The 72089-nt window shown below is 37.4% G+C and overlaps 2 protein-coding genes across 2 annotated transcripts; one reads left to right on the top strand and one right to left on the bottom strand.

The window, feature by feature from the left end:
- Positions 1-17613: 17613 nt before the first annotated feature.
- LOC140873564 (uncharacterized) lies at positions 17614-23717 on the bottom strand. The gene is made up of 3 exons (XM_073276735.1): positions 22464-23717; positions 22293-22367; positions 17614-18561 (listed from the first exon to the last, which is right to left on the bottom strand). The coding sequence occupies exons 1-3, from the start codon at positions 23715-23717 to the stop codon at positions 17614-17616; spliced, it is 2277 nt and encodes a 758-aa protein (XP_073132836.1).
- Positions 23718-28788: 5071 nt separating this feature from the next.
- On the top strand, positions 28789-41915 carry LOC140873565 (uncharacterized). Its single transcript, XM_073276736.1, has 14 exons — positions 28789-29133; positions 29542-30084; positions 30493-31641; positions 31723-32050; positions 32529-32784; positions 32871-33087; positions 33529-33881; positions 34076-34588; positions 35560-36757; positions 36913-37266; positions 37344-37581; positions 38199-40927; positions 41002-41147; positions 41433-41915. The coding sequence occupies exons 1-14, from the start codon at positions 29047-29049 to the stop codon at positions 41731-41733; spliced, it is 8412 nt and encodes a 2803-aa protein (XP_073132837.1). The 5' UTR covers positions 28789-29046; the 3' UTR covers positions 41734-41915.
- The last annotated feature ends 30174 nt before the right edge of the window (positions 41916-72089 follow it).

Below are 72089 nucleotides of genomic sequence, written 5' to 3'. Positions count from 1 at the left end.
AGGAGGAGGAATTCATACTGTGAGTCAACCTCCGAGACAGCAAGCTAGAGTGTTTGCATTGACTGAGGAGCAGGCACATGCATCACTTGATGATGTGATAGCAGGTAATTGTTCTCTTTGCGGTTATCCTGCTTATGTACTAGTTGATACAGGAGCTTCTCATACATTTATTTCTGAACAATTTGCGTTATTGCATTCATTACCTATCGAGTCATTATCTGCTATTGTATCTATTTCCTCACCCTTGGGAAAAGGTATAGTATCCATGAAGTCAGTTAGAAATTGTTCATTGTAGTATGACAGTAATGAGATTGAATTAGACTATATTGTGCTTGGCCTATCCGGCTTTGATTGTATTATCGGTATAGACATGTTAACCAATTACAGGGCTACAGTTTATTGTGTTAAGAAGGTTGTACAGTTCAGACCTGAAATGGCTGAAGAGTGGAGATTTTATGTTAAGGGATCAAAATCTCGTATTCCTTTGATATCTGTTCTATCCATGACACGTCTATTGCAGAAAGGAGCCGAGGGATTTCTTGTATATGTTGTAGATGTGACGAAAACTATCCCGAAATTGGGAGATTTGCCAGTGGTTAGTGAGTTTGCTGATGTCTTTCCTGATGAGATTCCAGGATTGCCACCATTTCGAGAAATAGACTTTAGCATTGAATTGATGCCAGGTACGCAACCTATTTCGAAAGTTCCCTATCGAATGGCACTAGTTGAATTAAAAGAGTTGAAAGAACAGTTGGAGGATCTATTAGCCAAAGGGTACATTAGACCGAGTGTCTCTCCATGGGGTGCACCGGTACTATTTGTACGAAAGAAGGATGGAACAATGAGGTTGTGCATTGATTACCGACAACTGAATAAAGCAACGGTAAAGAATCGTTATCCTTTACCTCGAATAGATGACTTGTTTGATCAGTTGCAGGGTTCGTTGGTATATTCGAAAATTGATTTGAGGTCCGGCTACCATCAATTGAGAGTAAGAGATGAAGATGTATCAGAAACTGCTTTTTGAACGAGGTATGGTGACTTTGAATTCATTGTAATGCCGTTTGGTTTGACAAATGCTCCAGCGGTATTTATGGGTCTCATGAATAGAGTGTTTCAAAAATATCTTGATGATTTCGTTATCATATTTATTGACGACATTTTGATCTATTCAAAGAATTTATGTGATCATGCTGACCACTTGAGAACACTTTTGAAGACGTTGAGAGAGGAGAAACTGTATGCTAAGCTATCCAAATGTGAGTTTGGTTGAGACAGGTGGTTTTTCTCGGTCATATTATATCAGGAGATGGTATATCAGTTGATCCAAGCAAAGTTGAAGCAGTGATCAGTTGGAAGAGACCGACATCTGTGCCAGAAATTCGAAGTTTTATAGGCTTAGCAGGTTATTACCATCGATTTATCAAAGACTTCTCATCTATTGCAAAGCCTATTACTCAGCTTACACAGAAGAATGCACCATTTGTTTGGTCTGAAGCTTGTGAAGTTAGTTTTCTTGAGCTGAAAAAAAGATTGACTACAACACCAGTCTTGACAGTCCCTTCAGGTACTGGTGATTTTGTTGTTTATTGCGATGCTTCTCACCAAGGTTTGGGATGTGTTTTGATGCAGAGAGGACATGTTGTTGCGTATGCTTCACGACAACTGAAACCTCATGAAGTCAGATATCCAATTCATGATCTTGAATTGGCAGCTATCATCTTTGCATTGAAGATCCGGCGACATTATTTGTATGGTGAGAAATTTGAAATATTTTTTGATCATAAGAGTTTGAAGTATCTGTTTTCACAATCTGAGCTGAACATGAGACAAAGAAGATGGCTTGACTTATTGAAAGACTTCAATTGTGAAATCAAATATTATCCACGAAAGTCAAATGCAGCAACAGATGCCCTAAGTAGGAAGGTATGTGCTTTATCCTTGTCTACTATAGGTGTATCCAATTTGATTGAAGATTGCTGTATTTCTGGCTATATATTTGAGACAGATAGGAGACCGATGAGAGTATATCCTATCAGTGCTGAGCCTGAATTGTTGATTCAAATTAAAGAAGCACAGAAATCAGACTTCAGTGTTCAGAAATCGATTGAAATGATCAGATCAGGGCATCAATCTGAGTATAAGGTCAGTACCGATGATGTATTGTATGTGAATAACCAAATTGTTGTTCCAGATGTTTTTGATTTGAAACAGCAGATACTGAAAGAAGCTCATAGCAGTAGATTCAGCATTCACTCCCCGCCTCCTCAGCCCCGGGCGTCACAGACCATGACTCTGATACCAATTAAAACGACCCAAACTTACTACTTAAATTTTTTTTAAATACTTTATTATATTATTTAACTTTAAAATAGTAATACTATATATATATATATAAATGCTAATAACCATGAAAGAGACGATAAACAAGGCATAATTTTTTTTTTAACTCTTCAAAGATAGATATTATACAGCCTGATGTTTCAGAATATATAAAGACTTCTACAACTAAAAGATAAGATATCAATCTAATTTAAAATTAAAATAAAGAGATAAACCAAACTACTTATCCTAACAATCTTATCAACACTCCCCCTTAAGCTGTGATGTACAGATTATACATTCCCAGCTTGTCAACCATTTTTTTCGAACATGGGCTTGAATAAGCCTTTTGTTAGGACATCAGTTGTTTGTTCCAATGCTGGGACATACGTTATGCTAATAGATCCTTCATAAATCTTCTCTTTAATAAAATGCCGATCAACCTCAACGTGTTTAGTACGATCATGATGTACCGGATTGTGACAAATATTTATTGCTGCCTTGTTATTACAGAACATTCTCAGTGGCATCCTTGTTTTCATTTTCAGCTCTTCAAGCAACATTTTTAGCCATAAGGCTTCACATACACCATGGGCTACTGATCTTAATTCAGCTTCGGCACGGCTTCTTGCTACTACTGGTTGTTTCTTACTCTTCCAAGTTACCAAATTTCCCCAGACAAAGGAACAATAGCCTGAGGTTGATCTTCTATCACTTACTGATCCGGCCCAATCTGCATCAGTAAACATCTCAATGTTTCTTGCTTCTGTTTTCTTGAAGAAAAGTCCCTTTCCTGGTGTCCCCTTTAGATACCTTAAAATTCGATAAACGGCTGTCATGTGCTCTTCTGACGGGGAATGCATAAACTGGCTTACACAACTTACAGAAAAAGCTATGTCGGGTCTAGTATGAGCAAGGTAAATCAGCTTCCCTACTAGTCGTTGATATCTTCCTTTCTCCACCGGAATACCACTCACTTTTTCTCCCAACTTCTGATTTGGGTCCATGGGTGTATCAATCGGTTTACATCCTAACATTCCAGTCTCATTCAAAAGATCCAACACATACTTTCGTTGCGAAACTGAGATTCTAGATTTGTTTCTTGTGTAACGCCCCGTTTTTATCTTAAATGAGTTTATTTGAGTTAATCAGAGATTACAGAGTTCACGAGCCGACTAGATTTTGATCAGGGTCCTTTTTGCAAAAATTGGATTTTTCAGGGACTAAAATGCAATTATTGGATTTTATATATTATCTACACTTGGAATTGATTGAGAATAGTCTTCATCTTCTCCTCCTTAGCCGTCTCCCTCCATAAGAACGCCTTCAATCTTTTCCAAGCTTTCAGATTTCCTTCCGAGCTCGATCCGGCCGTTGGAAATTATTTCTGAAGGCAGATTATCGATCACTGCAGTGAGAGCTCTGTTATATCGTAAGTTTTTCTACGATCAGATACATTCTAGTTTTTGGATGTTGTTAGAATCGTTCTAGATTCGAGTATGTTGTTCTCTACAGAGTTCTGATCGTCTATTATCTGTCGGTTTTGAATTTGAGTGACGTTCGGATTTGTTATGATTTTTAGAAGCCATTTTCGAAAATTGTGATTTGAGATTTGTTGGGATTGCCTTGTTTTGGTTGTCTTAGAATTGTTATGAGGTTATATCTCTATTGAACTGCTATCTGCGTTGTCGGTTTGTTCAGTTTATAGCCGTTATGCCGTCGGTTTGAGTTTTGGGGATTTCGAACAGTCTTTGAGTTGTGATCTTGGCTTGTAAGTTGATCATGGTTATTGATCTTTGATTTGTATCTGAACAAATTCGTTTGGAGTTTGTCAAGCCCAGGGTTAACAGCATTTGTTCGTTTCAGAGATTTGGACGAAGAACGGTATAGATAATTACCTTGAGCCTTGTTGTTGTTTAGATTGGTTAGACTTTGATACAATCTTTTGTTGTAGCTTCCCAAAAGTTGGAACTACTGCCATCGATAGCGGGATAGCATACTCGGGACAGTTGGTTCTCGAGTTTCCCTTAAAAGCACATACTTGCATCTACACTTGTTCTAGCATGAGGAACTTGTTTCTTGTTGAATTGCTTGAGCTTTTATTATATGGCTATGTTTTATATTCTGTTATGCATTCATCTTGAGCCAACTTTGATTTCAGCGGGCAGAATAGCCCTTTTTGTTTAGACGTTTGGGAACTATAATTGAGTGGCTTAGGTCGTAGTCATTTCGCCTAGTGCTAGCATACTCATTATAGTTGCTCAAAGTCTAGAGGAGTGGGATACGTGGCACCACCTTGATTGGAAGAGTCGGTGAGTGGTTACGTGATCTCATCCTCGGGATCCCAAAAGCACAGCAAAAATCCCTCGTTTATCAGATTTGATATCCCGGTTTAAAGACATGCATTTCATTACGTTGTTATTGATTTCGTTGTTGTTTTGAAAGCATTTTTGTTGTTGTATTACTTGTATGTTGCTTTTACTGGGATTATCATTCTCACCGGTTATCCGGCTGTTGCTTTGTTTTGTATGTGTACTTGGCAACAGGTGGGGCAGGATCAAGTCAGAAGAGGCATGGTTAGCTTTGAGGGAATGATGTAGAAGTGAGACTCGGTTTAGAAGTCTTGTTAGCATGACAATCTAGTTTATGTTTTGAAGCATGTTAAGAACTTGAACTTGGATTGGAAGTGGTCTTGCTTGTGGTTAGAACTCTTGTATTCTGTATTCGGCTTGTAATAGCTAGCATCGATGCGTGTTCTTCACTTTTATGTATTTAAATGCTATGTTGTTGGATATATATTAGTTGGATCATGTTAGAGTTCTTTTGGTTATGTTATTGCACTTTTGGAGGCTTGTTTTGAGCCAATTCAGCAGGCCATGCGCGCCCGCGCCTCGGGTGGCACGCCCGCGCGTCCCGCACTATGTTTCGGAAGTTTTGGGTAGAGCTTCAGGCGCGCCCGCGCGAGGGCTTGGGCAGGACGCCATGCGCGCCCGCGCCTCAAGCGGCGCGCCCGCGCGCCCCCTTTTAAAAAAAAAAAATTGTTCTTGGCTTTTAATTGCTTATTTATTGAATTACTCCTTTAATTGTTGTTTAGAACCGAAGTCTCACATTAAGTGGTATCAGAGAGTTAAGATTCTTGGTCGAACTAGAGTGAGCGGGTAGATCGAGTCTGCGTGTATTGGCTCCTCGCATGTGTTTGAATTATTTTAACTGTGTACTTAATTCCATGAGAGCATGCTTTATTATTGAGAATTATTGAATTACATGGTTATGTGATTTAATTTATAAAGCATGATCTACTTGAGATATAACTGTTTATGTTATCGACTGGTATCCGGTATTCCAAGCGGTTGTAAGGGCACTGATTGTAGCGATTGAGATATCTTGTGTCCTAACCTTTGATTATCAGATGGGTCCTCGTCGAGTGATAAACAGAAACACACCTCCAGTTATCCCTGCGACTGAGCAAGCTAGCACTGAAGTTGATCAGTTGGATGCTTCAGCAACGCCTATGGAAATCTTGCTGAAGAGGTTTCAGTCGTTCAATCCGCTGTTATTGATGGGTTCAGAAAATCCAGTTGACTGCGAGAGTTGGTTGGATGATATTGATCACCTGTTCGATTCCATTGATTACACAGATGACCGCAGAATCAGGTTAGTCATTCACCAGCTACGTGGGGTTGCAAAGAGCTGGTGGATCATGACAAAGAAAGCAATGGAGAGTAGAGGTACGGAAGTTACTTGGACTCTTTTTAAATCTGAGTTTTATAAGCGGTTTTTCCCTATCTCATATCGCAAAGATAAGGGAGCAGAGTTTTCCAATCTGAGGCAAGGGAATCTGAACGTTGAAGAGTACGTAGCTAAGTTCGATAGTCTGTTGCGTTTCGCACCGCTAATTGCCGGGGATGAAGAAGCTAAGGCAGATCAGTTCATCAATGGGTTGAACCCCGACGTCTTCACGTTGGTTAACACCAACATGCCTAACAACTTTGCGGATGCCATGAATCACGCAAAGGGAGCAGAAGCAGGCTTGTGGAGGCAAAGAGGTAATCAGGTGGCACCTCAGCAACAGAGGCAGTATCAGAACCCACCGTCTCAGTATCAGAATCAACCATCTCAGCATCAGAGCCAGTAGCAGAGGTATGAAGGTGGTAGCAGTGGGGGAAACAGAAAGGATCAGTACAAGGCAAGGGGTAAACAGTTCAAAAGGCAGGGGAACAGTTCGTCTAGTTCCAGTAATTCCCGACAGTTTGGTTCAGGACAGAGCTTTGGATCATCATCCTTGTACTGCAGCAAGTATGGGGGAAGACACTCACCGGATCAGTGTGTGGGAGTCTTCGGTAATTGTAACACCTGTCAGCAACCGGGACACTTTTCTAAGGTGTGCCCTCAGCGTAACAGAGATAGAGCTCAGAGTGGGAGTTCGTCTAGACCTGCAGTTCCACCGGAGAGGCAGTCGTCTGCAGTGCACTCTTTCCAGCCTCAGCAGCAGAACAGATAGGGAGGTAATTCTAGTGCGAACCAGCCTCCGAGACAGCAAGCACGTGTCTTTGCTCTGCAAGAGGATCAGGCTCAGGCAGCACCTGATGATGTTATAGCAGGTAACTGTTCGATTTTTGGTCATTCTGCTCATGTTTTGATAGATACAAGTGCTTCCCATTCCTTTATCTCTGAGAAATTTGTGTTATTGCATGCTTTGCCTACTGAGTTGTTGCCTACAGTAGTAGCTGTTACTTCACCTTTGGGTGGAGGAATTGTTTCTGTCAGATTAGTCAGGAACTGTGAACTGTGTTTTGAAGGAAATATGTTAGAACTCGACTGTATTGTACTTGGATTGTCAGATTTTGATTGTATTTTCGGTATAGATGCTTTGACCAAGTACAGGGCAACAGTTGATTATTTTTTGAAGGTTGTCAGGTTCAGACCTGAAATGGCAGACGAGTGGAAATTCTTTGGTAAGGGTTCTCGATCTAGAATTCTTTTGATTTCAGTGTTATCTGATCGAGCAAATACTACCACGAAAAATCAACGTAAATATATCTATCAATTAAGCTCGAATAAATCGCAAGTGCATGAGTCAAGTAATAATATAGTGTACAAAGTACGAGTATCGTCCCACAGAGATTGATTTATGACAAGATTACCTCAAGTATGATTCTTTAATTAATTAAAACGAGAGAGAGAATAAATTAATAAACTAAAATAAAAAGATAAATTAAAAGCAAAACAATAAATTAAGTTCAGAAAATAAATAAACGATTGTTAGGATCTCGGTTCACCTACCCCTTTTCTCCTCTAATGATTGAATTTTAATTCTCAAGTTATGCTTTTGACGGAATTCCCTAATCTATCAATATACTCTCTCGAGCTATATTAATCTAATTAACGAATTGTAATAACCAAGTCTCCTTGTGTTATTTAACAATTGCAATTGCATTAACGATTTGTGAAATCCTCTAGCTTTCGACCTGGTGGACTATGACTATCAACATGTATCCAACCTCATATATCTATGTAAGTTGTAGATCCATGGATTATATTACCTTATCATGTCATAAAATCTCCTCTCGGTATCAATTATAACACATAAAATCAATCAAAAGTTGATCAAACTCCAAAATTGCAATAAACACAATAATATAATCAAGAACACTTAAAAACCAAATTCAATCTTCAAGAAAAAATCAAAACAAAGTTTTGGGGGTAGGATCCCCTAAATCCCAACAAATAAAAGAAAAAGGAAAGAGAAAACTAGTTTGTGGTTCTTGAGTTCTTCACGTTCTTCTCCCTCTTTTCGTTCTTCTCCTTGGATGGCCGCCTTTCTCCTACGTTTCTGATGTGTGGAACCCTTAAAACGTCAGATTTTTATCTATTTATAGTGCCCAAGAGTTCTTTCCATGTAAAACACCCAGAAATATCTTTTTTTCAACTTACGCACGGGCGCCCGAGCGGTAGAAAAGTGCAGCTCGCGCGCTGGGGCTTCTGTTCTGAACTTTTTTCTCAAGCAGGCATGCGCCCGCGCGGTAATAAATAGCAGCCCGCGCGCCCACTGTTTTTTCCAGCACGCAACAATTTTGTAAAATTCATAACTTGAGTTCTAGCCGTTGGATTGAGCTGAAATTTTGACAGTAGCTTTAAAACATCTTAAACTACAATCTGGAGTGAAGATTTGATTGGAGCTTCCTAAAATTAAATATGAATTTTTTACCAAGGCTGCTCCGTAATTCATTCTTCAAAAACCCATTTCCTACAAAATTAACCCGGAGAGTGAAATGCTCATGCATGAGATTAATTACAAATAAAACATATAAAAATATACAAGAAACCATATGAATGCATGCCAAATAGACATAAAATAATGCACACAAAATGCACTTATCAACACCCCCAAACTTAACTCTTGTTCGCCCTCGAGCAAGACATGCAAAAATAAAATGCAAACAAAAACATAAGTAATGATGATTCAATAATGTACACAGCCTCCGAGAAGTTCAATCACAAAACAAAATCACCGACATGCTCTCAACTTTTCATAATACACATTCGGTTTAACGTGAACGTGTGTGTGTGAAATGTCATTCCAGTTTCATACAACTTAGACCGAATTCGTTTCAAAACTGCTTAGCAACCTATGACAAATTAGTGCAAGTTTCACTCTTCAAGTGCTCATTCCTTCCAACAATCTCTAGACTAAACCCACCTTCCTTGAGATAATGAATTACACACCTCCGGATTTTGCACCCGGTATTGCTTTAGCCCCAATAATTACCCGCTGACTTAGCTATAACTGGCTAGGATACGAAAAATCATTCTATTTTTTCTTTCTAATCCCCTCGTCTATAGCCCGGATGGAGCATCAATCCCATTTAATCCGCATACTTAGCCTTAAATTTAATTTTTTTTGTTTTTTTAGGATTTTAATCCTTTCAAGGCCCGGATGGAATTGTAGATACTTTTTTTCTAGGTGCGCCTAAGATCATAAGTGTAAACTAGAGCCTCATCAAAATTCATAGAGCACAATCAAGATCCACAAACCACCTATTGTCGTGCAATGGTCAAACAGACAGAAACTTCATCAAATCTTTCGCTACAATTCACTGGTCTAACATTATTGCTTAAAAATATTCACGGTTCAACCTACAATTTCTCATGTGCAGTCAAGAGCAAAATTTTTCAAAAAAACATTTTTTTTTTCAAAAAAACTTCATCATCATTGGCTATTATGACTCATCCTACCCATAACAATGCAAACAACAACAAACACAAACTGTATGCAAACAAATACGAAACACGAAAGATGCAACACAAACACATAGACAATGCAATACTAGTCTACCCCCCCCCCCCCATACTTATCCAAAGAATTGCCCTCAATGCTTCAGAACAATGAACAGAATGCAAAACGAAAAATTCAAAACAAAAATAAACACAATGAAAACAAAATAACACTCCCTTGGTCAATCATCGTGGTGTATATCCATCTGCCGCTGCTGCACCACATTTCTTAGGCCATCAATATTCCAAAATATTCACCTTGCAAATCAAAAATTTTGAGGGATTAAACATGATCAACTCAATATAAAACAACAACTAGATAAAAACTAACACTAAAAAAAATGATGTAAAAATCTTGGGTTGCCTCCCAAGTTGCGCTTGATTTTCAGTCTTCGGCTCGACCCTCAGAAGCACTCATCAAAGAGCGGTTGATGCCCAAAGTAAGTGTCATATGACACCACCAATGGGTGTTTGTTCCATGTGCCCTCAAGCTTGGCCAGATGTAAGCAGTTTATGCTCGTCACCTCAACAACACTCCATAGCAGCTGATAAACATGGGAGGAGAACATCTCTGTAGGTTCTCGGAGAACAAATTCTTGTGAAATTTGTGTTGGCGGTGTATCTGCATAAATTTTCTCCTTCAGAACTTCTTCCGGCTGAGGTTCAATGGGAAGAGAAAACTCAAACACCTCTAGATCTTTAGAATGAATTGATTCGCACTCCAAATCATGGTTCTCTAAGTCATCATCATCGAACCAAATTTGGGGAATCACTGTTTGAGTATCTTTCTTCACTTCATGTTCTCGGTGGTCATGAAAAATTGATCTATTCCAATTCTCTATCTGCTCGACAAGGTGGCACCGAGAACTGATTTGATCTTCTATAGCTGTCTCAGTCAGTGCCACGTACTTGCTCACCATATCCTCTAGTGACTGCAAGATCAATTGAGAACAACTTACCTCCTCCTCTTGAAACTCAAATGGTTGGTCTGAAAACTCTGGGTAATGAGTATCTTGCGGGTATTGGTGGCTCCAAATCTGTGGTGTAAGATCCCAATACCCATGGTAGTCAAATTCTGCCATATCATCTAATATGTGTATTGCACTGTCCTCATCGCGGCAAAATAGTGAACAACCAGTTTGCAAAGCTCCATTAATTACCCATCTCCTTGTCACTGCATCCAAACCATTAAGAAAAAATTTAAGAAGAGAATAATTAGAAAAGTCATGATACCGAAAAGTATTCGCCAAATAATTGAATCTCTCCCATGCTGCGTAGAATGACTCTCCATGTTGCTGGGTAAAACTCGTGAATACTTGTCGATGGAACATCTCAAAGTATTACACCAGATAAATTCCTGCAAAAATAAAATATAAAATGGTAGATCACGCAGGAATAAAGTAGAATAAATAAAAGAATTAACCAAAGAAAATAACAAAAAGTAAAAATTGTCAATTTCAATCCCCGGCAACGGCGCCAAAAACTTGATCGAGCAAATACTACCACGAAAAATCAATGTAAATATATCTATCAATTAAGCTCGAATAAATCGCAAGTGCACGAGTCAAGTAATAATATAGTGTACAAAGTACGAGTATCGTCCCACAGAGATTGATTTATGACAAGATTACCTCAAGTATGATTCTTTAATTAATTAAAACGAGAGAGAGAATAAATTAATAAACTAAAATAAAAAGATAAATTAAAAGCAAAACAATAAATTAAGTTCAGAAAATAAATAAACGATTGTTAGGATCTCGGTTCACCTACCCCTTTTCTCCTCTAATGATTGAATTTTAATTCTCAAGTTATGCTTTTGACGGAATTCCCTAATCTATCAATATACTCTCTCGAGCTATATTAATCTAATTAACGAATTGTAATAACCAAGTCTCCTTGTGTTATTTAACAATTGCAATTGCATTAACGATTTGTGGAATCCTCTAGCTTTCGATCTGGTGGACTATGACTATCAACATGTATCCAACCTCATATCTCTATGTAAGTTGTAGATCCATGGATTATATTACCTTATCATGTCATAAAATCTCCTCTTGATATCAATTATAACACATAAAATCAATCAGAAGTTGATCAAACTCCAAAATTGCAATAAACACAATAATATAATCAAGAACACTTAAAAACCAAATTCAATCTTCAAGAAAAAATCAAAACAAAGTTTTGGGGGTAGGATCCCCTAAATCCCAACAAATAAAAGAAAAAGAAAAGAGAAAACTAGTTTGTGGTTCTTGAGTTCTTCACGTTCTTCTCCCTATTTTCGTTCTTCTCCTTGGATGGCCGCCTTTCTCCTACGTTTCTGATGTGTGGAACCCTTAAAACGTCAGATTTTTATCTATTTATAGTGCCCAAGAGTTCTTTCCATGTAAAACACCCAGAAATATCTTTTTTTCAACTTACGCACGGGCGCCCGAGTGGTAGAAAAGTGCAGCTCGCGCGCTGGGGCTTCTGTTCTGAACTTTTTTCTCAAACAGGCATGCGCCCGCGCGGTAATAAATAGCAGCCCGCGCGCCCACTGTTTTTTCCAGCGCGCAACAATTTTGTAAAATTCATAACTTTAGTTCTAGCCGTCGGATTAAGCTGAAATTTTGACAGTAGCCTTAAAACATCTTAAACTACAATCTGGACGGTGGAGATTTGATTTGAAGAGTCCTAAAATTAAATTTGAATTTTTTACCAAGGCTGCTCCGTAATTCATTCTTCAAAAACCCATTTCCTACAAAATTAACCCGGAGAGTGAAATGCTCATGCATGAGATTAATTACAAATAAAACATATAAAAATACACAAGAAACCATATTAATGCATGCCAAATAGACATAAAATAATTCACACAAAATGCACTTATCATTATCTATGACTCGTTTGTTACAGAGAGGTGCAGAAGAATTTTTGGTGTATGCAGTTGATGTACTGAAATCTAGCCCAGCTTTGGTGGATTTACAGGTGGTTAGAGAATTTGCGGATGTGTTTCCGGAAGATGTTCCTGGATTGCCACCCATTCGAGAGGTTGAATTCAGTATTGACTTAGTTCCAGATACTCAACCTATTTCAAAAGCTCCTTATCGTATGGCACTTATTGAATTGAAAGAGTTGAAGGAGCAGCTTGAGGATTTGATTGCCAAGGGATACATCAGACCTAGTGTATCTCCTTGGGGTGCTCCTGTGCTTTTTGTTCGGAAGAAGGATGGTTCTATGCGGCTTTGTATCGACTACCGTCAGTTGAATCAGGCTACAGTTAAGAACAGGTATCCTTTACCCCGAATAGATGACCTTTTTGATCAACTGCAGGGTTCTTCTGTCTACTCTAAGATTGATCTGAGGTCAGGTTATCACCAGTTGAGAGTGCGAGAGGAAGACGTTCCTAAGACCGCATTCAGAATGAGGTATGGTCATTTTGAGTTTATAGTCATGCCGTTCGGTTTGACTAACGCCCCAGCGGTTTTTATGGGTTTGATGAACCGTATCTTTCAGCGTTATTTAGATGAGTTCGTCATTATCTTTATCGATGATATTCTTATCTACTCGAAGAACCATACTGACCATGCAGAGCACTTGAAAACCGTATTGCAGATTTTGCGAGTTGAGCAGTTGTTTTCCAAGCTGTCGAAATGCGAATTCTGGTGAGATCGAGTTGTCTTTCTCGGTCATATTATTTCTGAAGATGGGATTTCTGTCGATCCCAGCAAGATTGAAGCGGTTATGAATTGGCCTAGACCGACATCAGTACCTGAGATCCGAAGCTTCATGGGTTTAGCGGGTTATTATCGCAAATTCATCGAGGGTTTCTCGTCTATTGCCAAGCCAATTACCCAGCTGACTCAAAAGAATGCGCCTTTTGTCTGGACTACAGATTGCGAGGCTAGCTTTGTTGATCTGAAGAGGAGACTGACCAGTGCTCCAATTCTTTCTATTCCGAAGGGTACTGGAGGTTTCACAGTCTATTGTGATGCTTCTAACCGAGGATTGGGTTGTGTTCTTATGCAGAATAAGCATGTGATAGCGTATGCATCAAGGCAGCTGAAACCGCACGAGACTCGTTATCCGGTTCATGATCTTGAACTAGCTGCGATCGTCTTTGCTCTGAAGATCTGGCGTCACTATCTTTATGGTGAGTCTTTCGAGATCTTTTCTGACCATAAGAGCCTTAAGTACTTGTTTTCACAGGCAGAGCTGAATATGAGACAGAGAAGATGGTTAGATTTGTTGAAGGATTTCGACTGTGAAATCAAGTACTATCCGGGGAAGTCTAATGCAGTTGCAGATGCCTTGAGCTGAAAGCTTTGTTCTTTATCTCTTTCTACTATCGGTGTTTCTCAGTTGATCGATGATTGTTGCACTTCTGGTTTAGAGTTTGAAATAGATAGGGAGACTATCAGAGTGTTTGCTATTCAAGCCGAGCCAGAGTTTTTTGTTGCAATCAGAGAAGCACAGAAGTCTGAGCCGAGCATCCAGATTTCAGTAGAGAAAGTCAGATCGGGTCATCAGTCTGAATTCCTGGTTAGAGATGATGTTTTGTTCGTGAATAACCGTATTGTTGTGCCTGATATTTTGGAGTGGAGACAGCGTATTCTCCGAGAGGCTCATTGCAGTCGGTTTAGTATTCATCCTGGAGGTCGTAAGATGTACAACGATCTGAAGAACCAGTTCTGGTGGAAGAGAATGAAGAGCGACGTAGCGAGGTTTGTATCTCGGTGTTTGAATTGTCAGCAGGTGAAAGCAGAACGGAAGCAACCAGGAGGTCTGTTGCACAGTCTATCTGTTCCTAAATGGAAGTGGGATCACATTTCCATGGATTTCGTCACGAAGCTACCACGATCCGTTCGAGGATGCGATGCCATTTGGGTAGTGATCGACCGATTGACAAAGTCTGCGTGTTTTATTCCATACAGGATGACGTATCGTCATGATCAGATGACTGAGTTGTATGTTAGCAATGTTGTGAGACTGCATGGTGTGCCGAAGTCGATCGTTTCAGACAGAGATCCTAGATTCACTTCTCACTTCTGGCACAGTCTTCAGGGGGCACTTGGTACTCGATTGCATCTGAGTACAGCTTATCATCCTCAGACCGATGGACAGTCAGATCGGACTATCCAGACGTTAGAGGATATGCTGCGAGCGGTAGTGCTAGACTTTGGCACTAGTTGGCAGGATTCTTTGCCTCTTGTTGAGTTTTCTTACAACAACAGCTTCCAAGCGAGTATCGGTATGGCGCCTTTTGAGGCATTGTACGGTAAGAAATGCCGATCTCCGTTGTTTTGGGATGACTTGTCCGAGTCACCAGATTTGGGACCAGATATGCTTAGAGATATGGCAGAGCAGGTTAAGATCATTCAGACCAGAATGAAGTCAGCTCAAGATAGACAGGCGAAGTATGCGAATGTCAGACGTAGACCTCTGAGTTTTGATCAGGGAGACCGAGTCTTTCTGAAGATTTCACCTTTCAGAGGCACTGTTAGATTTGGGAAGAGAGGAAAGTTATCTCCGAGATTCATCGGTCCGTACGAGATTCTTGAGAAGATAGGCGATCTTGCCTACAGGCTTGCACTTCCTCCGTCTTTATCTGGTATTCACGACGTTTTTCACGTCTCTATGCTGCAAAAGTATCATCCAGATCCTTCTTATATTCTTCAGCCTGACGAATCCGAGTTAGACGAGACTCTGAGCTACTTTGAGCGATTCAGATCCTTGATCGGAAGGAGAAACAACTCAGGACCAAGTCGATTCCATTGGTGAAAGTGCAGTGGAGCCGTCACGGCGTCGAGGAAGCGACTTGGGAGACAGAGTCTGACATGAGACAGCGTTTTCCAGAGTTATTCGGATGACGTGAGTTCTTCTTACTGTCTTTAGTTCTTTATTCTATCTTATGAGTTGTGATTCTTGTTGATTTCGAGGACGAAATCTCTTCTTAGTGGGGGAGAATTGTAACGCCCCGTTTTTATCTTAAATGAGTTTATTTGAGTTAATCGGAGATTACAGAGTTCACGAGCCGACTTGATTTTGATCAGGGTCCTTTTTGCAAAAATTGGATTTTTCAGGGACTAAAATGCAATTATTGGATTTTATATATTATCTACACTTGGAATTGATTGAGAATAGTCTTCATCTTCTCCTCCTTAGCCGTCTCCCTCCATTAGAATGCCTTCAAGCTTTTCCAAGCTTTCAGATTTCCTTCCGAGCTCGATCCGGCCGTTGGAAATTATTTCTGAAGGACTATTATCGATCACTGCAGTGAGAGCTTTGTTATATCGTAAGTTTTTCTACGATCAGATACATTCTAGTTTTTGGATGTTGTTAGAATCGTTCTAGATTCGAGTATGTTGTTCTCTACAGAGTTCTGATCGTCTATTATCTGTCGGTTTTGAATTTGAGTGACGTTCGGATTTGTTATGATTTTTGGAAGCCATTTTCAAAAATTGTGATTTGAGATTTGTTGGGATTGCCTTGTTTTGGTTGTCTTAGAATTGTTATGAGGTTATATCTCTATTGAACTGCTATCTGCGTTGTCGGTTTGTTCAGTTTATAGCCGTTATGCCGTCGGTTTGAGTTTTGGGGATTTCGAACCGTCTTTGAGTTGTGATCTTGGCTTGTAAGTTGATCATGGTTATTGATCTTTGATTTGTATCTGAACAAATTCGTTTGGAGTTTGTCAAGCCCAGGGTTAACAGCATTTGTTCGTTTCAGAGATTTGGACGAAGAACGGTATAGATAATTACCTTGAGCCTTGTTGTTGTTTAGATTGGTTAGACTTTGATACAATCTTTTGTTGTAGCTTCCCAAAAGTTGGAACTACTGCCATCGATAGCGGGATAGCATACTCGGGACAGTTGGTTCTCGAGTTTCCCTTAAAAGCACATACTTGCATCTACACTTGTTCTAGCATGAGGAACTTGTGTCTTGTTGAATTGCTTGAGCTTTTATTATATGGCTATGTTTTATATTCTGTTATGCATTCATCTTGAGCCAACTTTGATTTCAGCGGGCAGAATAGCCCTTTTTGTTTAGACGTTTGGGAACTATAATTGAGTGGCCTAGGTCGTAGTCATTTCGTCTAGTGCTAGCATACTCATTATAGTTGCTCAAAGTCTAGAGGAGTGGGATACGTGGCACTACCTTGATTGGAAGAGTCGGTGAGTGGTTACGTGATCTCATCCTCGGGATCCCAAAAGCACAGCAAAAATCCCTCGTTTATCAGATTTGATATCCCGGTTTAAAGACATGCATTTCATTACGTTGTTATTGATTTTGTTGTTGTTTTGAAAGCATGTTTGTTGTTGTATTACTTGTATGTTGCTTTTACTGGGATTATCATTCTCACCGGTTATCCGGCTATTGCTTTGTTTTGTATGTGTACTTGGCAACAGGTGGGGCAGGATCAAGTCAGAAGAGGCATGGTTAGCTTTGAGGGAATGATGTAGAAGTGAGACTCGGTTTAGAAGTCTTGTTAGCATGACAATCTAGTTTATGTTTTGAAGCATGTTAAGAACTTGAACTTGGATTGGAAGTGGTCTTGCTTGTGGTTAGAACTCTTGTATTCTGTATTTGGATTGTAATAGCTAGCATCGATGCATGTTCTTCACTTTTATGTATTTAAATGCTATGTTGTTGGATATATAGTAGTTGGATCATGTTAGAGTTCTTTTGGTTATGTTATTGCACTTTTGGAGGCTTGTTTTGAGCCAATTCAGCAGGCCATGCGAGCCCGTGCCTCGGGTGGCGCGCCCACGCATCCCGCACTACGTTTCGGAAGTTTTGGGCAGAGCTTCAGGCGCGCCCGCGCGAGGGCTTGGGCAGGATGCCATGCGCGCCCGCGCCCCCTTTTAAAAAAATATATATATTGTTCTTGGCTTTTACTTGCTTATTTATTGAATTACTCCTTTAATTGTTGTTTAGAACCGAGGTCTCACATCTTGCCACTTCCGTGCCAAGAAAGTACCTCAATTTTCACAGGTCCTTCATTTCAAACTTAGCTGCAAGATTTCTTTTCAGCCTCTACATTTCTTCTAGATCATCTCCAGTAAGAACAATATCATCCACATAGACAATAAGAATAGTTATTTTTCCATCTCTATGCCTATAAAATAATGTATGATCAGTATGAGCCTGCAGAAAATCAAGTTTTAGGATTGCCTTAGTGAACTTGTCAAACCAGGCTTGTGGGGATTGCTTTAAGCCATATAATGATTTCTTCAACCTGCAAACCTTACCATTCTTACTTTTCTCATCAAAACCAGGTGGTAGTTCCATGTATACCTCTTCCTCAAGATCTCCATTCAAAAAAGCATTTTTTACGTCCAATTGATACAGTGGCCAATCTAGATTTGTTGCTAAAGATAATAAAACTCGTACCGTATTGATCTTTGCAACTGGCGCAAAGGTTTCTTGATAATCCACACCATAGGTTTGTGTATATCCCTTTGCAACCAACCTTGCCTTGTAACGTTCAACTGAGCCATCAGCCCTATATTTAATTGTGAAGACCCACCTATAGCCAAAGGGGATCTTTTCCTTGGGTTTCTGAACAATCTCCCAGGTTTCATTCATTTCCAGTTCCTGCATTTCTTCTAGAACAGCTTGTTTCCATCTGAAATCATTCCAAGCTTCTTGTATTGTACTTGTGACTTTAACGCTTGACAGATTTGAAATCAGTGCCTGAATAGAAGCTGACAAATGTCCATATGCCACATACTTAGCCACTGGATGTTGAGTACAGGACCTGGTTCCCTTCCGTAATGCAATTGGGATGTCAAGGTTCGGAGAAGAGATATTCTGAAGTTCATCTATAGTATTTTTTGACCCAGATTCCGAGTTGGAGACTTGGCTGCCAGGAGTCTTTGGTTCTACTACCTTGTCCGGATGTTTCTTTTGTGAGAAATGCAAAGGAAACGGCTGAACTAATTCTCCCCCTGCCGTTGACTGACCCGGAGTAGGACAAGAAGGCTGCGAAATTTAAATTAGGGTTGTTTTGTCACACAGTGGTGAGGCTGGATAAAGATCCCATGTATACTCCCAAGCATTTGGAAGAACTAACTCTGAAATTTTCTCCCCGGTATCAGGGATGAGGGCGGGGGCTGAATTTTCCATCGGAAAGAAAGGTTGTGTTTCGAAGAATGTGACATCCCGAGAAAGAAAATATTTCTTGAGAGTGACAGAATAAAAACGATAACCTTTTTGAGTGGAGGAGTATCCCAAAAATATACATTTGTGTGACCTAGGATCCAATTTATTACGATTCTGCTCATGAATATGTACAAAGGCAGTGCAGCCGAAGACTCTGAGATTTAAGGAGGATGACAATCTATTTTCAGGATATAATTGTTGAAGACAATCAAGAGGGGATTGAAAGTTGAGGACACGGGAGGGCATTCTATTTATCAAATAGAATGCTGTTAGAACAGCATCACCCCAAAAACATTTAGGAACATGTGATGTGAACAAAAGAGCACGTGCTACTTCCAATAAATGACAATTTTTTCTTTTCAAAATTCCGTTCTGTTGTGGTGTATTAACACAAGAACTTTGATGAATGACACCATTATCGATCAAGAAGTTGTCAAGTATAGAGTTAAAAAATTCAGTTCCATTATCAGTACGCAATATTTGAACAGTTGCATTAAATTGCGTTTTGATCATGGAAAAGAAGGATCGGAAAATTTGTGCGGCCTCGGATTTTTCCTTTAAAAGATACACCCAACAGACATGGTCATCAATAAAAGTAATAAACCATCGTCGATTAGAAGTAGTACACACTCGAGAAGGTCCCCAAATATCGCTATGAATTAGAGTAAAAGTGAAACGACCCTAACTTTATAATTAATAAATAAATATGCGGAAATTTTTTTTTTTTTTATATATATACTTACTAAATAAAATATGCACATATATGCCCATACATACATGCACAGAATAAAGAGATTTAAAATAAATAAATAAATAACTTAAATAAAAATTGCATTCTTTAAATAAAATAAATATCTGAATCAAACATTTAATTAAAAATACTGCATAAGAAAAATGATGTAAAATTTGCATGCACTGAAAATATTCAAATAAAATATTCAAAACCACAACCACTGAAAAATAATTAAAAAGTGTAACATGCTGACATAATTAAAACATGCAATGTGACTCAGACATCTATCACGGTCACGGGGTCACTGCATGTCCGCTCATATGTCCTCGCCGCCGGTAGGAGCTACATCCTCCTCTACGAACTCACCTGCACCATACCAGTGTAGTGAGCCTAGAGGCCCAACATGCTAACATAACAAGGGTTTAAAATAATTTAAATTACTTTGATACTAATACATAACATATACATGAATGAGCATGCTTAAAAATATCATGGCATAGACATAACTTAAATTAACTTAAATAACATAATACATAAACATTGTTGAGCAGTTAAATTTCTAACATCGCATGGTTGTATCCGTAGTGTAACCTTAAATCATACATTAAATACTGATCAGCGTGGAAACCAACGTACGTGGCGGTGACGAATCAACTCTTAAATTGGCAGTAAACTGCCCTTCAATAGTTCACATATGGGGACGAATCCCCCTTAAATTGTCACACTACTTCAACTTCCAACATAAAATATTTTATTATTGCTCAACCTTAAACATTTAATTATGCATAAAATTATTTCATGAATGCATGTACTTAAATAAAATGTGTGTCCTTCATATATATTTAATTTAATTTCTTACTAACATATAAATATTAAAATAAATTCAATGCATAAAATAATTAAATATATAATCAGGACACATGCAAATTTCTCATGGATTGTACTGGACTGCTGGCCCTACTCTCAAGCCCAATTACTTAAATCTGGCCCATTATCATGTTTAAGCCCAATAAAATTATTCTAAGCCCAATTAAATAATTAAAGCCCATTAACAACCAATTCTGGCCCAATGGGCCCAAAAGCCCAAAGACTGGCCCAATAACTTTCACGGGCCCTAAAGCCCATAAAAATTATTGGACTTACTTAAGTAAATTAATTTAAATCCCAAATAATTAAAATCAACCCAAAATAATTAAATGAAGCCCAATAATATTTTAAGATTTAATTAGGCCCATTAAACCTTTAATTAAACTTAAAACTTAAAAATAAAAATACCCGAGCCCAACTAACTTAACCCGGACCCGGACCCAACTAACTTGACCCAAGACTTGACTGACCCGACCCGGACCTAACCACCCGACCCGGACCCTTCAAACCCTAAAACCCGAACTGCCCTACCCTCAACTCCCCTCGGTCGCGAGCAGCAGCCCTTCTAGGGCTGCTGCCGCCCTGCTCCGGCCGCCCTTGGCCGGAGCCCCGCCGCCCAGACGTAGCCCATGTCTGGGCGGTTCAAACCTGGCCCCTAAACCTAACCCATGCAGCCTGGACCACCGAACCCGAAGCCCATTTCCCGAAACCCTAGACTGTGCACCAAGGGAGGCCGATCCGCACCAATCGACTTCCTGGGGCCGTTTGGCTCGAGCCACTCGAGCCATTCGGTCCAGACCCTCCTCACACTACCTAGGACTCTGACCAGCAGCCATACCAGCCATGGTGGACCTGAAAATGTGAGCATGAAAAAGAAAAACAAGGAACCTTGCGCATAAAACCGAAACAACCGAACCATTTTCTGAAAAACTTGAAAGTTTTCGATGCATACACAATCCACACAACATAATATCTGATAGGTACGAAAAATGGAAGAAAATCATGTCTTGCACCGAAGAAAACGATTGAGCAACGTACGTAGAACGTTTCCGGGACGACGGGACGACGAACACTCGAAGTTTCGAAGGAACTCGGCTATGAAACCTCCTTGGAGATGTCTGGCCGAAGAAGATGATGAAGATGGTGGGGTGAGGAGGCTGAGTGAAGGGAATCGGTTGTGGGGTTTGGGTAGATTAGGTTTGGTTTTTGATAAAGTAGGTTTTTTTAGGAAATTAAATATATTAATAAGGATCTTAATAAATAAAATATATAACTTAAAAAAAACTAATTAAGAAAAGAAATCTGATAAATAACTTAAATATATTAAAATCCCGAAATATCAAATTAATGAAATTTTAAAAATACTAAAAAGTCAATATTTTGGCTTATTTTGAATAAAATGGACTCCTAAAATTATATAAAATTAAATACTAAAAATTTTGAGGTAATAAAACTCAAAATAATATTTTAGGGCTCTAAAAAGGCTCATAAAATAATTTGGATAGAAAGTTGTCATCTCGTCCGTCCACGGTCCCGTCTACGCGATCAAAAATAATTAAATACTAAAAATCATAAAAATCACTAATTATGGGTTAAAAGCTTAAAAATAAATTAAATCATGCACAAATAATTCACATAATTATTTAACCCATAAATCTAAAATTTAAATAATTAAATATCCTAATTATGCATGCGGATTTATGTATTTAAAATACCGGGTGTTACAAAAAGGTTTAGAAGGCTTATATGAATGGGGAGGTAAAGGAACATGGGTATGCTTTGCTAATTGACAAATTTCACATTGAAATGAATCATTATTTCGAAATAGAGAAGGAAATAAACGTCTTAAATACAAGAAATTCGGATGTCCTAGTCTAGAATGCAAAAGAAATATATGTTGTTTGCGAGAAAGAGAAGAATCCCCCCCAGCTGCCTTAACATGGTGACTCACGATAGGTTCATCTTGTAAATAGTAGAGACCAGAGACCGCATTAGCACTTCCAATCCTCTTTCCCGAGATCTGGTCCTAAAAAATACAAGTAGATGGTGTAAAATAAGCAAGTCAATTCAAATCCCTAGTGAGTTTGCTGATGGAGAGTAAATTGCATGATAAATTTGGCACATGTAGAACATCCTTAAGAACAATTGAGTTACTGAGAGAAAGAGTGCCTACACCTTGTACATGAGTATAAGACCCATCGGCAATTTTAACCTTTTGATGAATTTTACAGTGAGTGTATGATGAAAAAAATTTCTTACTTGATGACATATGGTCCGAAGCCCCAGAATCAATGATCCAAGGCGTACCCTTTGTAGTTAGGTCACTGAGGACTGTGAATTTGGTACCTTTGTCAGTCAAGTTCGAAAATCCAGCTGTTCCAGATAGAAGTTTGCAAAGTTGCTCCATTTGTGCCGTTGAAAAAACTGCATCAGATTTATTTTCATCTACCTCTGAGTTGGCAGAAGCTTGAAAACCCCTTTTTTCAAGATTTTTGAACTTGTTTGGAACCCAATTCGCCGGTTTTCCATGTATTTTCCAGCAAGTTTCAATAGTGTGATATGGTCTCTCACAGCGTTCACACCAAGGTTTGCCATTTTTCATATGGGAGTCGGAGCGACTCTCTGGAGTGCGTGTCACAAGTGCTGTATTTTCTGTAGATGGTAATGTATGAAGCATCACCCTCTTTCTGCTTTCCTCCCTTCGAACCTCCGCAAAAACCTCATCGATTGATGGCAATGTCTTAATCCCTAGAATACGGCCACGAACCTCATCCAATGAGCGATCGAGTCCCGCGAGAAAATCATAAACCCGGTTCTTAGCCAGCATCTTGCGATATAGGACCCCGTCATCTGGATCATTCCATTTACAAACAGTGAACAGATCCATTTCATGCCAAAGTTTCTTCAGGGCACTAAAATATTGGGTGACCGTACCATCCCCTTGTCTCATGTTTCGAATCTGATTTCGCTGTTCAAACACTTGAGAGGAGTCTTCGAGATCAGAATATGCCAAGGTTACAGCATCCCAAATATCTTTAGCAGAGAGGTGGAAGAGATAAGTTTCTCCAATGCTTTCTTCCATCGAATTTATAAGCCACGCCATTACCATTGAATTTGGAACGTCCCAATTTTGATAAGTGGGATCAGTGGCAGAGGGCGGTGAAATTGACCCATCAAGATACCCAAATTTCCCTTTGCCTCGAATCACCAATTGAACAGAACGAGACCATTGAAAGAAGTTTTTGCCGTTGAGTTTGTGATTCGTAATTTGAAGGGATGTGGATTCAAAGGTAACAGTGGGGTTAAGTCCAGAGACCTTCGAGGATTTTTCTGATTCTGGATTCTCTAGCGTCCCAGAAAAGGCCATTTTGACCATCGGTTACAGCCTTTAATTTTGCTTTGATACCATAAAGGCTAATAACCATGAAAGAGACGATAAACAAGGCATAATTATTTTATTCAACTCTTCAAAGATAGATATTATACAGTCTGATGTTTCAGAATATATAAAGACTTCTACAACTAAAAGATAAGATATCAATCTAATTTAAAATTAAAATAAAGAGATAAACCAAGCTACTTATCCTAACAATCTTATCAACAATATATATATATGCCCATACATATATATATAATGTAGTCAAAATAACTTTTCATAAAATAATATACAATATATAAATACATATTACATGCAATAACATTAAATTAAATACTTAATCATGATAAAATTCTATGCATGAAAATCTCATAACATAATACTTAAATAATATTTCCTCCACACATCTATGCATACGTAAAACGCATGCATACGTAAAAATATCCCATCACCATGCAAACCATGAAATTAAAACATTAATAAATTCTAACATGTGCGGAATATAAAATATTGTTTAAAAAATGATTTCCTCAAAAATGTATCATCCAATGGTCACGGGCTGAACTAGCTTCTCGGACGCTCATACGCCTTTACCGCTAGTTGGGACGACATCCTCATCTTTAAACTCATGCTCACCTGCACCATTTAAATCTAGTGAGCCTAGAGGCTCAGCACATTCTATCCTTATATAACAACATGAAACCACATACAAGCACTCAACTTATAAAATATCATAAATATAACTTATACATGCATAATCTTACAAATGTTACATAATATTGCATCTTAAAAATCATCATCATCATATCTCATCATAAATATTATCATCATAAATTTATACTTAATAATTATCATAATATGACATGTCTTAAATTCTTTAAACATCCTAGGTTGTATCCATGTCGGTGGCCTTAAACTTTAACGATTGATAAATCATAAAAATCAACGTACGTGGCGGTGGGGTCTCCACCTCTATGCTGCCACTTCACCAACACTCAATGCTGGATCCATAAGCTCATTATAACATAAACATTATTAGGAAGGTCACTGGGCCCAGGTATCCCGGCCTCCAACCCCACATCACTTTCCACCTTCACTTCAACTTCCTTAAAAACTTTATTTTTCTTAACATGCATGCCCTTAAATTTCTCATTAAAATTCTTACATAATGCATGACCTTAAAAATTCTTCATAATTTTCTATTTCATGAAAATTTTCCAGTAATCATAACATAACATAAATTAATGAAATAATAAAATAAAAATCATATTTTTCATTATCTTTAAAAATTTAGCTCATAAATATATATTTAATTATTTCCATAAAAATAATGCATATATAAAAATAATACATATATATTAAATATATATTTATGGACTATTTTACTTGTCATGAGTTCAATCGATTTGGCTGCTCCTTTACTTAAGTCCGTTAAACTAGACTGGCCCATTAACACAAACCCGATTACTCAATTGGATCACTAGGCCTAATACAACTAATGGATCAACATAATTTTATAACTTTAGCCCATTAAAAAACTTAAACGGTCAAGCCCATTAACATAACTTAATAAAATACTTAGGGCCATTATTAAATTACCCGAGCCCGAACTAAACTAACTCGGACCCAAACCAACATGACTTGACCCATCTAACATCTAACCTGACCCGGGAAGACCCTGACCGAGCCCCTGCCCAGCTGCCCGAACTAAACCATCCAGCCTAGCCCCTCTTCTCGTCAAGACCTGCGCAGCTGCTGTAAATCTGATCGGCCCCTGCTCCGGCCACCCTTGGCTGGAGCCCCGCCGCCCAGACCTTTCCAAGGTCCAGGCGGTCCTAACCATCCTAGACCTAAAACAAACCACCCCCTACATGGCCCAGCCGAAGCTGTCTTCCAGAAGCCCTAGTCTGCGCACCATTTGCTCCTGTTCTGCCAAAACAGATCAACCACCCCTTTTCCTGCACTATGCAACTGAACCAACCTATCCATTAGACCCTTAAGGACCCTACCTTGACCCATGAACACCCTGGAGCAGCCCCACCCATCGGCCATGGCAGAAAAACGTGAGGAACCATATGCAACCATGAAAACGTGAAGAGCATGCTTTAAAACTCATGTATTCCTTGTTGTAAGCCACATACACATAATCAAATCATCTTTTTAACATAAAATAACTTATATAAGATTTAAACAGTGTGAGAGAATGGACTCGAGATGTGGCTTTGCGTTAATTACGCTCCAATATACATTACCGACGTGTAGATTGTTCTCCGGGACGAACGAGACGTCAAAGCCTTGATTTTTCTTTAATGAAATAATGCATTGTGTATGCAGTGAAGGGGAAGGCGTCTGGAAACTGATGGATGCCAGCTGGAGTGAAAAAACGTGATGAAGGGAAGAATGAGGGCCAAATCTAGCTATATGTTTGTGTATAAAATGGGCCGGGTTTTTGTTAAATTAATAACCAAGTTAAAACACAAATAATCCACTAAATAATCTGATATAAACTTTGAAATTTTTGGAATAAAATCTCATGGGATTTTTAAAGCATTTTAAAAGCCCCTAAAATGGCTTATTTTGGTGAAAATCGGGCTTCTATACACATATATATATATATATATTAAATTCCTTATTTCCTAAAAATAAAATCTTAAAATAATAAATTTTGTCTCTTGAAATCCTTAGTCAAAATTTTAGATGAAAAATCTCCATCTCGTTTGTCCACGGTCCCGTCTACGCGATCGCAAAATATCATTTCTCAAATAAATTCATAAATTTCATAATAGCGGGTTAAATTCTATAATAATAAAATTTAAAACATGTAAATAAATCACATAATACACATAATAGCACATAAAAATCATTTAATCCCCTTTTAACTTATTTTTAAAGCATTAAATTTTTTAGTTATGCATGCGAGTTTACGTAACGAATTTTTAGGTATTACAAAATCTTAACACCAATACAAATACACAAGAACAATAATGAATGAATCCGAAGATTCAAACTGGCGAACAACTTCTTCAACGGTTTAGGATGGGCAGTTGAGAGGTTGACTCGAAGCTTTTTGTGATCCTTGATAATCTGATAGGTGTACTATCGTGTGTGAAAAACTGTGAGCAAAGTATATGAAAGACTTTGGTAATGCTTAGAGAATGAAGCTTAAGATTTTTAAATGGCGCGTAGTTAACTTCTTGTTGGATTATATCACTTTGCATCCTCTATTTATAAGTAGCATGACTAACGTTCGACCACACTATTCATTAAATGTGAGAAGCAAATATGTCTCTTTTCATCTTAAATCATTGTACCTCCTTAATAAATACGAGACAATACTCTTTTTCAAAATAGATGAGTGCCGTTACTACAACTGTTAAAGTGAACTGCTTGCAGGTACTACTTTTAACAAAGATTTGAACGTCTGATTCTTGCATATGTATGATAATCAATTTGTATGCTTTTGAAGTATGTGAACAATGACTTCTCTTCCACGAAAATTGAAGTTGATATATCAGTTCAACGATAATATTTTCAATGGTCTGCAATTTGGACTAATAGAACTGTTTGGCAGACTATTAGTGCTTTGAGCTTTAGATAGCTTTAACCGGTTTGACATATATGAGCAGTTTAGACTTTCTAAATTGTTTGAAAGTCTTGAATAATTTCATAACTGGTCTTTGAATGGCTAAACTTGTTGAAATTTCTTGATCTTGCTTGAACGGTTGTTAATTAGTAGAGCTGGTTTGATCTTCTGAACCGTTGATCACTTGACAATTTTGAACTGACTGAGTACCTTGTTATAAGCAAATGCATTTTGATCTATAACAATGTTATAGTGTTTGTCATCACCAAAACTAAGGAACCAAACAAATTTATTTTGAAATTTCTACTATTGTCACACCATGAAAATATTGTCCGATGGTGGCACCTATATAATATCAAAATTATTACCCGACGCATATATTGCATGCTTATACAATGTTCGATTTTTTGAAAGTTTTCTTCATAGTTTAAATTATGAAAACTGATCGGAGGTATTTCGATAAATTTTGAAATTGATCATAAAAAATATAAAAAAAATGGTGAAATAAAAAAAAAAAGAAAAAAGGGGGGAAAAACAGACTATACCAAAGCCATAGTATCCCACCAAATGTCGGTCTATCCCCTCTCTCTTAATAGTTGTAATCGATAAAGTTAGGCTTTGTTTGGATAAGTACTTATAAATTTTTTATAAATATATTTTTTATAAAATATTTTAAAAGTTGTTTTAAGACTAAATATGTGATTGTTATTTTATAAAAATATTTGTAGAGTTGATGAGATGTTTGATTACTCAAAAAAATATCAGAAAAAAACTTCTCAATTGTTCCTTATTTTTTTAAAAAAAATTTTGAATTTTTTTTTTACCAAAATTCTTATCTAAATACATAATTTAAGTATGTTTTCCTTTAAAACAATAATTTTTTTTTAAAGTATTTGTCCAAATGAATCTTTTTTTTTTGTTGGGAAGAGATTTTTTCAAAATTAGATATCAGACCTGAAATCTCATTTCATATTATGAATTTTAATGTAAGATGAACTATATTCTATTATATATACAAATACAAAATTATATTTTAAATAAAAAATTAATTTACGTGTAAACTTAATCCTCACCAAAACATTTATTTCTGTAAATAAATAAAGTTATATTACATGTACACATGATTATATGATAGTTATAAAATTGTGATGAAAAGATGTCTTTGGAATAGTTTTTTAAATTTGAAATACAAAATGTAAGGGAAAACGGTCTGTCCGTTTTTATTTGTGCAACACAAATGGAATGGCGGTAAACAAAGAGGAGAGATGATACGAGTTATTGGCGAGAGAAAAGAATTGGAAGTTGGAACAGCAGGAGTCATTCCATTTGAAAAGAAACCTTTCGTTTTCCAACTTTTTTTCTTTTTGCCTTCTCCCAAAGTCCCAATAATGTTTTTTTTTTTTTTTTTTTTTTTTGTTTTTTCAAAATTTTTTTGAAAGGCCTTCTCCCAATGTTGTTGTTTCTCATACTCATACTAGCTACCATAATTCCACCACTTGTTCATTTACTGTTAATAATAATCTCTAGTAGTCTTCTTGAGTGGGGTTTGCTGTACGGAAGATTGGCGAGTGCATTTTCTTTCCATTTTCCTTCGTCTCCAAGAAAACTTCCCCGTTAAGCTTTTTTTTTTTTTTTGGATTGGACTTTAATCTTCATGCATGGAGCTTCTTTACAGTCATTTTGTCTAGGATGGTCTCTGTTTTCCGGACAAGAGAATAGAGGGACTGATTTGAGTGCTCAAGGACCATGGAGGGAAGGAAAGATGAGTTCATTGATTTGGTGCTTTCATGGTCTCTTGAAGAAATATTTGACGCGAATCTGTATAAAAATCAGGTCTTTGTTTCATTCATGGAAGGTTTATTTATTTTTTAACGTTCACTAAGTATCCAGTCTCTTTGTCGGTATGGATTGGATTCGGTTCGTTACTGTTAATCCTCTTTCAGATACCGTTTCTTTGGTAGATTTTTGGAGAAATGATAATTTGGGTGTCTTTTATTTAACATTGCTGAGCTTTTGAATCGGGTGATTGTTAGACAAATTGAACTTATGACAGCACGACTAGATATCTGTTCACATTATTAAATTTAAGAGAGTTAAATGTTTGGAATTACCTTTTAGGGATGTGCAGGTCTTTATTTGGGTGTCTTTATTATCCCACTCACTATCTATTCTATTTCTTTTATATTTATAACATTTTCGTTTGTCATTTGTCAAGTACATTTTTTTATATTTGCCATTTAGGTGGAGAAAATTCCTCAATCATTTGTAAGCGTTGATCAATATCTCGGTTCATATGTCTTCCCCTTACTGGAAGAAACCCGAGCTGAACTTGCTTCAGCCATGGAAACAATCTACAAAGCTCCATTTGCTGAAGTGACTTCTCTAACAGAGTTAATACATGGAAATTTTTTGCATTCAGTTGAAGTCGATTTCTGGAGAAACAGGATAACTGATCGTGGGAGGGAGCCTTACAGAACCTTGCCTGGTGACATTGTTCTGCTGTCAGATTTGAAACCTGAATCTGTTTCTGATCTTGGTCGTCTTGGTTGGAAATTTGTTCTTGCGTCTGTGACAAATATATCAGAGGATGAGAATGGAGATAAATGTACATCCACTGGTTTCAAAGTGAAAGCAGCAATGAGCATTGATGTTGCAGAGATGCAAAGCAAATCATTTTATATTGTTTTCTTAACAAACATGGCGACAAACAGAAGAATATGGAATGCATTGCGCATGCGTAAAAATCTGAGGATTGTTGAGAATGTCTTGTGCAAGAATGAGTTGGTAAGTTACGTTACTGATTTGAAGGGTCAAATACATTGCAAACAAACAAATTTATGGTCAGAACAACATTACTGATCCTTGCTATCTCCATCACCCCTGCTTTGTGTCTGTTAATTGATTTAGTTTCTATTATTTTTTCACAAATTTCTTCCACTGCTGACAATAGATAATGTGTGTGTGTGTGTGTATGTCGAATCGTGAAATAGTATCTTTATTCTATTCATATAACATGGATTTAAATTTGGAAAAAGATCTCTGAAGGTTATGCAAAGTGCTTACTTGAATAATGTTTTGTTAAATTTTTATGCCTGTAGAATGCATTTTTCATTTTGACATAAATTTTCATGCATCCATGTGGGTGCTTTTTGTTCGAACTGCTTTAAATTTGTATGTGTATGTATGCAACAGGATGAGGACAATTGTGAGTCTTGCCCAATAGAGTTCCATAGTCAAATGGCGGTAAAATTTGAACCAGCCATATCATCCCGGTTAAATGAGTCACAAAACAGTGCAATTTTGGCTTCTCTAGTGAGAACTGAATGTAACCACAAGGCTTCTGTGGAACTCATATGGGGCCCACCTGGGACTGGAAAGACGCGAACTGTAAGTGTTTTGCTTTATAATCTCTTAAGAATGAAAGTCAGAACCCTCATCTGTGCCCCGACAAATGTGGCAATCACGGAACTAGCATCTCGCGTCATAAGCTTATTGAGAGATTCATTTCAAGATGAACGTGAGATATTTTTATCTTGTCCCTTAGGAGACATGCTCATCTTTGGAAATAAGGACCGGCTGAAAGTTGGCTCTGACATTGAGGAAATTTTCCTTGATTATCGTGTCAATAAGCTTGTAGAATGTTTGGTACCACTAACTGGTTTGAAGCACTGGATCAGCTCCATGCTTGATTTTCTTGAAAATTATGCTTCTCAGTATCCTATATATGTTGCAAATGAGCAAAGTAAAGTCAAAGAAAATAATGAAGGTGAAGCTCAGCAATCTGAGTTCAAAACAAGTTTGGAGTATGCGAGAGATCGGTTTAAACACATAGCACCTCCACTCAGAGAGTCCTTGTTAACATTGGTCACCCATTTACCAAGAATTCTTGGGCAGAACTTTCAGAATCCTGTTCGACTTATTTCCGTTCTTGACTCTATTGAAACATTGTTGTTTGAAGACAGCTTGAAAGATGAATTGGATACTTTACTTTTGAGTCAGGAAACGATTCATTCTCAGTCATCCTTCGTGGGTATGAGAACTGAGTGCTTATCTACTCTAAGATCTCTTCAGTCTTCTCTCGCAAAACTCGACCTTCCAACTGTGACGAGTAAAACTAAGATTTCAGACTTTTGTTTCCAGAAGGCTTCTTTAATATTTTGCACCACTTCATCCTCATACACTCTACACAGGATGGATATGGAACCACTTAAAGTTGTGGTTATCGATGAGGCTGCTCAGGTGAAGGAGAGTGAGTCAGTTATAGCTCTTCAGATTCCAGATGTGAGGCTTGCTATTCTGGTTGGTGATGAATGGCAGTTGCCAGCAACAATTAATAGCAAGGTTAGTTTGGTTACTTACCTTATAAATAACTATCTCATGGGAAAGCAAGCCTAATGGGTTTTTTCTATAACATGTTTATAGCTCTCCGAAGAAGCTGGCTTTGGAAAAAGTTTATTTGAAAGGTTGAGCTCACTAGGTCACTCTAAGCATCTCCTTAATATGCAATACAGAATGCATCCATCAATAAGCCAGTTTCCAAATTCAAATTTTTATGACAACCAAATATTAGATGCACCTAGTGTCCAGAACAAACGATATCAAAGATGCTATCTTCAGGAAAAAATGTTTGGTCCATATTCTTTCATAAATATTCTTGGTGGAAAAAAAGAGGTGGATGATGTTGGACACAGCAGAAGAAACATGGTTGAGGTAGCTGTGACATTGAAGATTGTGCAGAAACTCTTCAAAGGTATATCAAGGATATGCAAAGGAAATATTTCCATTTTAGTGGTCTGTATGATCTTTTGTGCCTTTACATTCAGAACAGTCTATTTGCATGCCAAATAATTTTTCTATGGGAAAATAGTATTTTTTTGCTTTGAAAGAAATTAGAGGATCATAACATACTCTTTTTTTCTTTTTATTGGATTTTAAGTCTACCTCTCTTTAACCTCCATACTCCATCTACATTTGCACTTTTGCATAAAATGACATTCACTGGACTTCTTGAGAGTAGCTTGTAAGCTTTCCTAAAGATTACATTATGGACAGTTAACTTACTATTATCATTTGATCCTTGCTTATAATGAGTGTTTAAATATTTGGGATTATTTAGGCTGAGGAAGGGGTGGGGGGTGGGGGTGGGGGTGGTTGCTACTTTTCTCCCTGGCCATCCATCTGTCGATACATATTTTCATACTAAGCTGTCTTTGTCTACGTATTATTAGCATGGAATGGCTCAAAAGTGAAACTCAGCATTGGTGTGATATCGCCCTATGCTGCCCAAGTTTCCGCAATTCACGATAAGATAAAACAGAACTATGAAAACCTTCATAGGTTTACGGTTAAGGTGAAGTCCATCGATGGATTTCAAGGTGGAGAAGAAGATATCATTATCCTATCAACTGTGAGGTCTAATAGAAATGGGTCCATTGGCTTTTTGTCTAATCCACAGAGAATTAATGTCGCCCTGACAAGAGCTCGGTACGTGATCAAACAAGGTCTCTCTTAGTTTTTTTTTAGTGCTATCTTGTTTGATTAAAAATTTGATTCTTGTGTATTTTTTTTAGTCACTGTCTCTGGATCTTAGGAAATGAAGGAACTTTGACTAAAGTTGATTCAGTTTGGGAAACATTGATACGTGATGCACAGCGCCGTCGATGTTTCTTTACAGCAAATGATGATTATGACATTGGTAAAACTATTATAACTGTAAAGAAAGAGCTAGAAGAACTTGAAGATCTACTCAACGGGGAGAGTATAATTTTCAAATATGCAAGATGGAAGGTATTATTTGTCTCGGTGTCTATTTTCAATGCATATGGTGTGACATGAACATTTCACCTGTAGATTCTGGTGGACCAGAGGATTTTATATTATCTGAACTTCTTTTTCTCCAGTTTTTTGTTAATTGCATTAGAAGATCTGTTCTTAGGGGTTAAATTGATTCATGCCAAATGCGAAGTAGAAATTTTGCCAATGCCTCTCTGTTGCCTAGTTAGTTATCTCTGCGTGAATCATTGTAAATTTAACTCCATTGGTGGTATATATGTATATTGATGTAGATTGGTTGTTGCCTTCTTATTTCTGGAGTCTACATCATCAACATTATGCTATCTTACTGCAGTTTCTGAAATGATTTGTTTTTAAATACTGATTAGTTATAGGAAAACAAATTGTACCACTAAGAAAGATTCTTTTGTGATGGTTTATCTTCCATTTCTTCAGGTAACATTTAGCGATAACTTCCGAAAATCTTTTGGAAAACTGAGACCATCCCACACAAAGAAGTTGGTAATAAACATATTGCTTAAGCTTGCCAGTGGGTGGCGACCCAAGAAAATTGATGTGAATGTGAAATGTCAGAGCTCTTCATATGTTTTGAAACAATTCAAAGTTGAAGGATACTATGTTTTGTGCTCCATTGATATAATGAAAGACTCAATGTGGACACAATTTTTGAAAGTTTGGGACGTGCTGCCTCTGGTGGAGATCCCAAAATTGTTGAAACGACTTGATAGCATATATGCCATGCTGACAGACGATTTTATTAATCGCTGCAAGGAGAAATGCATAGAGGGGTATGTTTTGGTTTTATTTTGTTAAGTTTGATATTTAAGTTCTGTGATCTGCTTTATCTTTCGTACACAAATGATAAGTGCTAGATCAGTTTCTAAATCAATCTTGCAGGCTTTGTTTGTATTATCACCTGTTAGTCCAGCTTTTGGAATTTTCATAAACATAACTAACTCTACAAAATTCGCTTTTGTTTTAGAAATTCGGAGATTCCAAAGACTTGGTCCAGTTCGGATGTTATAGTCCGATTTAAGATTCTTGATGATACCAAATCCAGCATAAATTTGGCAGCTGACAGTAGAAATTATGTTGAAAATTCCAGAGTGAGTGAAAGCTTGCTTTTAATGAAATTTTACTCCCTGTCTTCTGGTTCTGTGAACCATTTACTTTCTGACCACGAGGGTAGAGAAGTTGAACTCCCATTTGAGGTCACTGAAGAAGAGCGAGAGATAATAATATTTCCTAGAAGTAGCTTCATATTAGGTAGATCTGGCACCGGGAAGACAACGGTTTTGACTATGAAGCTGTTCCAGAAGCTACAGCAGTACTGCATCACTTCAGGGGAATCTATCGCAACTTCGAACAAAATGTCTGCACGTGAGAGGGTTGATGATATTAACTGCCAGGGTCAATCTACCTTGCGTCAGCTATTTGTCACTGTGAGTCCAAAACTTTGTCATGCAGTCAAACGACATGTGTCTCAGCTCAAAAGGTGTGCTGTGTTTGGTAATTGGCTTTATCATTGTGTTCTCCTTTTCTTCATATTTCTGTATATCTTGTTCCTGCTCCGACAGCATTGCACACTTTAGTTCCTATACAGTAAATTTTTCGCGAAAGCTATATGACGAATGTTTAGCACATCAAGTAAACAGCTGTCTGCTCATCTACATAGAATTGATCTGAATTTTACCGTAGTTAGCATGCTACTATAGTGTCAAAAAACTTAAGCAGACATTATACAAGTGAGAAACTCAATGACTCCTCTCGTATCTTCCATTTCTTCTCTTTGTTATAGGCCATAACATGCTTGTTTATTTTAAGTATCTTAACTAGAGTAAATTGAATGATCATTAAATCATAATCCATTACTTTATTTTGACCAAGCAATGAGAATGGTTGGAGTATGAATTTTAATAGTGTTTTGAGTATAAGTGACATTTTCCTCTTTTTTCCCCTTTTAATCACCGGTTAACGAAAATAATGATTGCTCTAAAATAGAATTTTTTGCATCTTCAACAAAATTCCCATACTAGAAGTTGGGCCAGAAGAATAAACATATTAAAACGGCACAAGGGCAACATAAGAGTTGGTTATAGTTAAGAGTTTGATTAGTTTCAAGTTACTTTTCCGTAGCTATTTAACTTGTCCTCTTACTTTATTTGTTTCTTTGCCATCTCGTTTTTTCTTTCTAGCAGAACATATTATATCTAACACGTTAAGAGCTTAATATAATTCCGTCTAATCCAAACGCTGAGTGCTTTTGTTTTCAGTTGGCTTTACATCACATTGAAGTTTATATGCATTATCCTGTTCAAACTGCATGGTGTATTATGGATTTCCATAGCATTTATAGAAACGACATATCTGTTTCTCGTTTTACTGGTATACTTTTCTATCTTTAATTCAATCAGTATGACTTCCATGCAAGTAGTCAACATATTTCTTACATATTTTTGTACATAGCTTTGCTACCGAAGACTTCTCTTCCAGTAGCAGTATCACTGACGTTGATGATATAGAAGAAATGGCTGAATTTAAAAATATCCCGGACACATTTGTTGGCATTCAACCTGAAAAGTACCCGCTTATTATCACATTTCATAAATTTTTAATGATGCTCGATGGTACTCTGGGTAATTCATATTTTGAGAGATTCCATGCCGTAAGAGACTCCTCTCAGTGTGAAGGTGGAAGTTTCAGATCCGTTGCTCTTCAAACTTTCATGCGGAAAAACGAGGTTACTTATGACCGTTTTGCATCCTTCTATTGGCCCCATTTCAATACAAAGCTAACAAAGAACCTTGATCCTTCCCGAGTGTTTACTGAGATTATGTCTCACATCAAAGGTGGTCTACAAGCAGGGGAAACATGTGATGTTAAGAGAAACAGGCAGGACTATGTTTCATTATCTGAGAGCAGGGTATCCACTCTAAGTGATGAGAAGAGGGATGTGATTTATGATATATATCAGGACTACGAGAAAATGAAGATGGAGCGTGCTGAGTTTGATATTGCTGATTTTGTAATTGACGTACATCTTCGGCTAAGCAAGGAGAATTTAGCAGGTGACAAAATGGATTTTGTTTACATTGATGAAGTGCAAGACCTTAACATGAGGCAAATCGCTCTTTTCAGACATATCTGCAAAAATGTTGATGAAGGATTTGTTTTTTCTGGCGATACAGCACAAACAATTGCCAGAGGTATTGACTTTAGGTTTGAAGATATCCGATCTTTGTTTTATCATGAATTTGTCATGAAATCCAAAAATTCTGCTTCTACCGTAAGAGGGGAAAAAGGACTTATCTCAGATATTTTTAGAATGTGCCAGAATTTTCGCACTCATACTGGTGTCCTCAGATTAGCGCAGAGTGTTATTAATCTCCTTTACCATTTTTTCCCACTATCTGTTGATGCATTGGCTCCTGAGACCAGTTTTATATATGGTGAGTCTCCTGTTGTATTAGAGCCTGGCAGCGATGAAAACTCAATCATAACAATTTTTGGATGCAGCAGAAATGAGAGTGGGAAATGGGTAGGTTTTGGTGCAGAGCAAGTCATATTGGTTCGTGATGACTCTTCCAGGAAGGAAATTTTACAATATATTGGCCGTCAGGCTCTCGTGCTCACTATTGTAGAGTGCAAGGGCCTTGAATTTCAGGTAATCGGTGTAATTATGTTTGAATTCCATGACATGGTATGGTATGGTGGTTTGGTGTTATTGAGGTGGATGCCAGTCAAGATAATATCATCTTCATTAGTCATTGTCTTTCTTTTCTTACCTCATTCATTTTATTCATTACTTTTGAATGCTAGGATGTGCTGCTCTATAACTTTTTCGGCTCTTCACCTCTAAGTAATCAATGGAGAGTATTGTACGAGTTCTTGAAGCAGAAAGATCTGTTTGATCCAAACTTTTCAAAGTCCTTTCCAAGTTTTAGCCATTCGAAACATAGTATCTTATGTTCCGAACTGAAACAACTATATGTGGCAGTTACACGAACAAGACAAAGATTATGGATCTGCGAAAATGATCCAGAGCTCTCCAAACCTATGCTTGACTACTGGCAAAGATTGGGACTCGTGCAGCTCAGAAAACTGGACGATTCTCTCGCAGAAGGAATGCAGAGGGCAAGCAGCCCAGAGGAGTGGAAATCACAAGGAATCAAGGTTGGGCTGCTCTTCACTTCTTTTTTTGTTCTCTGTTTTCCATTATACTGTTAAGTTGATGTAATGTGCTTTTGTAGCTCTTTTGGGAAAAAAACTATGAGATGGCAACCCTGTGCTTTGAAAGAGCTGGAGAAGCAACATGGGAGAAAAGGGCCAAAGCTTCTGGGCTTAGAGCATCTGCTGATCATATTCGCATTTCAAATCCCAAAGAGGCACGAATAATGATTAGAGAGGCTGCAGAATTATTTGATTCGATTGGGAGAGCAGCCTCTGCTGCTGAATGTTTCTGTGATTTGGAGGAATACGAAAGAGCGGGTATGATCGAGCTTTATGAACTCCAGGGCTTCAAAATTTTAATATAAAAAATAATCTATCAGATTTAACTTTTAATATAGTTTTAGCAGAGCAATCTCATTTGTTTTGTTGCATTTTCGATTCTAGTCCTTCAATCTGAACAAGAAAGTATCTCTAGATATTCCATTTAGGCAAGAACCAAATTTTTCTGTCAATATGCTACATATATTATTACCTTGAGAAGTGATGCTATGAGCTATGACATAAATAAGTATGCGTGAAATTAAAGTGTTGTTGTTGATCTCAGTCTCCCTTTACTTTAGTTATGCTATTTGCATATATTTGTGAACTAGAACCATTCGACAACTCCACCTGGACTTGACCTTATGATTCTCGGCAGACCTTGGGATTCTCTCTCAGTCAAGAAAATAATGAGCAGATGTCTGGTTCCTTTTGGATATGTGACTTGAATTAAAATCTGTAAGCTATTGAAACTTTGAGGTGAGGAGATGGTGAAGTTGTTTAGATCTGGAATCTCATTGGACGCCCTTTTAGCATGGTTTTTCTTATTGACATATCTATTGTGTCAGATGATTTCTTTTTGTTTTTATGATACATATTACAAATCTATGCTTCAGGAATTATTTACCTCCACGAATGTGGTACATCGGAGTTTAGAAAAGCTGGTGAATGTTTCACATTAGCGGGGTGCTACAACACTGCAGCAGATGTGTATGCCAAGGGGAATTTTTTCATGGAGTGCTTGTCGGCTTGCACCAGAGGCAATCTTTTTGATATGGGTTTACAATATATAGAGTTCTGGAAACAGCAGGCACCTTGTAACACTGAAATTATGGCAAAACTAAAGGAGATTGACCAAGTTGAGCAGGAGTTTTTGAAAAGTGGTGCTTTGGAATATCATAGAACAAATAATAATGTATTGTTTAAGAAATTCGTTCGAGCTTTAAGTACTATGGAATCCAAACGCAATGTCTTGAGGTCATTAGATTGCCTTGAAGAGCTTTTAAGTTTGGAGAAAGAGTCTGGAAACTTCAAGGAGGCAGCAGATGTTGCAAAGCTGATGGGAGATATTCTTAATGAGATTGATCTGCTTGTGAAGGCTGGGGATTACGCCGAAGCCTCCATGCTTATCCTTTCTTACGTGATTTCGAACTCTATATGGGTGTCGACAACCCAAGGTTGGTCTATGAAGTCCTTTCCCGGCAAGGAGGAACTTTTAGGTAAATTGATGTCCTCTGCTAAGAAGGTTTCTGGAAACTTTCATGCATCCATCTGTGCAGAGGCCAAAATTCTGTCACATGAGAGTATGAGCTTGGCTGAGTTGATGCAGAGTTACATTGCTTCAAAACGAGGTGAAAGTCGCACAGGTGAAATTCTCTCTGTTAGAAAACTACTGGATGTGCATTTTCGAATCCATGTGACGAAATATGAATTGGATCACAAATTGCCCGACAATATAGAAGGTTACTCGGAGGAAAAAATTTTGAGGAACCAAGTTTCTGTCAGAACTCTTGTTTATATTTGGAACTTGTACAAGGAAAACAGTTTGGAGATCATAGACTGTCTTGGTTGTCTTGAAAGAGGCGATACCCAAAAATTCAAAGGTACCATAAAGTTCTGTTTGCATTATTTTGGTGTGAGGTTGTCACAAGACTCAAATGTAGCCTGTCTTTTGATGAACCCTGATGCTAAATGGGTTAAAAATGTGCATAAGCAGTTCATACACCAGAAGAGAAAGGTGGTGACTGTTCTTGCTTGTCATTTCGTGTCAGCTGCTCAAATATACTGGCGCCAAGAGTTGTTTTCAGTCGGACTTCGAGTGTTGGAAGCACTCAAGTCATTGTTTGAGGTGAAGCCCTCGTCCAGATACTGCCAAGGCATATGCTTAACTTTCATTTTTGATATAGCAAAGTTCTTGATGGAGTCAAAGTCACTTTTCTTTGAGAAATCTGATGACTGGAAGTTGCCGGAATTCTTACGACTATCTACCAAATACTCTGAAATTGTTTTCCCTCTGGACCCTAGACAGTCTTTATCAGAAAACATGATCATTCTTAGGGAAACTGAACTTTCCAAGGCTTTACTGGAAGAAGTTATCTTTAGAAATGTCAGCATAAATGGTGATCTTACTTACAAGCAAATAGGAGAAGTGATGATGATATGGCTGGGGTCTGGCAAGCCAAAACGCCATCTCCTTGAGAGGATGACTAAACGTTTACCTGAGAACTCGTATTGGAAATCAATCATTGAGATCCTTGGGGGCATTATTAAGCCAGAATCTCCACAGGCGTCTGCCTCGAGCAATCTGGCAGCGCAAATTCTTCCTGACACCACTTTAGGAAATGAAATCATACAATCAGGAAGTTTGCATACTTCTCCATCAAGCAGCTCCGCAGAATGTCTGAGTTATAGATTTCTTAAAGCTCTGGAAGAAACTTATGTGGCCGACTGGAGGGTTCGCAATTATATATCACCGAATTGTTTCTTGTATCTTTTGGAGCGCCTTTTGATTTTGGCACCTCACCGTTGTGGTTGGTTTTTCACCTCAAAATCAGCGTTCGTGGAGTGGATTGCATGCCAACAATCGGGTGCCCATCCAAGTGACAATTTAGACAGAGACATGGGATCTTCTCCGGAAAGCATTATCAATTTCACAATCAGAGTGGTTCAGCATTTTCTCTGTGAAAATGTTCTTGATACGGGAGAATGGATCAGGCGTTCCAACATTGATTGCAACCACTATTTTCCAGTGCTAAGACAAAGATTGGTTGTGATTCTATGTTTGGTGTATCTGAACTCTGAAATGCCCCTGAATATGCTAATTAGGCAGTTGCACAGACCTCAAATAAGATCCCATCTGCGAAGAGAATTTTATGACGCTATCTTACGCGGACAGAGGAATAATACTTCACCTGTAGCGACAGTTGCTGCAGCATTCAAGGCTATTCAGGATCCCATTGTGATTGTAACCTTGAGAGAGAATAATTTCAAATGTGTGTGTCCTGATGCCATTTTTCTGGACCTAAGGGTTTTTTCATGCAAAAAAGACATCTTTGATATGTTGTTTCCAAGGGGTACTGAAATATCAAATGCTCGAGTAACTACAGTTGAAGGAAAGGTGGCTGAATCTGGCATCGGGCTTCCTCAAATTGGTCAAAATCAAGGTAAGAGTAATGCTGTGAAATCTTCAGAAATGATGCCAAAAACTGATACAAACTCGAGTTCAGAGAACACAAAGTTTGACCTGCAAATGAGGTGGGGATTTCTCAGGGACATAACTGACACGTTACTGTCTCGTAGAAGTGAAAGTAACGGAAACTCGGAAAGCATTGCCCTGAAAAAGAAGGTAACTTTGAAATGGATTTTATCTTTAGCTTCTTGACTTGTAAGGATTGTAATTTTATAGTTGCTACATTTCAGGCACAGGAGCACATGAATTTCTTAGCAGCTGCATTATTTCAGCTAACCGAGCAGAAATCTCCTTCTAGTGTAAAAGATGAGAACATGTGTGAAGCCACAGACACGATCGAGGAACTGAATCTGCTTTCATCATTGCTAGATAAGAGGTGGTTGGTTATCATTACAAATTTGCCAAAAAAAAAAAAAAACTAAAGAACCACAGACAGATTCGAAACACACAATATTTTTATATTTTTTTGTCCTACTTACAGGGTCCAGTGGTGCGAAAATCTTTGTAGTTCTTTTTATTTTTTCATTGAAGAATATATAATTAAATCTATTTCTGCAAGAAAAACCTCGGTCACATGATTTTTCAGAGATCACTGTGAGCTTGTTGATTTCTTTTGCCATGAACTCAGTGCGATAATTACTGTGATCTGCCATTAATGCAGTAATTTGGATGGTCGAGAAATGTCTGAGATGGGAGAACTTTTGAAGAGGTTGGAGTCGAGAAGGCCTCGACTGGAAGACTTGTTATCAACTGTGCTCGACACAAAATCAAGTGTTGTCTCCAGTGAACTGATTGATGAGAAAATCTCCCACAGCAACCTTGAAGACTCTGACACATCTGAAAATTTTGCTGTTGATGAAGTAAAGAAGCCCAGAAACCAGGCAACCGAACCTGTCACTCGTGGAAAAGGAAAGAAGAAGTACAACAAGGCTAGGAAAGGGAAAGGAGGTAAAAAAAAGTAAGCCAAGTTATGTAAATATCTCCCCTGCATTACAAGTTATCTGAGGGTTTGATAATATTTAGTGGCAAACTTAATCCTTTTTTAGTTGATGATCTGCCTCTATTGCTTCCCATTTTGATCATGGGATTCTTCCGAAGAATCTGTGTGTGAATGGAAACACTTTTGCAATATATTCTTGGTTAGCTTGTGGCTTTGTATAAAGTTGTCTTGGTAGGAAAAGTTTTCTTTCCTTTCATTTCTTGATAATTGATCATAAAGATCAAGGTATTATTGCATAACAATGGCTTAGCACGTCAATCTGCACTAATTCTCTACAAATTAGGGGTGTCAAAATTCAATTCAACCCGTCAACCGACACGATTCGACCCGAAAAATATCGGGTTAGGGTTGGAGTTTTTTGAGTTCGGATCGACTCGGGTTGACCCGAAAGGTAACTCAAACAAATTAATTGGGCTCGGTTGACTCGAGATGACACAAAACTTTTTTTTATTATTATTTTATATAAAATTAAGAAATGTGATTTGCTACATTTTTATATGTTGTATGTTTGAAAAAAATTATTTTGATATAATAGATTTTCGTTTTATTTTGAATAATTTTGATTTTTTAAAATAATTTTGATTTTTTTTAGGAAGTATATTACTATCAATGTTGTGTATTTTGAATTTATATTTAATTATTTTTTTAAAAAATATATAAAAATAAAACCGGGTTGATTTTGGTTGATTGAGTTCGGATTAAGAAATTTTTACAATATTTTTGTCAACTTACTCGACCCATTTGAATTGACATCCATGGTTCAAACGAGTTTTCCAAAGCATGTTCTAACGAAAGCTTTATTCAAGTTGTGATATTTTATCTTCTTCGATTCAACTTGGTTTTATAATTCTCAAAACATCATTTAATCCTTCTGAACAAAAAAAAATCATTTAATCAACTATGTATAATATATTTTTATTTGCATTTTATTTTTTGTCGTATCATTTCAATTTCAAAAATAAATAAATAAATACTAATTCATCCGCTAATTTTTCTACGAATACGTATATCGCATGTACTACGATTTTTTTATACGATTTGCTAGTATAATTATTAATTATTACAAATGATTCATGTGCAAAACAAAACCAATCATACATCACAATCTCAATTTTTTTAATTTCCATTATGCGAGCGGAGAATAAATAACAAAATAATAAATAAATAATGCAAACAACATCAATATTTAGTGAGATTAACTTTAATACATTTTTTCGTCATTTATATACTTAGTAGCTTTTTAATTATTTATTGCTGGATAGAATAAACGAAACGTGGTGTATGGACTGGTATGCAGTTTAAAAATTTTACTTGTACCATTTTAGCCGGCTATAACTTTTGAAAAAAAAACAGCAAACATTTGGTCCCATATTATAATTGAAATGTTGTTACTTTTTTAGGTCAAATATATGGTATCTAGGGTACTGAATATATAAATTTAATACGGCATATATAGTTTTTATGTTGCACAAAACATGTATACGGATCCCACAAAATATATACTGCATGAATCATTCATTAGTTACTACTTAATTAATTTGGCTCTCGAAAGAGTTCCAACAATACGAAGTAGTGTATTAATAGCATGTTATTACTTCATCCCAAATTATAGGGCTTGGTTGCGTACAGATAAATAATATTATTAGAAATCAAATTTTACAAAAAATCTATCGGATCGTAAATGTGCGTAGAGGGGAGGTAAATACACACTTCAAATTTGTGACACCCGGAGCCAAAAAGTCCTAGGGCGGTACATGGTCCGCAATATGGGTGGTTAATACCTGAAAGATGGAAACCCCACCAAAGAATGGGCGACGGGTGACATGAATGAACTGATCCCACACCGGAATGAGAGGTACAAAAGATTTGATATGTACAACTCATATCAAGAAGGTGCATCTTCTTTTCGGAAGCTCATCACATAAGAACTCCAAAGTTAAGCGTGCTTGACTTGGGGCAATTATAGGATGGGTGACCCCCTGGGAAGTTACTCAGGGTGCGTGTGAGTGAGGACATAAGCACGCTGAAAAGACCCGTCTTGATACAGTGGGGCGTTACAAATGGTATCAAAGCCTGGCCTCTCCCAGTACGGTGTGGTTCGGGGACGAACCAAGCGGAAGCTGGTGGGCATGTGACACCCGGAGCCAAAAAGTCCTAGGGCGGTACATGGTCCGCAATATGGGTGGTTAATACCTGAAAGATGGAAACCCCACCAAAGAATGGGCGACGGGTGACATGAATGAACTGATCCCACACCGGAATGAGAGGTACAAAAGATTTGATATGTACAACTCATATCAAGAAGGTGCATCTTCTTTTCGGAAGCTCATCACATAAGAACTCCAAAGTTAAGCGTGCTTGACTTGGGGCAATTATAGGATGGGTGACCCCCTGGGAAGTTACTCAGGGTGCGTGTGAGTGAGGACATAAGCACGCTGAAAAGACCCGTCTTGATACAGTGGGGCGTTACAAAATTTTTTCTTCTTCAAAAAATTAGTTCAGCTGATTTGTCAACTGAAACACTGTTCTCCTTGGCTGTCAATGTCAGTTAACCTTTTTCGTGTATTTTTCAGTTTTTTCTTTATATTAGTTTTGTTGTAATTGACTTGACACCAAAACTAAGTGTTCCAACAGTTTTTTCATTTTTGGTGTTGACTAAACTTCTGCATTTTTAATTAGTTTTCTTAGGCAAAACTTCGACTGAAATAATGAATATAGACTGAAATCTCTAATAACTGATAATTCGATAGAAAGATGAAAGTGTTGATACAATATGTGTAGCAGCCCGGTTCCATTTTACTAGATTAAGTTGATAATCATGTTCAGATTTAATAAAACATGATTAAGGGATTTTTTATATGATCCAACGGGCCAAGGAATTGGGTCCAGAATACTGGAAAATTCTAAATGAGCTTATTTGGGCTTGAGCAGTTCGGAGGGTCCGAACCAAATTGGAGCCACCGATGGAGTTCGAAAGCTACGGGGCAGATCAGAGCGTCCGAACGTAGATCGAACCATTCAAACTCAGTGCCATGCACGTGGCCAAAAGGTTTTCACACGTAGCTGCATGCAATAGGGATCGGAGCCTCAGAAGTGGGAACAGAGCGTCCGATCTCTCCCGATCGAAACGTGACACTCATGCACGGACCAGAGCATCCGATCTAGGGATCGGAGCATCGGATCGAAGTCTATAAATAGGGGTCCGAGGCCTCATTTTCAAATGCAAAATCAAACCTCTCCTTGGCCCATGTTAGCTCGATTTTAAGAGCTTTTGGGTACTCTTATTTTAAGAGTTGGAGTAGGTAGTAGTTTTTATATAACGGACAATGTCCGTAGTAGTGGCCAGGAGGCGGAGCTTTGGCGACGTGTCCAGGAGTCGTAGCTAGGCTGTGCCCAAGCTCTGGGGCATGCGTCATCAGCGGACTGACGATGAATGAAGGTATGGTTCTTGCTCCTTATAGAAAATAGGTAGTATGCTATAGTTTAATTAAGACTTTTAGAGCATGATAGGTGATGTTTGGCATGCTAGATAATACACGGTATTTATGTATTGTAGTGCTGCATAGTAGGATTGGACCTAGAGGAGAGCTTCTAGGATCTGCCTTAGTAAGGTACGGAAGTATTGTTCGAGATATCCAGATTGAGTATGCATGTATTATGTGTTTGTATGTATTATGTGATTGCATGATTTATATGATACAACATGTCATGACTGTATGTTGCATACATGAGCATATTGATCCAGTATCTTTGAGATATCCTGTAGTAGTAGGGCGGTCACCCTACGAGTTGTGGATGGTTGAATACGTAAGTCTTGTATCAGGTCACCATTATGGTTGGACATTTGTACTAGTATCAGTTCACCATTATCCACTGGGTATATGAGCCACATCCTGAGGCGACGACGCAGCGTGCTATATACCCTGGGCCTGGTCTATGAGCTAGTTTCTTGACCTGAGTGTCTTGATACCCAGTTCATTTGCATACATCCACATATAGTACCGTATACTTATACTCTCATATGAGCATGTTAGGCTCACTTTAGATTATTTTCTGTTGTCTGGATACCCATTCAATGGGGCAGATGCAGGTAGTTCTCCTGATGACAGGGAGGTTAGGTGGTGACCAAGGCTGGATGGCAGGGTTGACCACTAGGTCTTGCTTTTTTGGTATTGACTTATTTAAGTTCAGCAATTTACTCCGATTAAGATTATTTATTGATTAATTTCATGCTTAAACTTCTGATTAGTAGGTGATCACGGCGCGAGTCACTAAATTTATGGTATCAGATCATGCAATAAGATTCTTTGGGACATAGTATTGATTTTGGGTTATCCTTTGTAGGATTTCAAGTTGGATTCAATGACGATAGTAGTATCAGGAATTGGAATAACAGGATACCTAGGCTTTTCCAAGATCGTCATTACCAAGGTTGGCATCAGAATTTTGTACTATGTGGATCCCAGCAGGATGTAGCTGGAAGAGAAGATCCAGTTTTCAACGCTAGACGCTTCTCAAGGTTGAATGGAATGTGTGACATGTAGTCATCCATTTAGCTTCGACCAAGGAAGCCACCTCTGAAGACTCTCCAGTAGTATTTGGAGAGATTGTCAGAAAAATCTTGTTTCATCTACCAAATAAGGAACCCAACAATGTTGGAAGGATCCGGTAGATTAGCAAGATTTCATATTTTAGATCTTGTGAGGAAGAAGGTCTACTGACATTCTTGCATTGATTCTTTTGTGTGGCAGACGGGAAACTTCAAGTTCAAGATCAGTAGATGGAATGAAAGAATTCCGCAAGAATTTAAATAATGTATTAAGTTTTGTTGTAAACAATATTTCAGTTGTAATCAGTTGAATCAGATGTATTAAAAGATCTCAGTTATTTGATGTACTTAGTTATTGTTGTATTGTACATCTTTTAGTATAATCTTTTAATTAAGTTATGCATAACATGAGATTGTAATAAAGATTGTATTAGAACCTGAATTAGTGGTTCAAGTATTGTAATCTTTGAGATTATCTTGGTTATATTGAATAAATGATTAATCTTTTGTTTAAATGTTTACTTGAGATTTAATTATGTTACAGATGAATAGTTCTAGATGCTTTACCTAGAATATTCTAGTAAGCTAAGTGTTTGCCAGAGATGATGTGTATTATCAAGGGCATAATGAGAAATTATACTAAGCACTGTGGAACTGTGTGAATAGATGATTAGACTGAGAAGGAAGCGCGACCCTAGGCTTATATTAATCTGGAAGCCTCTCATGTTTTCAGATGGTTATTCAGGGGGAGGCTACCTTAGTCTAGTATTTTGCAACAATCATAGTGAAAATATATTGATATTGAAAGTATCTCGTGAAGATTTATGAGATTCAATATTTAAGGCAATTTTTTTTTGTCTGATTTCTTCAAGAGATACATAACAAGAATTTCTGTTGTCAGAACAGTCGTGGAAGGATTTTTCCTTGACATGTAATCGTTCTAAGCAGATAAGTTTCGGTCTTTAATTTGGGATTTCGGGATTTAATCCAAGAGTTTAGTTGAATTGGTATTCAACAGGATTAATTGCCAGATCCTTGTACACTCGGGATTTGAGTTGTGCTTCTGTGAAATTATGAAAGTTTTCCTTGACCAATGATTTTGGTCCAGATAGGAATATTGCTCAGTAATGATGGAATTCATGAGAGACTCAAGAATGAGTTATGCCAGGATGCTAATGACTGTCGGGTTTCGAGATGGTATAGTAAGTACGACCTTATGTCGGTGTACTCTGGGAAGAGTGTTCTGTTTCAGTTTGGCATTTTAGGAAGACTTACCTCAGTCTCGATGTATGCACAGTCATAACAATAGGTATAACTATCAGGAGAATATTCAGATTTTATTTGAGTCTTCTTTAGATTATTCTTGGTGCTGGGTTAGTGCCAAGGGATGTGATGAATTATCTTCTGACTTCGTCAGAGATACAAATTTTAGTTTTCGTTGATAGAATAGTCTTGGAAAGAATTCATTGAAAAGTGTTTATTCTGGACAGATAGCTCTCGCACGTGATACTAGGAGAGAACCAAGAGGTTTGACCAGTATTGTTTGATTATATTAGAGATACAACTAGTGATCGGGGTCTTGATCATCATGATGAATTTGGATTCTAAGTGATGGATTTACTTAGGTAAGTTTCCCTATAAGAATTGAAATATGATTGTTGGGTTGTCAAGTAATGACAATTTTTCATTAGAACACCGAGATGACTTATATTGGGAGACGTGAACAATGATCAAGGCTAGACATGGTGGAATATATTTTCAATGTTGCCCTGGAAGTATTTTTGCACTTCAGAGAGTGATGGAAAAATTTACCCAGTCTAGAGATCATTGCAAAAGTTACGTTAAAGTATAACTTAGTGTCAGTTGATAACCTTGAAAAGATACTGGATCTTATTGGTGGATAAGAAGTGTGATGGGATAAGTGTTTCCTGACTAGGAACATTTTGCTTCAGAAGAGTTTGAGATCTATCAGATGATTGATCTAGTTAGTGTTTGACGGATGTCATGAGCCTTCTAAGTTACATCATGGATTCGGCAGTATAAGAATTCACTTGGATAGTGAAAATTGAGCACTTAGGTTTCATGTTTGCTTTGAAATAGTTAGTTAGACTGGTGCAAGATTAGTGCCCAATGACTATTTGTGACTATCGACTGAGACAGTCAGAGATAGACGTAGTTGTTTCCAAGAAATATGTTAGTTCAGCTTTTGGGTTTCCTTCTTCTTAAGAAGAGTTGATAAGAAGTTTTACTTCTAATATATCTGTGGCAGATACAGATGTTGTAACCCCGTGATGGGGAAGGTAAATGTTTTTTTATAGAAGAACGAATGGAATTGTTTATTGCTTGGTGATTAGGAACTGAACTGTGAGATTGTTAATCATTGGAAGAAACTGATAGGATGAATACAGTACCCTGGTAAGAAGTTCTCAGGAATTTTTTTACAGTACTTCTGGGATTTCAGTGTCAGAAATTGATCTAGCAAGTGTTTGAATTTCAATGGGTACTAACAAGATAGCATCAAGTGTTTACACGTGGAAAAAGGACATCAGCTGAGATTTAAAGTTACCAGGTCTAGCGGGATTGTTGTCACCGATTTTTTGAAATGTATATTGGATGAGTTAGGCCATTGATATGTCTGATTCGATGAGATCGAGTAAGGGATTAGTTAGATTGTATTGATTTAAGGACTTTACCAAAGAGGGATGAAACAGTTTTTTTTCATCTAGTAGCGTAAGTTAGAATTCAGCAAGGAATTATTATTATCCGTGGCTAGATAATCAGTATTCTCATTTTCAGGTGTTATCTCAAGTTATGAGATAGATGTCATTATATTAGTATTAGGGATTGTACTAATAGACTTTTGAGTCAACAAAATAAATATTTATTTTTCCAAGAAGAGAACATGAAGGGTTTAGGAAATCAAATATTGTGGACAACAACGTTGTCACATGTGATATGACAAGCGTTAGTCATTAGTATGAGAATCCTTTCGGTGTACAAGGACTTGTGTAATCAATTCAGGTGGAAAGGTATAAAGAGCTTTGTTTATCAGTATGTTTCCTAAGTATTGGGTTTATCAACAGATCTAGATTGAACATCGATAACTTTGAAGTTTGTATCATAAGTTATCGATTCCTGAGTATAAATGGGAGTTCTCACGATGGACTTTGTGACCCATTTACTAGTAATCTCGAGGAATTATGATACTATCAGGGTTGTGATGTATCGACTCACCGAGACAACGCATTTCGTTTCATGTAATTGAGATTTCACTTTTGACAGTAGTGATTGATTACATATTCAGGAAATTGCGAGTTTCCATGGCATACCAGTAGACATTGTCAGGGAATGGGACTCCAGATGTATTTCCAGATTTTGGGGGATTTTGTAACATGATAAGGGTACTATTCATGGCTCGAGTTCAGCTTATCATCCGGAGACTGATGATTAGTCGGAATGCATGATTCATACTCTTGGAGATATGTTACAAGTGTGAAATTTGGTCCAGCTTGACAAGATCAGTTGCCACTGATTGATTTTACGTACAACAATAGTTATAATAACAGTAATGGTGTGACACCATTTGAGGCGTTGTATGGACGATGATGTCATACTCCACTGTTCTGGGAAGAAGTGAGAGAAATGACAGGTTGAAGGACCATAATTAATTCAACCGGGGGTTGATATAGTTGGTTTACCAGAAAGGTATCTCTAGAGTTTATTTGTCCAATTGGGATGTTGGACAGTAAATGAAATATATTACATACTAGCATTGCCGCTGTATAGGTCTAGTAATCCACGATGTGTTCTATGTGTCACTGTAATGATGATTTATGGTAGATGAGTCTTACATCTTGCAATCATCTAAGGTACAATGGATACATATTTGACACTTGTGGAGAGACCATGTTGTTACTGGCAATTATTTGGATTCAATGAGATCTTGTAAAATGATATGAGAGAATAAAGAACTTGTTGTTCTTATTCAAGTCCGTATCGGTACTTAAGATTTATTTCGAGGATGAAATTATCTTAAGTGGGGGAGAATATAGTAGTACGGTTACATTTTACTAGATTAAGTTTCTAATCATGTTTAGATTTATTAAAACATGATTAAGGGATTTTTTATATGATCCAACGGACTAAGGAATTGGGTCCAAAATACCGGAAAATGCTAAATGCGCTTCTTTGGGCTCGAGCAGTTCGGAGGGTCCGAACCAGATCGGAGCCATCGATGGAGTTCGGAAGCTACCGGGCAGATCAGAGCATCCGAACTCAATGCCATTCACGTGGCCAAAAGGTTTGCGCACGTAGCTGCATGCAAAGGGATCTGAGCCTCCGAAGTGGGATCGGAAAATCCGATATCACCCGATCGGAATGTGGCACTCATGCACGGATCAGAGTGTATGATCGAAGTCTATAAATAGGGGTCCGAGGACTCATTTTCAAATGCAAAATCAAACCTATCCTTGGCCCATGTTAGCTCGATTTTAAGAGCTTTTGGGTACTCTTATTTTAAGAGTTGAAGTATTTAGTAGTTTTTATATAATGGACAGTGTCCGTAGTAGTGGCTAGGCGGTGGAGCTCTGGCGAGGTGTCCAGGAGTCGTAGCTAGGCTGTGCCCAAGCTCTGGGGCATGCGTCATCCGTGTGTTGACGACTTATAGGAAATAGGGAGTATGCTATATGATATTAATTCTCGTTGTATGGAAGAAAAACACGATTATATCGAATCTCACCCTCAATCCAATAACAAAAAAAATCAAATAATTTTCCCGATCTTGAAACAAGTAACGAATTTGGATTATTCACCTCTAGTTTACTTGAAACTAGCAACAAATAATCACGAAGAAAACAATTGATCTCAACCAAACCTTCAAAAAACTTGCCTCTGACAACATGTAGAAAAAAAATCGACAAACGCCACAAAATTGAAAACTTTGATAAGTTTGATTTGAATAAAGCTAGAAAAGCCTCAATAAAATTCTAGAGAGAATTTTAGTTTGAATATAATCAAAAATATGAATTCTATTATTAATGATAAAAAATAATGTATTTATAGTTTTCAACTCAAAATAAAAGATAATGCAAAATATTGCAAAGATATGCTAAAATATTGTTGTGATAATTTCCTAACATGACTAGAATACTCAAAAATAGGAATATATCACGAAATAATAAAATAAATAATTAACTCTCTCTTACACACAACATGCCACGTTATGTGTGTCTCGAAAGAAAGCGCAGAAGTGCAAGGAATTTTCGCAGTAGCGCAATATTGCGAATCAATTTTCACAGAAGCGTAAGAACGCGAAGCATTTTCCCGCAGAAGCGCACAAGTACGTACAACCCTCTCTCCGTATGCGCAGAAGCGCACTTCCCATGCGCAATTGCGCTCCAAGTCATGTAGCAGTGCCTCATCAAGCGCAGTAGCGCTTGCCCTCTTTGTTTCTCACGCGCAATAGCACTTCCGGATGCGCAGCAGCGCTTGGTTCTTGTCCATGAGGCGCATTTGCGCACAATGAGGCGCAACAGCGCTTTTCCCGGGACAACATTTTACTCCATTTTCCTTCACATTGTTCATCCTCTTCCATTTTAATGACTTTAAAACTTCCTCCAAATTGATCTTCAAGGCTTTCACTTTCTTCTTGATAATTTGTCATTAATGTTTGAAGTGCTTCTTTAAATTTTTTTCTCCGTCCCCTCGTAATTGGTCCGTGCAGCATCTCCAATGGGCAACATCATCGACACTCTCACAGCAACATCATCGACACTTTCGGGTTGGCTTTGGAGGCTGTAACCTGGTCCTTGGGGTTAGTTTATAGTGTTTAGAGAGTGTCGGTTCAAGCGGGAGTCAATTTGGTTAAGGTAAAGTTGATTCATGGGTTTTTCGGTTGAACCACTCGAGGTAAGTCGTGATTGAGGAAAAAAAGTGGCTTGATTGGGTAGTTTACCATTGGGGCAGCCTCTTGATCATCATACTTTCTTGTTTTAAAGCTGGGTTTTCATCCCCTAAAGTTGAACATTCAAGTGTGTTACTCCCATTCCTTGAGTGGAGTAAAGTTTTGATCAAGTTGAGTGAAACTGCCTTCGCATATTCGATTTAAGTAAAAGTTTGATTTGAAGTTGAGTAAAGTAAAGATTTTGAATGAAGTGAGTTGATTATGACGAGACATGCAATGTCCGTCGGGGGATTCCTCGACTCACTTTCCAATTAGACGTGTAGTGTGAAGCTGGGAGACATCTCAGCTCCCCTACCAAATCAAATGTGTAGTGTGCGGCCGGAAAACATCTCGGCTCCCCTACCAAATCAGAGCAAAAGGGAAATGTCGCGTCGGGAGAGATCTTGGCTTCCTTGCCGGCATAGTACTGTAGCCATTGATCGATCAAACAAAATAGAGTCGCAATCGAGGATCTAAATTCACAGAGGAAAGTTAAAGTTTAAAGTTAAAGTTTAAATTTAAAGTATATGAAAGTTATGTTTAAATGCTTGAGTTGAGTTAAAGTTTAAAGTGTGAGTTTGTTAAAGCTGTGAGTTCATTGCATGTGACTATCTTTACAGTTTCAAGTCTCTTTTCCTTTGATCTTTAAGACATTTTTGAGAAAGTTTCAAGGTATTGTACGCACTAGTATTTTAGGTATTATGAATGTATTTTAAACCCTCGTTATTTCATGGTTTATACTTGTTGGTTTTTTAGACTCACTATCTTTGCTTGGTGCAGGTGACGATGCTTTTGGTACCGAGGGGCAGGAAATAGGGATGGCAACGGGGCGGGTTTGGGCAAACCCGAGACCCGCCCTGCCAACCCGTGGACCCGCCCCGCCCCATGGATCCGACGGGTCCAATCCGGGTTAGACACGTTGGACCCGCTAAATTAAATATAATTTAAATTTTTTTAAATAAAAAATTAAATAAGTTAAAAAATTAACAAATCATCATTAAATTTATTTTTTAAATTTATATTAATAATATTTAGGACAAAAAATATTCTTACAAGTTAAAATATATCATTTTTTATTTAATTAATAATTAATAACAAAAGAAAAATCATAATAATATAATTTCATATTAAAAATATCATAATATATTAAAATTATTTAAATCCAAAAATATTATAAACTCAAATTAGGGATAAAATATTGATTATGTAATATAAATAATATAATTATATATTATTAATATATATATACATGTATATTTTATATTTATATTAAAGTATATTTAATATATATATTTTTGGCGGGGCGGGTTCAGCCAAACCCGGGACCCGCCCCAGACCCGCATGTGGACCCGCTTGGCCGGGTCTAAACCCGCCTCGCCGGGTCGAGTTCAATGCGGGGCCGGGTTTAGACCCGACCCATTGCCATCCCTAGCAGGAAACCCTGGGCTGACGCACTGGTAGGGCTGACCCACGACCGTCTCTTTTTATTTATTTTTCCGCATTTTTAGTACTGAATAATGAACTAAGGAGCTATGTTATTTTTCAAAGTTTATGGCATGATGTGCTTTCCCTGCAAACTTGTTTTATGGCATGTAAACTATTTTTACTATTTCAAACTTTCGTATGAGATTGTACTGTTTAATTAAACTCATGTCTTTCTCGTACCAATTTCTTGTCTTATGTTAGTTTATTTAAATGATGTGTTTGAGACAAGTGGTTTTTAATAGTTACAAATAGGTCATGCCAATTTTTTTTTTATTAAAATCCTTATTTTTAATTAAATTATAGGTTAGGGTCGTCTCAGTATTGGGCTGTGAAAAAATTTAATTTTGATCTGAAAGTAGCTGGCAAAGTGCGGATGTTGCAATTGAATGAGATGGAGGATTTTCGTAATAATGCTTATGAAAATGCAAAGATCTACAAAGAACAGACCAAGAAGTGGCACAAAAAAAAATATTGAGGCGAAAATTCGAGCCTGGACATCATGTATTATTATTTAATTCTCGTCTCAGATTATTTCCAGGTAAGTTGAAATTGAGATGGTCTGGCCTGTTCACAGTGGAAAAGTGCATCCGTATGGCGCCATTGATATGAGTTTTCATGATGGACGCAAATTTCAAGTTAATGGTCAAAGACTTAAGCATTATTTTGGAGATGAAGTGCGGAACATCGAGAGTATTTCATTGATAGAGCCCATGTTAAGGAACTAGGAAAGTCGGGCTGGTGACGTTAAACCAAGCGCTTTTTGGGAGGCAACCCAAAATTTTATTATCTCTCTTGAATTTAATATTTTTATGTCGTTTAGTGCTAGTTTTTTTAAATTTTAATAGCATGTATTCCAAATTAATTAATTTAGACATTTTTACATGCCTACAGAACAGTGCACCCGTGCCCATGCCAATCGCCGAAAAATAATGGAAGGAAATTCGATTCCAGGGCGCTCCCGCGCTATAAGAATAGTTTCCCTGTGCTCATAGCCAAAATTTATTTTGAGGCAGGGCTCCCCCACACTGTTTGAGCAGCGCACCCGCACTATAGCCTCAACGTCGCGGCGCCCTTGTGCCCAAATCTCAGCGCACCCGCGCCCTGGAATTTTTAAAAGCTACGAGGACTCTTGTCAAGACAGATCTATCTTGCCCCTTCATCTCAACATCATCCAATGTAGATTTTAAGCCTGAAAAACTCAAATTACTCCGCAACTCGTGATCGAAATTGTTCATCTCACATCCTCTTTAACGCTCCAAAAATTAATTATCGAATTAATTAGCAATTAAAATAATTATTGAGTTGATTAAATAATTATTATTGCTAATGAGATTATAGATTGTATTTTTAAAATACACATACCAGTTAATCAATGAATTTGACTATTTCTAGATATCTGGTATTATTTGGCATTTTGAAATAATTATTGAGATATCGAAATAAAAATAATTATTTATGCAAGATAAATTTAATTTGGGAAAATATTGACTGAGATGACTGGTCCGAGTCTAAATTGGACTTAGAAATTAAATTGGAAATTTATGAGTTCAATTGACTGGTCAAACTGTATAATTTCAGAAAAATGATGTTATTGATGTTGGGTGCATGTACCGGAAAATATCAGATTTAAGACTAATTTTTACTAGTTGGGTATCAAATAAATTAGTACGAAACCCGAAAATATCGGGTTACTATAAATAGAAAACTCACACTGAGAAAACACGGATCAAGATTTTTCCCCAATTTTTCCCATTTTCTCGACTTTACTGTAGCAGCCGTAGTTTTTGATTTTTTTGGACGTTCACCAGAGCTCCGATCAAAGATCCGATAGGTAACTTTGTAGCCAACATCAAGATGAAGCTATTGGTGTAAAGAAATCAAAGATCGGACAGTTGGATCGCCGGGAAAGTGAGAATGAACGGACGAAATCTGCACAGAATTTTCTCGGTACTGTTCATCGTCTTCTTCGATTTGATTTCGCGATTTCGAGCTCGTTTTTGTTAGTGTTCGAGTTGCTAAATGATAGTAGATGATGGGTAGAACATTTCCCTAGCTTTTGGTAGATTATTTCGGCATATTTGGTGCAGATCGGAGTTTTTAAACCGCCACCGCCGCCGCCCTATTTTTCTCCGATCGCCGCCGCGTCGGACCTCCATTCCGGTTGTGGCTTATATTGTTGGAATCGTCTCGTTGAGATCTACAACCATGCCAAAATTCAGAATTTTTGGAGTTGATTTGCTCATCGCCGCCGCGTCGCCGCCTCCCCCAAAATTTCCGGCGACCATTGACGTGTTACCCAATTTTGATCGTCTCGACGAGATGAATTCAAATATCCAAGTTTAGAGTCGAGATTCAAAATCGTTAAGCGGTGAGAGCGCATTAAAGTTCGGAAATTTTTGGTCAAAGTTTGACCACAGTTGACTAAGGTTGACTTTTGACCATTATATGATTTTTCGCAGATTGAAAGCTAGTCGATGATAATTAGAGGCAGAAATCAGCTGTTTAAGGATTTGAGATTTTTCAGATTGGAAAATTGAGGTATGAGCTGATGTGGATTTCGAAGGGAATGAATACTCGAGCGAGATTGAGGTTCTCGAGTTCCCGATTAAAATCACATACTTGCATGTTTATTTGATTATTTGATATTGATTGAGAATTTGACTGATTAATTGATTTCGATATTACTTAAAAGACATGATTTTGTCTATATGAAATTGTTTGAATTAATTGATGCATATATTCGAATTGAAAAGCATGAGTTTGCTTATTTGGAATTATTTCAATGATTTTTGATATTATATTCATGATTTTGAATATATGAATTAATGAGATGACATCTAAGATATTTTGATGTCTGAATAAATAGAATTATCGTTTTAATTTGATTTAATTGCATCTGTTTCATGTGCATTCATCTTGAGCCTAAATCCATTGATTTTGAAATGGGCTGAGTTGCCCCGATAGGATTTAGACGATTCGGGAACTATATTTGAGTGGCCTAGGTTGTTGAGTTACGCCTAGCGACCCGAATACTCATTATAGTTGCTCGAAGTCTAGAGGATTGAGATACGTATTGCCACCCCGATCGGGAGCGTAGGTGAGTTGATACGATATCTTGTTCTCGAGATCCCAACCGAAGTATCGAGCCTCCCTTGATTATCCGATTTGATAATCCCGATTTTTAAGCACATGCATTTCATATTTATTTATCATCGAAGAATGTTTATGTTATAACATGATTTTGACATATTTATTTGATATTGTATGTTACATCGCTTTTATTGGGATTTTATTCTCACCGGAGTTATCCGGCTGTTGTCTTGTTTTGTATGTGTACTTGACAACAGGTGGGGCAGGAGCTAGTCAGAGTCGACGTGGTTAGCTTGGGATCGAATGATAGATGTGAGGCATCGATTTAGAGTTGAATAACTTTTAGAACTCGGTTATTTATTGAAGCATGCTTTTATTGTTGATTTATAATACTGCATGTATTTTTATGCTCCGATTATTCTTAGAATTTATGTATGTCGAAGAACGAGTTAAATTGATTTTTATAGTTAAGCCCGAGATGATCTCGCTCGAGCCGAATATTTTTCTACCGCTCGAGCGAGGCACTGTTCTTGATTTAAAAAAAATAAAAATTGGCTCATTTATTTATCGATGATTGTTTTACTATTTGAGATTAGTTGATTAGAATCGAGGTCCTCATATTAAGTGGTATAAGAGCGATAAGATTCTTGGACTGGAATAGAAGTGAGTGAGTGGGGTAGATCGAGTCTGCTTGAATTATTTTATTTCACATGTGATTAATTTCATTGTTTGATTACTTGAATTACATGCGAGCATGCTTTACTGATTCAGAATTATGTGCCTCTTTGATTATGTGAATTGATTTTAAAAGCATGCATTATATGAAAGAGTATCAGAACTGAATTCGAGATGAGAATTTAAACACTCATGCGATTACATGAGTATGATGATTAGAGGATGATCGAAACAGAGTTGATGATTTTGATATTTTGAGATTTGTGTTTGTGATTATTTGAGGTTATAATTGTTAAGCCGATATGGTTCAGATAGTTAGCAAACCAGATTTGAATTGTGATGATTAGATTGCTCGCTATGAGAATTGACGTTTTGGAAAGAGTTTTATGTTCATGAATTTGTTGAGGAGAGTATGATGGCAAGTGAGATTTTATTATGATATTCTGAAATGTTATATCTCTGCCGTTATCAACTAAATCTCCTTGTTGAGCGAAGAATTGTATACTCTAGAAATTGAGAAATGGTATTGATGAAAGATGAAATAATCTAGAATATGAATAGATGATGTTCCTTCTTGAGGAAATTGAATTAAAAACCACTCGAAGTTTATTGTGGCTTAGATTGATCAAGTTAAGAGTTGATATTTTAATTCTTAGTAATGATTGAATTGATTCGTATCAGATGAACCTAAATACGGAACAGAGATAGAACTCCGATATTAAGAATTTCAGAATTTCAGAATGAGATCAGATTTGAGCAGCGATTGTATTGGAATGGTAAGAATCCTCGAGTTAAAAATTCTATTGATCTTGACTTGTCGATGTGAAGAATGTGGTGTACGTTTTGAGAGAGTGTTGTGTAATACTCTGAGATCAAAGCTAGATGTTTGAAAATGCCCATTCTGAGTAGATGATTCGATTTATCAGAGATGATAAGCTTGAATTTTGTTTGATATCAAGAGATTGAGTAGAAGTGAATTAAGATCTAGATGTACTCAGTAAGGACATTAAGTTGATTATGTCTTTTGAGTTGATGTTTATATTTATAGCATTATGAGATTGATATATATGAATGAACAGACTGTGTCCGATTGCTTGGATCTATTGTGATTAGATGTTGATAAATGATTGAATTATTGAGAATTGATCTAATTTTGCGATATTTTTGAAAGTTATTTTTGAATGTAAGAATATCTGCACTCTTATGCTAAACTTTTGGGATGATTAGGATTAATTGAATATTTTGAGAATTCGATTAGATCTCAATTGATGATATTGAGATTTTATTGATGTATCCAATATTGCTCTTTCGAGAATGATACTTTTATTGGGTCTTAAGGGAAATTGTATGAATTTCTAATATTTAAGTGGTTGAGGAGTTATTGTGATTGATATTTTGAAAAGAGATGAATTTGAGAATTGTTGGGATGAAATTCTTTTCGATAGAATAAGAGGTTGATATTAGTGTTTTTGGAAAGACACCGAATTCAGTTACAGTTGAGCCTTCCTTCGATTAATATGAAGATTCTTGAATCCTATTTTAGTTATGCATCCTTGATTCGCATGACCTTGACTTTGATAATTATTTCCATTTGACATCGATTGAAATTCCGAGTCTGAATTTCAGAAATTCATAATTCTTGAGAAATTGAAATTTCTTTTTGGACATTGATATTGATTCGGGTGAATTTTGATTATCTGATTTCTTGGTGATCTAGATTTATTTGTTGCGACATTCGAATATGCTTTAGGACCGAGTCCTAATCGATGAGTGCGTGCGGACTCCTCGTGATTGAGGCCACGTTGACAACCATGATTTTGGTTTGTCTTCATGATGGGCATTATGTCGTACCTGTTGATGAGTGATCACTTGATTTTATATTGATTGTTTGGCTCATTTTACTTATTCTTTTAGCCTGATCTGAAGTATTCACCCACGATTTTGAAATGCAAGTGAGTTGTTTTCACTTAGCAGAGTTTGTTGTCCAGAATTCTTTCTACTGATAATCATGACTTTAGCAATTTTCGTTGATATTGATTTGATTCTGACTCTGAGAGTCATTGATGATTTGAGTTATATCTTCAGTATATACGATTTTGTTGGCTCGTAACTGATAGAGATTGATAGCACTATCTGAATTTAGTGTTTGACCGATCCGGATAAAGATTATGTCCGAAGATCGTTCAATTTTAGGTATTTTGAGAAATTTTGAAACAAATTGCAGTGTTAGTAGAGATGTTGCATCTTCTTTTTAGCATTCGAACTCAATTGCGAGAATTACCAACACTTGAGATCAGAAAGAGCGAATTAGAAGAAGAAGAAACTTGAATTAGTGTAACTAGTACCAAATAAGTTTCAGAGCATATAGATGAATACCTGAGTGTTGTTCTTCCAATTGGTGAGAATAATACGATGTTGTTTGCGATTTATGATCGAATGAGAAATTTTGGGATTTAAACTTGCCTTACTGATTGATTATTATTTGATGGTTATTGGGAAGAATTCGATGAGAATTTTTGAACTTTTGATTTTGATTGTCCCATGATTGCGAGAACAGATTGTGACTCGCAGATGATTGAGTGATCCTATGAAATGACAGCAAAGAAAGAACTTTTTGATATTGAATTTTGGGATTGTGCGAATTGTTGATTGATCAAATTTGATTTTAAGACATTGGATGAATGTCGACTTGGTTGAGATTGACTCAGTAGAGGAGTTTGAGATGTTAGAAACTGTCTGATTGACATAAGTTTCCGTTGAATTCTAAACTGTGTATTGGGTTTAGATTGAGATTGATTGATTGAAGATTGAATTGTTGACTTGTTAGAGGATTTCGAAGTATTCTTGGTTGATCCATTATCAACTGACAGACAGCTAAAATCTGATAACCGAATTTAGGTCAGAGTTAGATATTCAAGAAACTTTTTTTTCCTCGCCTTATCAGAGTATAATATATTATTTCAGACCAACAGACAGCTAGAGCAGAATGTTCATGGTTTTGGGAGGATATTCCATGAGCCGCAGTGCTAGAGTTTGCACTAGTTGGCTAGATTCATGATTTGGTTGATTGTTCTGATTTGAACAAATACCAGAAGAGTTTAGAGATGACTCTTTTCGAAGCGAGATACGATGAGTACTGCAAATTTTCTTCTCATTTCGAGAATGATGATTCTGAAATACATCAGCGATAGAGTACGATTTGACCTCATGTGGTCATAGATGTCAGAGAAAGTGATTATGATTCCGAATAGAATCAGAACAGTGCGAGACAGATGTGTCAGAGTTGTAAGTCTTGATTTAGACTTTAATAATGGAACAATATTCGTTCCTTTATACTTTGGCGAGATGAGACTGAATTGAATGAGACTTTGAACTACTTTGATTGATCGATAACCGATGACAGATACATATTACGTACTGAAAGAGAAGTAGTTCTAGAACAAGTCAATTCTAGTTGTTTCAGTATAATGACTTAAAGAAGGTCGAAGAAATCACTTGGAAGATAGAACATGATATGAGTTAGAGATATCCGAATCTCTTTATTGCAATGAGATTGAGTACAGTTTCTTTCAGATCTTTATCTGATGTTCTCAGATTGCATGCGATTTCGAGGACGAAATCAATTCTTAGAGGGGGAGAATTGTAACGCCCCAAAAATTAATTATCGAATTAATTAGCAATTAAAATAATTATTGAGTTGATGAAATAATTATTATTGCTAATGAGATTATAGATTGTATTTATAAAATACACATACCAGTTAATCAATGAATTTGACTATTTTTGGATATCTGGTATTATTTGGCATTTTGAAATAATTATTGAGATATCGAAATAAAAATAATTATTTATGCCAGATAAATTTAATTTGGGAAAATATTGACTGAGATGACTGGTCAGAGTCTAAGTTGGACTTAGAAATTAAATTGGAAATTTATGAGTTCAATTGACTGGTCAAAGTGTATAATTTCAAAAAAATGATGTTATTGATGTTGGGTGCGTGTACCGGAAAATATCAGATTTAAGACTAATTTTTACCAGTTGGGTATCAAATAAATTAGTCTGAGACCCGAAAATATCGGGTTACTATAAATAGAAAACTCACACTGAGAAAACACGGATCAAGATTTTTCCCCAATTTTTTCCATTTTCTCGACTTTACTGTAGCAGCCGTAGTTTTTGATTTTTCTGGACGTTCACCGGAGCTCCGATCAAAGATCCGATCAGTCACTTTGTAGCCAACATCAAGACGAAGCTATTGGTGTAAAGAAATCAAAGATCGGACGGTTGGATCGCCGGGAAAGTAAGAATGAACGGACGAAATCTGCACAGAATTTTCTCAGTACTGTTCATCGTCTTCTTCGATTTGATTTCGCGATTTCGAGCTCGTTTTTGTTAGTTTTCGAGTTGCTAAATGATAGTAGATGATGGGTAGAACATTTCCCTAGCTTTTGGTAGATTATTTCGGCATATTTGGTGCAGATCGGAGTTTTTAAACCGCCACGGCCGCCGCCCTATTTTTCTCCGATCGCCGCAGCGTCGGACCTCCATTCCGGTCGTGGCTTATATTGTTGGAATCGTCTCGTCGAGATCTAGAACCATGCCAAAATTCAGAATTTTTGGAGTTGATTTGCTCGTCGCCGCTGCGTCGCCGCCTCCCCCAAATTTTCCGGCGACCATCGACGTGTTACCCAATTTTGATCGTCTCGAAGAGATGAATTCAAATATCCAAGTTTCGAGTCGAGATTCAAAATCGTTAAGTAGTGAGAGCGCATTAAAGTTCGGAAATTTTTGGTCAAAGTTTGACCACAGTTGACTAAGGTTGACTTTTGACCATTATATGATTTTTCGCAGATTGAAAGCTAGTCGATGATAATTAGAGGCAGAAATCAGCAGTATAAGGATTTGAGCTTTTTTAGATTGGAAAATTGAGGTATGAGCTGATGTGGATTTCGAAGGGAATGAATACTCGAGCGAGATTAAGGTTCTCGAGTTCCCGATTAAAATCACATACTTGCATGTTTATTTGATTATTTGATATTGACTGAGAATTTGACTGATTAATTGATTTCGATATTACTTAAAAGACATGATTTTGTCTATATGAAATTGTTTGAATTAATTGATGCATATATTCGAATTGAAAAACATGAGTTTGCTTATTTGGAATTATTTCAATGATTTTTGATATTATATTCATGATTTTGAATATATGAATTAATGAGATGACATCTACGATATTTTGATGTCTGAATAAATAGAATTGTCGTTTTAATTTGATTTAATTGCATCTGTTTCATGTGCATTCATCTTGAGCCTAAATCCATTGATTTTGAAATGGGCTGAGTTGCCCCGATAGGATTTAGACGATTCGGGAGCTATATTTGAGTGGCCTAGGTTGTTGAGTTACGCCTAGCGACCCGAATACTCATTATAGTTGCTCGAAGTCTAGAGGATTGAGATACGTATTGCCACCCCGATCGGGAGAGTAGGTGAGTTGATACGATATCTTGTTCTCGGGATCCCAACCGAAGTATCGAGTCTCCCTTGATTATCCGATTTGATAATCCCGATTTTTAAGCACATGCATTTCATATTTATTTATCATCGAAGAATGTTTATGTTATAACATGATTTTGACATATTTATTTGATATTGCATGTTACGTCGCTTTTACTGGGATTTTATTCTCACCGGAGTTATCCGGCTATTGTCTTGTTTTGTATGTGTACTTGACAACAGTGAAAGATTTGATGCCCCGCTAGCCAACTTGTGGCTAAGGGCTTTGAGAGTCTCTTTTTGTAAACAATCTTTGTTTAATATAATATACGTTCTTTAAATGACGTTCACTTTATCTTATTATTATATAATGATATACTATTGTTATTTTGATAAAGACCTTGAATATACTAAAGTAAGATGAGATAGTGAATATAGAGAGATCACTGTCATGAAACACATCTTATGTTCACTGTATATTCTAAACAGTTCCTAGTCAATTGAGCCGTCCACAAATAAGGATAAGGATCGCTCGAGATTGAGACTAGCATTTGCGATGCCGAGTACCACATTTCATTGGTATGGAACATAGAGATGTTCGAAGCATGCAAATAGATATTCATATGATGAATGATCGAACTACCCTATTCGGACTTTCTAAGTGGTTATCACTTATCGAGTGGATATAGTCCGCGGTTTTGGTTGTACACCATTAGTCCTTATTACTTGAAACATCATTGAGACTCTATATGCTAGTACTGTGCTTTGACTCGTTTACCGACTCTATTAGGGTCATCAGGTGTCGGGATTGGGTACAGTTACGACACGTATAGGAGTCGATGCTTTGTTGTCAAGGAATCACCGCACACTTGCGAGTGTGGATATCCTATGCAATCTGAGGAGATATTAGTGTGACGAATCTCTGGCCAGAGTACATGATGTGTTTTAGGTTACTTGGTTTCCTAGTAGCACATGCGATGTCACTATTTGATCTTCAAGATGCATTGCATAGTTATCGAATCTCGAACGACTCTCGATGTACCAATGGTTGTTGATTCGATCGGGATATATGGATGAAGGGACCGTACTGTACGCTAACCAAAATCTATTGGTTCTTGCAGGCACTATCAGTGATACCTAGGGAATCATGGGGCGATGTTGCTAGGCGCTCTTACCATGATTCGTTGGGTAAGTCGGAAATTGTTGTTCCGAGTCACAAGGAGTTGTGAGCCCACGGCTAGCTGTATCCCTGAACCATTGAGGATCACACAAGTAATGGATTTTTAATCCCCGTTGAGATAATTAAATTTAAAGAGTTAAATTTAGTGAATAAAGAAGTGGGACTTCTTATTTAAGAGAAGAGAGAGTAAAATTTTCTAAAATGACATAGTGATGGACATTTTTGGAAACCACTGAATTCGGATTCAAAAAATTTGTCTTGGATTTAAAAGATGCAGAAATGGTTTCTGTGCACATTGGTGAAATTGGTTTATCAATCTGAGTCACGATAAATTTTATATTAATTTCTGAACCTGCGGGCTTTGCTTGTCAGGCTTGAACTTATGACTAATGGGCCCTAAGCTGTTAGCAGCCCACATTATAAATAAGTTATTGCAGTGCAGAAATTACACAACACAAGGTCATAAATTTTCGAAAACCCTAGAGAGTTTCTCTCTAGTTTCGGCCGCCCCCCTTCCCTCTGTCTTTGAGATTTTTCAGTCTGCAAATTTTGAATTTGCAGTCTAAATTAGCAGATCAAATCTGTTATTTCTCTTCGTAGAAACTTCTGATAGACTTTCTAGTGCAGTCTATCAGAGGGATTAAACTTCTGTTCATGGACCTGATTGAAGAAACGTTCGTTCATCAGTTCCTGGGATATACAACAAGAGTAGTTTAATCTGTTGGTGTCCATAATCTCGTTTCGAGATTTTAAGGTAAAATTTACATTGTTTAAATTTTATGTTATCAATTTTAATCGTAGGAATTTTATACCCATATGAAATCGTTCCATATAAAATTTTAAAACTTCCGCTACAACGGGTATCACTTTCTTTTTCGATCCGGAGAACGACCGTGTTCCTACAGTGGTATCAGAGCCAGGTTGTTCTCAGATTATACGATTAAAATTTATTCGATTGTACCGGCCTCGATTTTTCAGAAAAATAAAACGAAAATTTTAAATTAAATTCCAGGGCAATCGGGCAGCGAGTGTCGCTGCCCGAGGCAGCGATTTGATCGTTGCCCAAGGGCAGCGCATGGTGCTGCCCACGGGCAGCGATTGGCTGCCCACCTCCACGTGGGCAGCTCTGTCCCACGTGGAGGCCGGGCTGCCTGGGATTGTCCCGGGCAGTCCGGAAATTTTAAAATATAATTTTTGATTTTTTGAAATTTTTGAAATTTCAGTTTTTGGTCCGATTGAAAATTGTTTTTGATTGGTCCACGAGGCATCAGATCAAATTGTTTGAGTCCGAAATTTTAAAAATTAATTTTTGGAAAATTTATAAATTTTATCCATTAAATTAGATTTTATAAAATTAATAATTATGGTACAATTGATAATAAAATATGATTTTATGTATAAATTGGATTTTATATGTAAAATATGATTTTATGGATAAACTAGATAAAATATGATTTTATATATAAAATAAGATTTTATGTATGAAATATGATTTTATCTATTTATATTTATTGCCATTGCATGGTATCCAATAAATTAATTTTTGAATTAAATATTATTGGATAAGGATGATCGATTGCCATGACCAATGTTATAGGTGTATGTTAGGTTGTTTACATTTGGTTTTAATTATTGTTGTTGGATTTATTAATGGGCCTGGTTTATGGCCCAATATGAATTGTCGTATGTAATAAAAGTGGGCCTGGTTTATGGCCCGTTCCCACCCCTTAAATATGTATCCCATGCTTGTCATCGAAATTTATTGTAAATTTTAGACTTAGTGAGAGATGAAGATTTGAAGACAAAGGTGGACCCAGCAGACAATAAAGACCGAAGAAATGTAAATTGGAAGCTCAATGTAATAGGATTGCATTGCATACTTGCATATTACCTAGGATTGGACTTAGACTCGTGATTGGCAACCACGGGTCGATTAGTAATGAAATCGATCATCCTAAAATAATATATGATATTATTGTTGTATGCATGTTTAGACTAAATTGTATGAATCCCGCAAGCATACAAATTTTAAATGATGAGACAAATTTTCGAAATTAAAATCCCTCATTTTAAATATGATTTAAAATTGATATCAAGATAAACAAAAGGGCATTTAAATATTGTTTAAATGTTCCTACCTTCCATCAACGATCAATGTATGAGATGCTACCCGCGGATACGGTCCGGCTCATATTATTGGGGGGGCCCGTTCATCGAAAAGCTGTACATTGGATTGACACATGTTGTAAGTTGGATGGAACTCCCATGGGATTGGCTCATATTATTGGGGATCCACATGGCGACCGTCCATCACAACTTAATATTGATGGGTCATCTTGACGTGTCACAATAAACGGCATCATATTATTGGGCCCTTATTGGACATGAGGTAAAAACATGGAGGTTGCTTTGGAAGAAATTGGGCTCTACCATTTGAAAATTATGGTTGACTGATATTATTCGGGACTATAGTTTGTCAATTGGACTCCATGTTCCCACTAAAGAAAATGTTTCTCGTTTTCACTAGAGGGCAGTGAAATCGTTAAAATAGTGGGAGTGAGATTCATAAAATAAATTTCGCCTTATTTTATGTCTTAGTAAATTAATTAAACAATCACTGATTATTGTCTGTTCCTTTTCAGTATTTCATTAAGATGAATTCTCGTAATCCACTATTCTCTATTCTCGAACAAAACAAACTGACTGGCGCAAACTATACGGAATGGTTCCGTAAATTGAAGATTGTCTTGACCTCAGAGAAGATGTTCTATGTGTTAGAAAAATCTCCTCCGAAGGAAGCACCAGCTGATATAAGTCCGGAAGAGTTGGCCAAACTTGATAAATGGTGGGACCATGATATCAAGGCCAAATTCTATATGCAAGCTTCGATGTCTGATGAACTCCAGAGGCGATTTGAGGATACCGTGAATGATGCTGACATTCACGCACAACTCAAGGAACTTTTTGGGGCTCAATCGAGAGCTGAAAGGTTCGCTACTGTAAAAGAGTTAATGACGTGTCGCATGCGTGAAGGGACTTCAGTCCGTGATCATGGGGTACGCATGATTTGGCTCATTCAGAAGTTGGTAATGCTTGAATTGGTATTGGAGCATGAACTCAATGTGGACTTATTACTTCTCTCTCTTCCTTCATCGTTTGATGGTTTTGTGGTGAATTTCAATATGAACAAGATAGAGGCCTCCCTTGAAGAGATGGTCAATATTCTTGTAACTTATGAAGCCACTTTAAAGAAGGATAAACCGGTTCTCTTGGTGGGCTCCTCTTCTTCTGCTAAGAATGAGCCAAGTACAAAGGGTAAGAAACGTTCTGCCCCATCCAAGAAAACCGGACCCGAGAAGAAGAACAAGACAAAGGCTTCAAACATGGAAAAATCCAAGGATGTTTGCCATCACTGCAAGAAACCCGGTCATTGGAAACGTAACTGCAAGGAATATCTCGAGCAGTTGCGAACTGCGAAGGGTATGTTTTATATTGAAATAAATGTTTCACTTAATACTACTTCTTGGGTATTGGATACCGGATGTGGATCTCACATTTGCAATGATTTGCAGATGATGACAAGAAGTCGCAAGCTTAGGATGAGTGAGACCCAGCTGAGGCTCGGAAATGGTTCTCGAGTTGAAGCCAAAGCTGTGGGAGACATTTTTTTAATTTTGTAGAATGATTTTAAGTTATTTTTAAGAGATGTTTTATATGTGCCAGATTTGGTTAAAAACATTATTTCTATTTCTATGCTTGATAGAGATGGTTTTTCTTGCAATTTTGTGAATGGGATTTGCAATATTTACAAGAATGAATGTTTAATTGGATGTGGACAACTTGAAAACGATCTATATAACTTAAAATTAAAAGACGTTCCAATTAATTATGTTGATAAACCGGTAACAACAAATAAAAGGAAAATTGATAATCAAAACCCGGCAAACCTTTGGCATGCTAGGCTAGGTCATATTTCTTCAAGGAGGATGAACAAGCTAGTGGGAGAGGGCATGTTTGATATGTCTGATATTAACTCTCTACCTACTTGTGAGTCCTGCCTCAAAGGAAAAATGACTAAATCTCCTTTCAAAGGAAAGCCAGAGCATAGTCAAAATCTATTGGATTTGATCCATACAGATGTTTGCGGACCATTTAGTATTGGTACAAAATTTGGTCACACCTACTTCATTACCTTTACTGATGATTATTCTAGGTATGGGTACTTATATTTGATGAAATATAAGTCTGAATCATTTGAAAAGTTCAAAGAATTCAAGGCTGAAGTAGAAAACAAACTAGGTAAGAGTATTAAAGCACTTCGATCAGATCGAAGTGGAGAATACTTAAGTACCGAGTTCTTGGATTATCTAAAAGAGAATGGGATTCTCTCTCAGTGGACTCCTCCTATGACACCTCAGCTGAATGGTGTTTCGGAGCATCGCAATCAAACCTTGTTGGACATGGTTCGATCTATTATGAGCTTCACTGAGCTCTTACATTCTTTTTGGGGCTATGCTCTTGAAACAGCGGTATTGTTGTTGAACAACGTCCACACTAAAGCAGTGGACAAAACACCATACGAGTTATGGAATGTCAAAGCTCCTAAGTATTCGTACTTGAGGATTTGGGGATGTCCTGCTTACGTGAAGCAGACAGTGGGAGATAAGTTGGAAAGTCGATCCACCTTATGTTATTTTGTAGGGTATCCGAAGAATTCAATCGGATATTATTTCTATCATCCTACTGAAACAAAAGTGTTTGTTTCAAGGAATGCCACCTTCTTGGAGAAGGAGTTCTTATTGGATAAGAAAGACAAGATGATGGAACTCGAAGAAATTTGAGAAGAACCTGAGATACAAAATAACGATCCTATACCTCAAGAATCATCACAAGACACGCCTATTACTAGAATATCCGAGAGGACTTCTAGGCCTCTTATTAGATATGGTCTTCTTCTTGAAGGGGATCAAAGTGAACTCGACATTGGATGTGATCCAAGAAAATTCAAGGAAGCAATTTCTGATGCGGATTCAAATTTATGGCTTGAAGCTATGTAGTCGGAAATAGATTCGATGCATACAAACCAAGTTTGGTCTTTAGTAGATCCTCGCGATGGAATTGTTCCAATAGGATGTAAATGGATCTACAAGAGAAAACTTGGGCCTGATGGAAAGGTACTGACCTACAAGGCACGATTGGTGGCAAAAGGTTATACTCAAAGACAAGGAGTTGACTATGATGAAACTTTTTCACCAGTCGCAATGTTCAAGTCCATAAGAATTCTTATTGCCATAGCAGCTTGGTATGACTATGAGATATGGCAAATGGATGTGAAGACTGCATTTCTTAATGGAAACATTAAGGAAGATATCTATATGATGCAGCCTGAGGGATACACATCCATGGGAAGCGAGAATAAGGTATGCAACCATCAGAGATCAATTTATGGTCTCAAATAAGCATCAAGAAGTTGGAACCAGAAATTTGATGAAACAATAAAGGATTTTGGTTTCATCAAGAACCCGGAGGAACCGTGCGTGTACAAGAAAGTAATTAAGGATGCTGTGACATTCTTAGTACTTTATGTTGATGACATCTTACTCATTGGGAATGATGTAGGGATGTTGCAGTCAAGAAAGATATGGTTGCCAGGTAGATTCTCGATGAAGGATTTGGGTGAGGCGTCCTATATTCTAGGGATACAGATCTATAGAGATAGATCTAAGAGAATGATAGGACTTACTCAAGCTACCTACATCGACACTATATTGAAAAGGTTTTCAATGGATGAGTCCAAGAGAGGACATCTACCTATGTGTCATGGAGTCTCTCTATCCAAGTCTATGTGTCCCAAGACTGACGAAGAGATAGAGAAAATGACACACATACCATATGCGTCAGCCATAGGAGTATCATGTATGGGATGATATCTACCAGACCGGATGTGGCATTTGCTTTGAGTGTCACGAGCAGATATCAAGCCAATCCCGGTCAAATGCAATGGAAAGCCGTGAAGGATATTCTTAAGTACTTGAGAAGAACTAAGAATGTATTCATGGTTTATGGAGGAAGAGAACTGAAATTGGAAGGCTATACCGACTCTAGCTTCCAAAGTGACGTGGATGACTCGAAGTCAACCTCTGGATTTGTGTTCATGCTCAATGGCGGTGCTGTTTCTTGGAAGAGTTCCAAGCAGGACACCACAGCGGATTCCACCACTGAGGCTGAATACATTGCGGCATCAGCTGCTGCTAAAGAGGCCGTTTGGATGAGGAATTTCGTCCAAGAGTTGGGCGTTATTCCTGAAGCTGTTGGTCCAGTCCCGGTGTACTATGACAACACGGGTGCCGTTGCTCAGGAAAAAAAACCAAGGTCTTATCAAAGATCCAAACACGTACTGAGGAAATACCACATCATCCGGGAGATCGTGGAAAGAGGAGACATCACTGTTGAGAGAGTGGCCTCTGCAGACAATATCGCTGATCCACTTACTAAGCCCTTGCCAGGACCATTATTTGACAAACATCGCAAAGCAATGGGACTACGTAGTATGACTAGTTGGCTTTAGGGCAAGTGGGAGATTGAAAGAGTTGATGCCCCGCTAGCCAACTTGTGGCTAAGGGCTTTGAGAGTCTCTTTTTGTAAACAATCTTTGTTTAATATAATATACGTTCTTTAAATGGCGTTCACTTTATCTTATTATTATATAATGATATACTATTGTTATTTTGATAAAGACCTTGAATATACTAAAGTAAGATGAGATAGTGAATATAGAGAGATCACTGTCATGAAACACATCTTATGTTCACTGTATATTCTAAACAGTTCCTAGTCAATTGAGCCGTCCACAAATAAGGATAAGGATCGCTCGAGATTGAGACTAGCATTTGCGATGCCGAGTACCACGTTTCATTGGTATGGAACATAGAGATGTTCGAAGCATGCAAATAGATATTCATATGATGAATGATCGAACTACCCTATTCGGACTTTCCAAGTGGTTATCACTTATCGAGTGGATATAGTCCGCGATTTTGGTTGTACACCATTAGTCCTTATTACTTGAAACATCATTGAGACTCTATATGCTAGTACTGTGCTTTGACTCGTTTACCGACTCTATTAGGGTCATCAGGTGTCGGGATTGGGTACAGTTACGACACGTATAGGAGTCGATGCTTTGTTGTCAAGGATTCACCGCACACTTGCGAGTGTGGATATCCTATGCAATCTGAGGAGATATTAGTGTGACGAATATCTGGCCAGAGTACATGATGTGTTTTAGGTTACTTGGTTTCCTAGTAGCACATGCGATGTCACTATTTGATCTTCAAGATGCATTGCATAGTTATCGAATCTCGAACGACTCTCGATGTACCAATGGTTGTTGATTCGATCGGGATATATGGATGAAGGGACCGTACTGTACGCTAACCAAAATCTATTGGTTCTTGCAGGCACTATCAGTGATACCTAGGAAATCATGGGGCGATGTTTCTAGGCGCTCTTACCATGATTCGTTGGGTAAGTCGGAAATTTTTGTTCCGAGTCACAAGGAGTTATGAGCCCATGGCTAGCTATATCCCTGAACCATTGAGGGTCAAATAAGTAATGGATTTTTAATCCCCGTTGAGATAATTAAATTTAAAGAGTTAAATTTAGTGAATAAAGAAGTGGGACTTCTTATTTAAGAGAAGAGGGAGTAAGATTTCCTAAAATGACATAGTGATGGACATTGGTGAAATTGGTTTATCAATCTGAGTCACGATGAATTTTATATTAATTTCTCAACATGCGGGCTTTGCTTGTCAGGCTTGAACTTATGACTAATGGGCCCTAAGCTGTTAGCAGCCCACATTATAAATAAGTTATTGCAGTGCAGAAATTACACAACAC

Source organism: Henckelia pumila, unplaced genomic scaffold (assembly GCF_033568475.1).
Source record: "Henckelia pumila isolate YLH828 unplaced genomic scaffold, ASM3356847v2 CTG_652:::fragment_1, whole genome shotgun sequence".
Taxonomy (NCBI): Eukaryota; Viridiplantae; Streptophyta; class Magnoliopsida; order Lamiales; family Gesneriaceae; genus Henckelia; species Henckelia pumila.
The sequence above is the reverse complement of the archived record's forward strand: the minus strand, read 5'-3'. Positions and strand labels throughout refer to the sequence as shown.

What these genes read in the sequence shown, in the direction of transcription:
- LOC140873564 (XM_073276735.1), bottom strand. Translation starts at nt 23,717, where the DNA reads ATGGTCAAAATGGCCTTTTCTGGGACGCTAGAGAATCCAGAATCAGAA. An exon ending in TTCTTAAGGATGTTCTACAT is followed by an intron (nt 22,368 to 22,463) that starts GTGCCAAATTTA and finishes TGTATTTTTTAG; the next exon opens with GACCAGATCTCGGGAAAGAG. An exon ending in ATTTACAAGATGAACCTATC is followed by an intron (nt 18,562 to 22,292) that starts GTGAGTCACCAT and finishes TAAATTTCGCAG; the next exon opens with CCTTCTTGTCCTACTCCGGG.
- LOC140873565 (XM_073276736.1), top strand. Translation starts at nt 29,047, where the DNA reads ATGGAGGGAAGGAAAGATGAGTTCATTGATTTGGTGCTTTCATGGTCT. An exon ending in TCAAATATGCAAGATGGAAG is followed by an intron (nt 33,088 to 33,528) that starts GTATTATTTGTC and finishes CCATTTCTTCAG; the next exon opens with GTAACATTTAGCGATAACTT. An exon ending in AAGGAGAAATGCATAGAGGG is followed by an intron (nt 33,882 to 34,075) that starts GTATGTTTTGGT and finishes CTTTTGTTTTAG; the next exon opens with AAATTCGGAGATTCCAAAGA.